Genomic DNA, 57,500 nt, shown 5'->3' with positions numbered 1-57,500 from the left:
AATCAAGATGTACAGCAAAGAATGCTGTGATAGAGATTGCACCCAGTCGTATGTTCACCCAACCATGTTCAGGGACAGACTCTAGTCGGTACTACCAGGCCTCGACAACTATACCCCAGGAAAGGAATTATAATTTTTAGCCTTCAATAAGTCAACATATGGTTTTCTTGAACACAATCACATGACAAAAGCGGACAACGAGGTACTGGCTTTATCTTGCTCGGTTAAAATTATTCAAAGAGATCAGAAAAAACTAGAAAAGGCTACTGCTGAATTCTCTCAAGTCTCCAAAGAAAAATACGTTCCACAGTCATTTGTCTAATAAAGATGATTTTTGTTGGATACCAATCATCTAAAAATGTTAATATACGTCACCAAGAAAGTCTTTCATTATCGAAATGAATAGTTACCAACACCATGATCATCACAACCACTATCACCACCACCACCACCTCATCATCATCATCATCCATACCACGATCACCACCACCACCACCACCACCTCATCATCATCACCACCACCATCATCAATATACTATCTCCACAATCACCTCATCATCAACATCATCATCATCATAATAATAATCATCATCATCATCATCATCATTATCATGATCATCACTACCACTACCACCACCACCACCACCACGACCTCGTCATCATCATCCTGATCATAATAATAATAATAATAATAATAATAATAATAATAATAATAATAATAATAATAATAATAATAATAATAATAATTGAGCTTTTATATAGCGCAATATCCACTAAATGTGCTCAAAGCGCTTTACAAGGGGTCCCTGGTCAACAGCAACATTTAAGATGTTGGACGGGACATGCCGCCTGTTAGGCGATATTACAATTTTCGGACAAAGACAACGCCGTTAACGGCCAGGTACTCATTTTACACCTGAGTATGGTGAGAGAATGTGAGTAAAGAGTCTTTTCCAAGGACTCAACTATGCACCGAGCGAGGCTCGAACCCAGGACCTTCCTATCCGAAAGCGAGTGTCATACCACTAGACCACATAGCCGCATCATCATCATCACTACCACGATCACCACCACCACCTCATCATCATCACTACCATCATCACAACCATTATCACCACAATCACCTCATCATCATAACCATATAATCTTCACCACCACCACCACCACCATCTACATCACGATGACGACCTACACAACACCAACAACTAACACCCGCACCATCTCCACTCCCTCACCCCCCCCCCCCCCTTCTCCCTCCAGTCCGATAATAAAGCTCTACAATCGGTCTCTACGGTTCCTATAACATAAAGTCACATTTTTAACAATGATAATTATTTAAGCGAAAATAATTAACGGCTTACACGGGCTAAAAATGAAATATTATTTTTAAAGCGCCGAATTGTCAACAAATATTTCATGGATTACGCCCCTTTGTTTTAATTTGGCTCGGCGGATTTGTGTCTCCCTGGAATTTCTCAATGTGGTTCTATATCAATATCGATTAATAGTGGTCTCAAGTTATTTTGTACCAAATTTGGTGCTTTATCACTAATTTTCACAATTTTACCCCAATTCCCCTAGCTACTGGTGGACAGAAAACATAACTGTGTATTCAGTCAACTGTTGGACGGAAAACACAGTTCGTCCTATTTATGGTCACTCAAAAGTTCACATCGAGAAAAAGAAACAGACGGATGTGACGGAGTTAGGAATCTCGAATCTCGAGTTTCTTCCCCTGCCTACTGCCTTCATCTTTTTCAGATTTCAAGGAATGATTTGTGACTGTGTATTTTGTTTTAGGATCCTTTGTTTTATTCAAAAGCAGTTGGTCTTTTACAAACATTAAGATATAAACAATTGTCTACTAAACGTTCCATGACATCACAAAAATGCCGAGGTATGTATTATCGTTACAAGAAGCCTTATTATTTAGTTAGACACCATTTCCTCCTCCTCCTTTAGACGTCTATACACATATAAAACAATACAGACGACACGGACAGACAACTTCAAAGTCATAAACATCGAGTCAGAATGGACAGTTGACAGTTCCACTGCCAATGAACTGTCAGTTTATTGGTGGTCAGTGGTAGAGATTGGTGATCGCCGTAAATTTAGGAAATTGGGGAGGCCTTCCGAAAGCTCCTACATCCCCAGTATTTTTTTTAAATATATAAATATAATGTTATAGTAAGGGGGTTGGGAGGGGGAAAGCTTTTTTTTAAAAAAAGTCTCCCCCCTCCCAACCCCCTACTAGAACATTATAAAAAAAGTTTCCCCCCTCCCAAACCCCTAGTACTAGAACATTATAAAAAAAAAGAATGCTGGGGATGTAAGAGCTTTAGGAAGGCCTCCCGGAAATTGAAAAATGGGGTCCCTCAGGGATCTGTTTGGCGCTAATGTTCAATGTTGTTTAATGTCTACATTAGACTCTATGGAAAGGAACATGCCGACCACTTCCTCATGCCCTGAGGACTGCTGAGGCTGGGATATGCGGACGACTGGGCACTCATTACTCAAAGTAAAGTGCTGACCGGTCTCGAGACCGTACTCAGTGAGGCCGTGACCAGACTCAAACCCTACTTCGACAAGTGGTACCTGAAGACGAACACTTCGAAAGCCGTGACCACTACATTTCTGTTCATTTCACCTGCAGTGGCTGGCACACCCATGAACTGAATGTTCTTGTCGGGGACCAGCTACTCCCATAAGAGCTGCATCCAAAGTACCTGGAGGTGACGCTGGACCGCAGCCTTACCTATCAGGTGCACTTCGAAGGAGTTGCCCGGAAGATAGAGAAACACAATTTAAACTCCTTAAAAAGTCGATGCTCTTAGTGGCAACAACGCCTCTAAGAGAATGGGGCCTGATAATGGCAGCAATTCAGCCCCCGATGACCGGCGGGATACGATTACAAAGAACTGGCTTAATAAGATCAATGAGAGAGGGAATGGGTATACCTCTCTCAAGCGCATTATGGACGGTGCCCCTGTTTCGAGCCGAAAAAATCCTGGCAAACCCCTGTACATAGATTCCCTGACTTTGGGCAGAGATGCATATACGAGACGGAAGTCAGTTTGGACGAATTTAATCCCTCAAGAGGGCAGGGACATAGACTCCTCGAAACTGGAGAAGTTGCCAGGTTTCTCTACCAGCAAGAAGAGGCACTGGGTGGTAGCAAATCAGCTTCGGTCGAGAACCTGCTTAATGGCAAAATCACTTCATCAGTGGGGACTTTCCATCTGTCCAATATGTACCCGGGTGGTAATGTACCCAAATCTGCAGAGCACCTAGTTGAATGGTGCGGTGTGATGAAGCTTCCAGGTGGGTTTGTGACGGTGCACGAGTGTGGTAAAGAATTTGCTGATTGGGTCGATCGTCATAACATAGTAGTGTGAGCACCATTAGAAGCTGCTGCTATCTTTCAGAAACATGTGCAATGGATGGGATGGCAGGGATTAGATTTTGATTTAAATGTGGGTTCCCCCGGCCCACCGGAGTGTTGTGTTAGATCTAATGTTACCGACTAAGTTACTGGTAGTACTAGTAGGTCGTGCTAAGTAGGTACCTACTCAGAAATCTTTGCCCTGATTGCACCGATTTTCATAAGTTTACTGTTGAAATCGCTTTTATATTTTGATAATAATTCTGATAATTAATAAGAATAAACATGATAAACGAATGCTGATGAAATGACAAATTAATGAAAGAAAATAAAATAATAAGTCTGCGTAACCTGCAAGTATGATTCTATATAACCTATAAAGTATTACAAACTGCAGTAGTAGTAGTAGTGGTGGTGGTAGTAGTAGTGGTGGTGGTAGTAGTAGTGGTGGTGGTAGTAGTAGTGGTGGTGGTAGTAGTAGTAGTAGTAGTAGTGGTGGTGGTAGTAGTAGTGGTGGTGGTGGTAGTAGTAGTAGTAGTAGTAGTAGTAGTAGTAGTAGTAGTAGTAGTAGTAGTAGTAGTAGTAGTAGTAGTACTAATAGTAGTAGCAGTAGTAGAAGTAGTAGTAGTAGTAGTAGTAGTAGTAGTAGTAGTAGTAGTAGTAGAACATCCTACATTATAGATAAATCATCATGCACTTATTGAAACTATCAAATCAATACCAGTTTTTGTGATTTTTTCTGTACCACAATAGCATTCAGTTCGATATTCAACAGGAGACAAGAAAGTTTAATTAAGTGTTAAGAACACAGTAAAGAAAAGCCTCTTTTTAATTTCATTCACTTTGAAAAGCTATTTGTTAGTTGTTTTTCTTTAATTATAAATGTTTTTAAAAACTTTTTCAGTGAATCTGCTTGGGACAGGAAAACCAGCATCATCCTGAAGGATTTAATTTATCACGATTTTATTCATTTCGTCTATCCCGATAATGTTCTCTCATTATTTGTTTCCAAGATGCATGTGACAAAGGTGTTATGTGACATAGATATAGTAAGTTTTGCATAATTTAGTTGTTTTTTTTTTTTGTTTTTTTTCTTCTCATCTTCTCCTCTTTCTTATAACAGTATAATGGCGATATGAACAAAGTGTTAAAAAGTCAAATTAAAGTTAAACAAAATTGCTTGCTACCCTTTGGATAGGACACTAGTCTCATATGTAAAGTACTTTCCACCAGATCTAATAGACTCAGCTACCCAATCACTCCTGGATGGACAGGCAGATCAGAAAAGAAACTCCAAGAAAAAACTCGAATGCACCGGAGATCAAACTTGGCCTCTTTGTGTGTGAAGCGAGTGTTCTACCAACTTTTAAAACTCTGTGGAATAGTGAGGTGTGAGCTATACTTTACTCACTTGCAGATAATTTTGATGGGTTCTGTTAACTCTGTTTGTCAATCTTTTGTATGTAAAAATATGGTATTTTCTTCTTTTTAGTTGGGAGAGGAGGGGGGGGGGGGGGGGGGGTGAGTGGATTTCTGTAATTTTCGAAAAATTGAGTGTTCCTATAAAAAGTGCCTTTTAAAGATTTTATTTTTTCATTGTCCTTTTCTTTTTTTTTTTGTTTTCTTTTTTTTGCGATTTTGTAGTTGGTGTAATTCTCAATTAATTGGAAAATTGGGCATGCTTATAAGTTAGAGTGCGGGTCCCAATAGCTCAGTTGGTAGAGCACTCGCTTCACATGCAAAGGGACTGAGATCGATCCTGGGTGCAGTCGAAATTTTATTCTGAACCCCCCCGTCCACCCAGCAGTGAATGGGTAGCTGAGACTGTTAAATTTGGTGGAAAGTATTTTGCGATAGACAAGGGTCCTATCGAAAGGATAGCAAGCAATTGCAATTGTTCGTTTCACGCTTTTGAAACGCTTTTTATAAACTCCTGCTCCATGGACCGAATGGCTCTGAAGGACTACTTTTTTTGTCCTTTTTGGTGAGTGTTCCTAGGAAGGGGTAAATTTATATAAAAATTCAATTTTGCTCTCCAAGCATGCTTATAACGGAGTGTTTATAAATGAAGACCACTGCATCAAAATGAGAAAAAAGATGAAAAAATTGGGTAAAATTAATTGCCGCATAAGACAGTACAGTCATGCTATAGCCATAAACATATAGGAAGTGAGGGAGATTTTAGATAATTACATGTTGTTCAACCCCTTCCCCCCTTCTACCACTGTCTCAGGTGATGAATGCAGTCCCAGATCTGGAACAAGTCCTGACTTTAACGGGTTTGCCCGAATCTACCTGGCTAAAAAAAAATGGGTGGGGGGAGGGGAAAATGTATAAAATTCTTTTCTGTATTGAAGGAGGTTCCAACACTCTGGTCTAGTTAAGTTGTATATTATATTCAGTTTTTGACCTTAGGTCTTGGGTTAGAGTTCTACTGCGGAGGTGTAAAGTTGAGTGTATCAAATCTGGCTTGTTAAAGCATTGTCTCTGTTGAAAAAAAAATTTCAGCAGCACCTGGCAAGTATCTTGTCTTACACGTTAAATGTTCCTGTTGACTTGGGATTCCTTGTGAAAACCTTTGAGCTTTTTTGTCTGCTTGTTTTTTTTTTCCCAGCATTGTCCTCTCTTTACAATAAATGTTTCAATGTAAATATCAATTCTTTTCATTTATCCACCCCCCCCCCCCCTTCCCCCTCTTTCCCATTTTCATTATAGTCGCGTATCAGAGCAAAAATGAGCACTGATGGGCCATTAGTTGCCTCAGGCTTTTTATTGGACTGTCTCAGTCTTTACTTTCCTAACTGGTTCGATGTCTTGCAAGACGTGCTGAGGGATCCAAGTGTTCGGCAGAATGATTTAGCCGACGGATTTGATAAATACCTTGGTAATGCTGGAGATGCTAATATGTTATTGATTGAACAATTTAATTTTAATGATTTTATTTTTAAACATTTTTTTTTTTGCTCAAGCTATATCTAATGCATTGTAAAATTGGACACATGATATTGCATTGTGTATTTTGATTAGGCTCTCTCAAACCACTGAAGAGATAGAGCAATCAAATTTTTCAAATCGCATTCTGTATTGTAGAGGAACGTGTTTATACCTCATAATATTCAATTTTTAGCATTTTGTTTTCTCAGCCATAGGGTTTGAGATCAAGCCGTTTATTTGGAATCAGAATAATCAATTAGTGATATTCCAGTTTGATAACGCCTCAGTACATACAGCATACAGCTCGACAAATATCTGCTTTCCTAAAAGATTCAAATGTAAGGGTGAGGAACCCAGGGCCAACTGTGTCTCCTGACATGAATCCTATTGGAACATGAGATTTTGTGGGGGAAAAAAAAAGCTTTAAAAAACAATTTGGACTGATATACAAGCAGAAACAGTCAATCAGCTACCTTCAATGAGGCAAAGGTGTGTGGCATTGATCAATTCTAATGGTGGACATACAAAGTAGTTAAGTGCGTCATGTGTGTTGATGTCAACTTTGTGCTCAATTTTGCAAAATCGATTTTTCACTGACTGGTTTTAAATATCTTATGATATTTCGTCAGTTAACACAAATTTCTATCAATTATATAACATAAGAAAACAAGTTTTGTTTAGTTTTAAAATAAGTATATGTCATTGTGTTTGTTCCAACCAGTATCAAACTATTAGCGGAAATGAATTATCTAGTTCCATTTGTTAAAGACTATATTAATATTTATATTATAGTAAAATATTAGGACATTGTTCTGTCCACACCATGCTATTCGCACACCGCCCCCCCCCCCCCTCCTATAAACATTTATTACTATTTTGTCCTCTTTTTTTTTTTGGCAATGAGATCATCTGGTTTTGTTTGGACTCTTCCTCCTCTTACAAGAGTCTTTTGGATCTTGTATCCATTTCTGGTTGGCTCTGTAGGCTGGTTTCATATCAGTACTCAATTTTCCATCTAAAAAGAAAGCATTCACAGTTAACTCTCATGTTTAAAATCATTCAAGTAAAGGGTACCAGCAATAATCCCCATGAATACTCTCTTGTTCTACAACAACCAATGAAAAACAAAATAAAATATCCAATGAACTTTGCAGATTTAAGTTCAAACAATACCTATGTCAAAAGTGACTCTGAATGCTCTTATGTTCCATTCATCTGTAAACAAAGCTATACAAACATTTCCTGTTCAAACTGATTGATTAGAATGCTTTGAGGGAGATGACCATTATGTTATGTTATCCAATTCCAAGATGTTTTATAGCTACCCGAGGAAATAGCAACACCCCAATCCTGAAGTAGGTTACTGCATTTATGCTCGCCCAATATCTTTCTGCAGTATAGAAAACACACACATAGACATAGATACACAAGAGATTGCTCTTGAAATATGCTTCTGTTCTCTGTTTGTCATTATTATAGTGTATGGCTACATCTCCATGCTGGAAGTCTCCAGCCAGTCTTAAAACTCGTCACTGATCCTGACCTCCCATAGCTGGCAGGGAGGTATATACTGTGTCTTCTATCCCCATATATCTATTTTCCAACATGCTTTCCTGTCTTTGTCTTGGAATGAGATTACTTGGTTTTTTTTCCTGGCGCTAGTCAGAGTCCTGGCTGGGAGGGAAACAGTCAAATGCATAGTTATTGTTTTGGGAGGTGATATTTTTTTCCTTGTAGATCATCTCTCTGTTATGTATTGTATTATGTTTAGTTTGCATATTATATTATATAATTTGTAAACATTTGAGTGTATTCCTCTAAGATCGGGCGTGTGCTTGTGTCTGGATGAGACTTTTAGGTGATCTCAAACTAAGCACTTCGATAGTTTGCTCTTGGAATCTTTATCTGTTCCCTATAAAATTGAACCAATTTCCCTTTGTCTCACCTTTTCTTTTGTGCTTTCATTGTAATTCTATAACTTTTTACTATCCCATTTTCTTCCTTTTTACTGGCACTGATATGACCTTAATGTGTTGCAAGCGCCGTAAAACCCTTAAAAGACAAACAAACAAACAAAACTCGTCACTGCAGTCGAGAACAGCTTGGAAACCTCCGGCCAATCTCGTCACAGGGCAATGCAGGATTATGTGGCCAGCTGTCTCTGGCATTCCCTGACAATGTGGACAATCAGCTGATTTCCTCAGGCCCCATCGATGAATGTTTGCAGCAGTCCTGCCGTGGCCTGTCAGTAGTCGGATTGATGCGACCCACTGTTTTCGATTGCCATTCCTGAAGCTTGGCATAAGTTCTGTTGGGTCTTTGATTAACCGTGGGCATGGTATTTGTCCAATATTCCCTCCAGGTTGACCTCATCATGCTAGATTTTTAAAGCCTTTGACGCTGTGCCACACAAGCGGATACTACAAAGGCTAGACCGAAAAGAATCTGGAATCTGAAAATGATTTCAAAATTGGTTCTGCAATCCCAGCAACATTTTCATTTTTCGTATAGTGAGTAGTGGTAACGTGAAAGTGCAGCAGAATCTTCTGACAATGCGATTATTTCCAAAAAGTGCCTCTTATACATAAAGCTCATAAAATCAGCAAAATTAAAATAAGGAAATGAAAGAAAAAAAAAAAAACTTGATGAAAAAAAGATAATAAAAGAAATGGTTAAAAAATATGGCTCATTCATTTTTGTGGTTCAAATATGTTAAATTCACCAGTTTTTTTCATAATCAACTCAGTATGTCTACTGTATATATTATATTTTACAAACTGTTTTGCATTATTTCAACAGATAAGGCATATTCAATAAGGTTGGAGGAAACTGTTGCACATGCTCGTCCCAATGCTCAGACCGGCCATGGAGATAGCTTTTTCAGAGAGAATTCCACAGATCAACCCACTTCCAGTCAACCTACATCCTCTTCCATAAATATGGTATGTATTTTGTTAACATCCAATCCAATTAATGCTAATTTAAAAAAAAAGATTCTGGTTCATTATATTTTTTTTTTGCATTACTTCTTTGCATTAAAAATTGTATTTTTAAAATTGAGCAATATCCACTAAATGGGCTCAAAGCGCTTTACAGGGGGTTCCTGACCGACAGCAACATGGCTGGACATGATACTTGTTAGGTGATATTTCAATTTTTTCGGACTGAAACACTGCTGTTATCGGCCAGGTACTCATTTTACACCTGAGTACGGTGAGAGAATGTGAGTAAAGAGCCTTCTCCAAGGACTCAACTATGCGCCAAGTGAGGCTCGACCCCAGGATCTTCCGATCCGAAAACGAGTGTCATGCCACAGACAACATAGACGTACAAAGAGAGTGACAACTCACTTATTATTCCAACCGTGCCAATGGCTGGAAGAAACACTCTGTTATTAATGAATTTTGTGATGTAATTCAGTAATATGCAGGTTATTTTATGTGAATACAAAATACTATGACCCCATCCCTAACCCTAACCCTAACCCTAACCCCATCCAAATACATGGAAATGGCCTGGATGAGGTTGAAACATTTATATACCTGGGCACCATCATAGACAAGCAGGGTGGGACAAGTGCAGATAGGAAGGCAAGAATAGGAAAGACTAGAGGGACTGGCCTTCAGCTAAAGAATATTTTGGCTCCAAATTGGTGTCGACACGCACAAAGATCAGGCTGGTCAATACAAGTGTTAAAAGTAGGTCTTATTGCGTGAGACAGAGACCTGAAGGATGACAGAGACAACAAACAAGAAATTACAGATTTTATCAACAGTTGTCTCAGCTACCAGCTACCAGCCAAAGAAGTAATTTGTGCAGAGGATGGAGGTGAATCGGTCAAACCAGGCAGTAATAACACAGCCAGACTAAAATGTGATCCCCAAAGAGAAATGTAAAAGAGGAGGACCAAGAAACACCTAGAGATTGACCTCGGGGCAATTAGAAAGAAAGAAGATGGGAACCACCTGGAAAGTGCTGGAAAAGACAGCCCTGGATAGAGGGTGATGGTGAGCTCTGATCAACGACTTATGGGCATAAGTAAAGGAATGTTTTATATTGACAAAAGAGTAGCTTTACTATGTCTTGATCAACTTTTTGCATTAATTTCTGTTTCAGCCTCCTCCTTATTATAAAACTATTAATTGATTGAAAGATTTTCTGTGTGGCCAATATTGGCCAGTTTAGCCACTCACATGGCCAACTGGCAATTCTAGATAGTCACATTTTCGATGAACCCGATTGCAAAAGCAATAAAGTGATTTCATTTGCAGGTAAATAGGTGTTATCATTGGTCGGTACTAAAATGATCTCGTTGACTATGTATAAGCTTTTTAATGTCTAAGAGTACAAGATGACAATGGTCAGAAAGGAGGATGCCTATTTAGTTAGATTTTTTTTGTTTCAAGCATCGATGTCAACTGCATAGTCGTGCTCTATATCGATGCTGCTAAACAGGGGTTTTACTGAAATGCATGTCACTATTTTGGGGTTTTTAATACTAAATACATATAGCAAAATAAAATGGGTCCAGATGTCGAATGTTGCTATCCATGGGTTGTCGGTATCCAGAGGTTGACTGTACTTTTACCTCGTTGTGATTTACATTTTTATGCGACAAATTATATGCATTACTACTGGTTTAAATCTTAACCTGATATTTGTAGTTGAATAAAACTATGTACATACGAATGTCCATTTAGATTGAGTAGTCCTTCAGAGCCATTGGGCCCGTGGAGCTGGAATTTATCCATGTTTCTATAGTGTGAAACGGACAATAGCAATTACTTGCTACTGGGTGGGGTTCCTGACCTCCCATAGTGGGCAGGAGGGTATATACTGTGTCTTCTATCTCCTTATATCTGTTTTCCAACATGCTTTCTGTCTTTGTCTTGGAATGAGATTACGTGGTTTTGTCCTGGTCCTGGCCAGATGCCCTGGCTGAGAGGGAAACAGTCGAATGTATAGTTAGTTTTGGGAGATGATATTTTTTTCATTGTAAATCATCTCTCTGTTATGCACTGTATTATGCTTTCTTTATACTATATATGATTTGTAAATCATTTGAGTGTGTACCTCTTAGCGGGGACCTGTGTTTGTGTCTGGATGAGACTTTTAATGATCTCAAACTAAGTACTTTGATAGAGTGCTTTTGGACTCTACAACTGTTTCTTATTTGAACCAATTCCCCTTTGTCTTCCCTTTTCTTGGATGCTTTATTGTAATTCTAGAACTTTTTACTATCCCATTTTCTTCCTTTTTACTGGCGCTGATATGACCTTAATGTGTTGCAAGCGCCGTAAAACCCTTAAAAACAAAACACAAACATAATTACTTGCTACTCTTTGGATAGGATGCTAGTCTTTCGCAAAGTACTTTCTGCCAAATCTAACAGACTCAGCTACCCATTCACTGCTGGGTGGACAGGAAGGAGGGGGAGGGGGGGAATCACGACTGCACCCGTGATCGATCCTGGTCCCTTTGCGTGGGAGGAGAGTGGTCTACCAACTGAGCTATCAGGAACCTCTTAGATTGAGTAACTGAGTTCAATTTTGAAAAGTATCATAGAAACATATGGCCTTGAATCATGGACAATAACAAAGGCATTTGAAAAGAGAATAAATGCATTTGAGATGAAGTGTTGCAGAAATCTCCTAAGAATCCCATGGACAGACTAGAAGACATCAATCCTCTGCCTCATGGAGAGAACAGGCCTCAAAGATTGCCAGCTTATGTCAACCATCAAGGAATTGAAGCTAACATAGTTTTGTTTCACATACGCTAAAGAAGAAAAGCTCTGCATGGAGGGTGGGGATGGAGGTGGGGGTGGGAGTGGCCAAGGAGGAGGTGGTCGTAAGACACAGAGGACTGGATGGGTACAATAACTACAGAAACAGGATGCATGGCACAGAAAGGACTTCTATTAAACTGTTTGGGAGGCTACTTCCAACAAGGATCTGCTTTAGCTGCATATATGAGATGGAAGTCAGTTTGGACGAATTCAATCCCTCAAGGGGGTGGGGACATCGACTCCTCGAAACTGGGGCAGACATTTCCAGGCTTCTCCACCAGAAAAAGGAGACATTGGATGGCAGCCAGTTGGCTTCTGTCGAGAACCTGCTTTACAGCACGCTGACTACATTAGTGGGGATTTGCCACCTGTCCAACATGTACCCTTTGTGGTAACGAACCTGAAACCATAGAGCATCTGGTTGAACGGTGCGTTGTGACAAAGCTTCCTGCGGGTTTGCGACAGTGCTCGAGTGCGGTATGTAATTTGCATCCTGGATTGATTGATAACATAGTAGTGTGAGCACCATTAGAAGCTGCTGCCTTAAAGAAGAAGAAGAAAGAGAAGAGGACCAAATATGATTGAGACAGCTTGGAGGTAGAGGGCGAGGGTTGAGTGTATTAACATTAAACACTGACATTCTGTGCTGAACAAAACGTAGCTTGGACTTCTGAGGGGAGAAAAATGGAACATATGAGATTTGAAAATTTATGGGTTTGCCCATTTGTCCTTAATATTTCTCATATGTCTTGTGTTTGCAGCCCATAAGGAAGGGTACACAGGATGATTTTAGTCTGGATGCAGGTGAGTAGTTGATGGCATTGATTGGTTAGTGACGATGATATTGATAGAAATAATGGTGATTGAAGTAATGAAGATGATCATAAGGTAATGATAATACAATGATGGACTGGAAAATTTTGTAATTTTCCTTATAATTTCAAAGATATTTGACTTAGAACCCATAACAGCAGAAAAATAAAGTAAGCAATCTGTAGCCGAGAGATTTGTTTTGATGTATTGTTTAACTAATTATTCCTATACAGGAGGGAGTTATTACAGAAATTGCAAAACTTTTCAGCCCACTCTCGTAGTTATGATGGTAATTTTAAATTAACAATGATAATAGTGACAATGACTATAGAATGACTTTATTATTATTATTATTATTATTATTATTATTATTATTATTATTATTATTATTATTATTATTATTATTATTATTATTATTATTATTGTTGTTATTATTATTACTATTATTACTATTATTATTATTATTATTATTATTATTATTATTATTATTATTATTATTATTATGATTATTATTATGATTATTATTATTATTATTATTATTATTATTATTATTATTATTATTATTATTATTATTATTATTATTATTATTATTATTATTATTATTGTTATTGTTATTATTATTATCATTATTATTATTATTATCATTATATTATTATTATTATTATTATTATTATTATTATTATTATTATTATTGTTATTGTTATTATTATTATCATTATTATTATTACAGTGGTGATCGCCTAAATGCCTGCAGGCTTAATGCCCCTTTCACATAAACACCCGCTATTATAGTAAAATGGAATAATCCCTCTTTAAGATTAAACTCTAAATAGCGGCTTTTCAGAATGGAATTCGCCTTTTTTGTTATTTGTGGAACTCAGTGATTGTGAATCAGTTCATAGTTGCGTTGTCAATTGACATCCATGAAATAAATGTTCATATTCATTCATCTTACTCTTGAATAATTTTGTCTAAATGCCCGGGGTTTTTTGTTTTTTCTGCTTCCCAACCACTGTGCATCAAGGCAATCACCACTGTATTATTATTGTTTTGATTATTAATGACAATAATGATGATAATGTGAGCACCACCTCACAGTGGGGGTTAAGGGTCATCAGAATTTCAATATCATTTGAATGTTTTTGTTTTGTTATTTTTTTTTTTCTTTCTGACAGAAATTAAAAATAAATAAAATTGAGCTGTTATATAGCGTAATATCCACTAAACATGCTCAAAGCGCTTTACTAGTTTTCCCTGGCCAACAGCAACATTTAACATGTAGGATGGGACATGACTCCTGTTTGGCAATATTACAATTTTTTCGGACAGAGACAACGCTGTTAACGGCCAGGTACTCATTCTACACCTGAGTACGGTGAGAGAATGTTAGTGAAGAGCTTTCTCAACTATGCGCCGAGCGAGGCTCGAACCCAGGACCTTCCGATCCGAAAAGTGAGTGTCATACCACAAGACCACATAGCCACACAGTAGTAGTAGGTATGAAAAGAAGATGGAAAGTAGAAATAGGAAGAGGTGGAGTACATTTTGTTTTGTTGTTCATTGTTTTTTCCCCCAACAGATCAAGCAGAATCAAGCTGTGATGATGATGCTCCGGAATGTGACTACTCTGATTCTCTTGTGTCGGACATGCCCAAACCCGTGGATGTGAGTTTTTATTAGTGTGTTTTGTTTATAACCCATTGCCCCCAACCAGTTAAAACGACCAGACACGTAAAATATTTAGTAACAACAAGAAATGGAGTGAGTAGGAAAATGCCAGAAAACAATAGATAGAGAATAAAACTTTTGCAGCGGTGATGAGGGCTCGAACCCGCGACCTTAATGGTGCGACAATTCCACCTGGCCGGAGAGAGCATGACTCTACCGTATGAGCTATCCACGATCCCAGATTTTTATTCTCTATTGTCTTCTGGCATTTTCCTACTCACTTCATGTCTTGTTGTTATCAACATAAGTGCCTGCTCCACTCACTTTTCTGAATTAATTTTTTTTAGTATTTTCCAGTTTAAGACATTATATTCATTCTCCTGTATAAAACACACATTCATTACATCTCATATTTTAAAAATTTTACTTCATGGTCAATTTTTCTAGTAAAGATAACCTGCAAATCCGCAGAATCCTGGGAATTTGGGATTTTCCCAGAAAATTTTCAAACATTATCCTCTGATAAAAGCCTAGGTGAATCCAGGGTAAAATTTTTAATTTTGACAACACCTTGTTAGATGGACTTTCAGACAAATACCATCAACAAAAAATGCAACGAGTCCAGAACTGGGCAGCAAGATTGATCCTAGGCCTTCTATACTATCACAGGACACATTTGGCAGACGTGCTACAGACTCTACCGGTCAGGGCCTGCATGGACTATAGATCGTCTCTTCTGACTTTTCAGTGCTCTGATGTCTTTCTTGCCCCTGTATATTGTTGAGTTAGTTTCAACCCCTAATCATTCCCTCCGTCTCTTGAGATCGACACTACTTTATAAAGTGAAAGCTGAAACAGTGTGGTCTCTCTGTTTGGAAGACTCTTCATCTCTCCCTTAGGTTTTTCTACTAACATAATATGCATAATATAATAATGATAATAATATATTTTTATTGTCCTCAAAAAAGTGGCAATATGTCATTTGGTTACACATTTATAACAATACAATATTGACATAGACACATTCACACAGATGCACACTAGTAACATAGTAATCATCAAAAAAAAAAAAATGCAGACGAAACATCTCAAGACTCACCTATTTGATAAATATTCATATCCTGATTGTGTTACTGGCATTAATTTAGTTAGAATTACATGCTGCTACTGCTATATGTGACCTTGTGATTATGTTTGTGTGTGTGTTTGTGTGTGTGTGTGTAAGTTTGTGCTTTTTCTGTCAATGGGGAGAGTGGTGTACTCTTGAGTTTGCTTGTGTGTACGGGTGATTAATTGCTTGTGATACGTAAGCATTAATGAATTTTGTATAACTCATACAGCGCTTTGAGACTTCGTTTTAGGCGCTTTTAAAATAATACCCCCCCCCCCCCCCACCCACCCTTGCAACTTTACTTTTGAATTTCTAATGATTTCTCAGAACTGAAACAAAAGACATAATGATGATATCCCTGTAATGATAAATTAAAAGGAATCAATCTTCCACTTCTATTTTACATTGTTGTTTTACTTTTTTTTTTTTTTTTTGCATTTGAATCTTTTTTTTTTTAAATTCTTATAAAATTTGGCTTTTCATTTCTTTTCTTTTTTTTTTTAACATTCTACAGCCAGAAAAGATTGCGAGGTGAGTTGAAATGTTGTGTTTTATTAAAATGAGATTACTTGGTTTTGTCCTGGCCTTGGTAGGGAGGGAAACAGTCAAATGTATAGTAAGAGTTTTGGGAGATGATATTTTTGTCTTGTAATTCATCTCTCTATTATGCACTTTATTACTTTTTGATTTACATATATTATTATATATATATATATATGATTTGTGAGTGTGATCCTCTAAGTGGGATCCAGTGCTTGTGTCTGTATGCGACATTTAGGTGATCTTAAACTAAGTACACTGGGTGGGGTTCCTGACCTCCCATAGTGGGCAGGGAGGCACTTACTGTGTCTTCCATTCCCCTATATCTGTTTTCCATCATGCTTTCTGTCTTTGTCTTGGAATGAGATCACCTGGTTTTGTCCAGGCCCTGGCTGGATATCCTAGCAGGGAGGGAAACAGTCAAATGTAAAGTTAGAGTTTTGGGAGATGATATTATTTCTATTGTAAATCATCTCTCTGTTTTGTTTACATGTTATATATGATTTGTAAACATTTGAGTGTATCCCTCTTAGTTGGGACTTGTGCTTTGTCTGGATGAGACTTTTAGGTGATCTCAAACTAAGTACTTTGATAGTGTGCTCTTGGAATCTACATCTGTTTCCTATTTGAACAAATTCCCCCTTCGTCTTGCCTTTTCTTGGGTGTTTTTCTTGTAATTCTAGAACTTTTTACTATCCCAATTTCTTCCTTTTTACTGGCGCTCGCTGATATGACCTTAATGTGTTTTGCAAGCGCCGAAAAACCCTTTAAAACAAAGTATACTGATAGTGTGCTCTTGGAATCTAAATCCGTTCCCAATTTGAGCTAATTCTCCTTTGTCTCACAGATTCTTTGGTGCTTAATTGTAATTCTAGAACTTTTCACTATTTCATTTTCCTCCTTTTTATTGGTGCTGATATGACCTAAATGTTGACCTTAATGTGTTGCAAGCGCTGTAAAACCCTTAAAATAAAAAACTAAACGTGCTCAAAGTGCTTTACAAGGGTCCCCAGCCAACAGCAATATTTAACTTGTAGGACGCGACATGACGCCTGTTAGGCAGTATCACATTTTTTTCTTTTGGACGGAGACAACGCTGTTAACGGACTGGTACTCATTTTACTCTTTAGTGCGGTGAGAGAACGTGAGAAAAGAGCTTTTTCCAAGGACTCAACTATGCTCAAAGCGGGACTCAAATCTAGAACCTTCTGATCTGAAGGTGAGAGTATTTATGTTTCCTTTTGATATTAGTCTGCAAATCACTCTTGGATTGTTATTCTATGTTGTCAAATTTGTTTGGTCAGAGCTTCATCAGCCATCATTTTTATTGTTATTGTTATCATCATCATCATCATCATCATCATCACCATCATCATCATCATCATCATCATCATTATCAGTAATTGTTATTGACAGGGAAACAGTCAAATGTATAGATAGTTTTTGTAGATGATATTGTTTTTGTCTTGTAAATCATCTCTCTGTTATGCACTGTATTATGTTTTGTTTACATATTATATATGATTTGTAAACATTTTGAGTTTGTTCCTCTTAGTGGGGACCTGTGCTTGTGTCTGGATGAGAATTTAATTTAGGTGAAACGGAAGTTCTTTAATAGTGTGCTCTTGGAGTCTATATCTATTTCCGATTTGAACAAATTCCCCATTGTTTCACCTTTTTACTATCCCATTTTCTTCCTTTTTACTGGTGCTGATTTGACCTCAATGTGTTGTAAGCACAGTGAAACCCTTAGAAACAAACAAAAACAATTGATACTATGATCACCACCACCACCACCATCATCATTATCAACATAACTGTTGTTGTTGATTCTCAGAATACAGGCGAGACCTTTACCACCTGATCCACCAGCAGATGCACAATACGATGACATAGGCGTTGAACCAACTCCGGTATGTTGTGCGAGTCAATTAGGTGATTTTAGCTAAAGATGTTGTTGCTGGTTTTGTAACACATGATGATGACTGAACTGATGATGATGATGAATGATGCTTATTAGGATTTGATGGTTTTTTATATGACCTACTGCATAAATATAACGAAAGCTACTTTAAAACTTATTCTGATTTGTAATTTCATCATTTGTGAAATCAACTAATTACTATTTATTTCAATCTCAACCTACAGGCGAAACCTTCACCTGAGGATACACTCATTAAACCGACTCAGGTATGTTGGATGAGTCTGAAATTGATGTTTAGTGGGAGTAGGTCAATTAGGTGATGTTAGCTAAAGGTGTTGTTGCTGGTTCTGTAACACATGATGACGATGATGTTATATACTGCAAACTAAAAAAAAAAATATAACGCAAACTTTAAAACTTCTTTTGATTTGCAGTTTCATTATTTGTGAAGTCAACTATTTATTTCAATCTCAACTTGTGGTCAACTTCAGTAGGATGTCGATGAAGCCTTTTATGGTTCCAAAAAAAGTCTTCACAACTTCCTGTATCATTATAACCCCAAGAGCTTTGTCTCCACTGCCACCACAACTCCCACCTCCATCATTATCATCATCGTCATCATCATCATCGTCATCATCATTCACCATCATTATCATCATCGTCATTCATCATCATCACCTCCACTACTAAAATGGCCATCAACAAATTTATCATTACCAGCACCATTGGCTCGAACTCCCACCCCACCATCATCATCATAACTACTTCTGTTACAACTACTACCACCACCATTGGCTCAACTCCCACCCCACCATCATCATCATAACTACTTCTGCTAGAACTACTACCACCATCATTGGCTCAACTCCCACCACACCATCACCATCATAACTACTTCTGCTACAACTACTACCACCACCATTGGCTCAACTCCCACCCCACCATCATCATCATAACTACTTCTGCTACAACTACTACCACCACCATTGGCTCAACTCCAACCCCACCATCATCATCATAACTACTTCTGCTACAACTACTACCACCACCACATCATCCACTACCATTACTACCGATCTCAACACACTTTAAATGTCTCTGAATTCCATCAGTGACATTTAAACTCTTTTGTCTCTACTTTCAATGTTTTACAATTTCAGATTTTGAGTCTAAACAAACCAGGCCCTCCTCCTCTACCAAAGGTAATAAAACAATGCCGATGGTTTTCCTCGGATCCGCGGAAATCCGCGATTTTTGAGTCAGATGAGGAATTTCCTCTTTTTTAAAAAGTTATATTTCCCTCAATCAAATGTACTGGCAGTGAGAGATTTGATGTGTGGTGGAACAAATAGGTGCAGTTTCCCACTCTCTAGAAGTTAGCTAGAGTATCCATGATAGTTTATCATTAAAAATGTGTGCGTGTGTGTGTTGGGGGGGGGGGGGGGGGGGGGGGGGGGTTGGTGAATGCTGTAAAAATATTGGGGCTTAAAGGCAATCATTCAAAATTTTCTTCCCTTTTCAGTTTTTGGCACCATCAGCACTGATAAAAGTTTTATGAGATGTGTAGGATTAGTTTTGTTTCATTTATTCCCCAACAAGGCCATATAGAATGATATTTCCTTTCAATACTCTACTAGTTGCCTATTAGGTGGTATCCTTTTTGACTAACATTCCTACAATATCCACTTCATTACCGTCTGTAACCAGCAGATGAGTCATTCTTACTTTAAAAATGCTTATTCTTACGCATTTTCCTTCATTGAAAGCATTTTGCTGAGTATTGTACTTATTTCTATTATTAAAGCGTTTTTAATAATCATACACTCTTTTAGTGTTTTAAAACTGGAAGTTCATATATGGAGTTGAATATAATATTATGTGGCTTGGGTATATCAAATTATATGTGAATTCTGGAAGTTGATACTATTTATATACTCTCTGTTAAAAAGTTAAGTTTATTCATTAGTTTTAATATCGATTCTGATATTGCTAGTTGTATGAAAAAAGTCGTTGCTGCTTGTATTATTAACCATCTAGAGACGAATGCCTTAAATGTTAAATTTCAATCTGCCTACAAAGCCTCCCATAGCACGGAAACGGCATTACTTAAAGTTTTTAATGATATTGTAAATGATATAGATAATAAAAGTGCTGCGATGCTTGTTTTACTAGATTTAAGTGCGGCATTCGACACTATCGATCAAAATTTACTTTTAACTAGACTACGTGATCAATTTTATATCAGTGGCACAGCTTTGGGCTGGTTAAAGGAATATTTGTTTGAAAGAACTCAGTAATTATAGAAAACCATGTATCAACTCCATCCATATTAACGTGTGGAGTGCCTCAGGGATCTATTCTCGGCCCCCTCCTTTTTACAATGTATACTGCTCCCCTCTCTCATATGTTATCCACTTTTCCATTGATTTTCATTTTTATGCTGATGACACTCAGCTGTATACAAAACTCAATAATGATCCAGAGCTGTCATCAGTATCTGTTATGGAAAATTGCATTGCCAACATAAAGGATTGGATGAAACTAAACAAACTTAAATTTAATGATGACAAGACGGAAATGATAATTTTTGGAAATAGGTATCAACTCTCAAAAATATCTACAAATGCGATACTAGTGGGTGAAAATGCTATTAAACCTAGTTCTTGTGTGAGAAATCTTGGGGTGTATTTAGATCAAGGGTTATCCATGGAAGATCATGTTAAAAAAATATGCCAATGTTGTAACTATCACATTAGAAACATTGGAAGAATCAGACATTATATTGATGAAGATATTACAAAGATGCTTGTTAATTCGTTTATTACTAGCAGATTAGATTATTGCAATTCCCTTCTCATTGGCTGTCAAAGTAGATTAATTCATCAACTACAAAAAATTCAAAATAAAGCGGCTAGACTTATAAAATTAACGAAAAAAAGAGATCATATAACACCAGTTCTCCAGGAATTGCACTGGCTTCCTGTGAAGTATAGGATAGAATTAAAAATATTGTGCTATGTTTTTAGATGTCTGGATGGATTGGCTCCTGAATATTTGCAGGAACTGATTAAAAAATATGAACCCACTCGAAATCTAAGATCATCTCAGTCCCAACTTCTAAAAGTTACCACCTCAAAATCCACTTTCGGTTAAAAAGCCTTTTCATTCATTGCTCCACGCCTATGGAACGCACTTAGTCTTCGGACAAAGTCTTGTGAAAACTTATCATCTTTCAGGAAATGTCTGAAGACTGAGTTGTTCCGCGAGGCTTATTTTTCATGAAATGGATGTTGCTTTGATTCTGTTTTTTGTATGCATGCTAATTATGTATCATGTAGTGTCGTGATTTTTAATTTTGTTGTTTTTAAACATTTTTATTTTTATTTTTATTATGTAAAGCGCCGCAGAGCACGATTAACGTGGATGTTTAGGCGCTATATAAATTCATTATTTACTATTTACTATGGTCTAATTGCCCATCATCAGATTTAGCACTATTTACCGTTTTTTTGAAGGATTATTGTATGCATTTTTTCAAAATCGTACTCGTATTTGGCTTTACTGAACCAGATACTCACTCATGCCTGAGTTGAATGGGGGAGGGGGGGTTATGTGTGTAAATTGTCTCACTCAAAGACATATTGTTGGGACCAATAATTTAGACAATCACTCGGAGCATAGTTGAGTCCTTGGATAAGGTTCTTTACTCACATTCTCTCACCGTACTCATGTGTAAAATGAGTATCTGGCTGTTAATAGCCTTGTCACTGTCCAAAAATATTGTAATACCTCCTAACCGGCGTCATATGCCATCATAAATGTTAAGTGAGGCTGTTGGCCAGTGAGCCCTTGTAAAGTAGCAATGACTATGAAAAATGTTTTTTTCTCTTTTTGAGGAAAATTTTTGTCTAAAACCAAAGCCCTATCTCCACTGAGTAAAAATGTTTTTGAATTTTGAAAATCCATTCATAAATAAACAAGTTATGCAGTTTCAAAGGTGTCATTTATTTGGATGACCCGCAAAGAGGAAAAAAACGCGAAAATATGGGACGCTTTTTCGGCATTTTTTTTCGACCTTTGGTTGTATCTTGCGTAATAAGTGTATTAAAAGATTGAAACTTGAAGAGCAAATTAGGATGGTGTTTTGTAAAATACGGGAAAAGTACTCGTCATATTCATATGAAATTTTACAACCAAAAAGAAGAAATTTCATGTATTACCTTGTCAGCGACAAAACCTCCACGCCCGGTAGTTTTAGATATATTATACTCCAAAGAGTAAAAATCTATTTTTAACGGTCTTCTGGTAATCGCACGAGTTTTGTCGCTTGACATAATCTAAAATGACCTTTTTTCTAACTGTGTGCCAACTTTCAGTCATATTCATCGATAAACAACGTCGTAATTAATCTTTTTAAATAGCATATACGAAACGGCTTCGTCCCATATTTTGACGCGAATTCGGGCACTTCGTGAGCGAAAAAGAGGCCCAAAGATTTGTGCGGGATAGTCATTGCTATGTAAAGCGTTTTGAGCAGCCAATGTTCATGGTTTTAATTTGTATGATATTATTGTTCCATTGTCAGGGAACCCCTGAAGGAGGAAAGGCGCCTGTTGCACCCCTGAATCCATCAGGGCATGATGGATATGAAAGTATAGAATACGGATCTGCTGGGTATGTTTCATGGTTGGATTTCTCCTATTGTAGCTGTGGTGGTGGTGGTGGTAGTGGTAGTACTAGTCGTAGTAGTATTAGTAGTAGTAGTAGAAGTAGTAGTAGTAATTGTATTGGTAGTAGTGGTAGTAGTAGTAGCAGTAGTAGTGGTAGTAATGGTAATAGTTGTAGTAGTACTCGTAGTAGTAGAAGTAGTTGTAGCAGTAACAGAAGCAGTAATAGCAGTAGTAATAGTAGTAGTAGTTGAAGATAAAACGATGCTTAATTGAACTGATAAAACAATAGCATTAATGCTAATGTAGATTAATATATAGATATATATATATATAGTATAATTCCACCGTATGATTAATATATTTATTGATATATATATATATATATTGTATAATTCCACCATTTGTGTTTAAAATAGTGCCTTTATTGTACAAGCAGGCTATGCGGGACGATGTGAGCATTTCATTCGAAATATAAGCAGTCCTTCCGAGCCTTTATGCCCATGGAACCAGAGTTTATCCCCGTTTCTATAGCGTGAAACGGACAATAGCAATTGCTTGCTACCCTTTGGATAGGATGATAGTCTATCGCAAAGTACTTTCTGTCAGATCTAAGAGACCCAGCTACCCAATCACTGCTGGGTGGATAGGGGGGGGGTGTTCAGAAGTGCTCTACCAACTGAGCTTTTGGGACCCCCTTTTCGAAATATAATATGTTGTGTAAATGATTTTGGGTCATTCTTTTTATACAAATCCTACTTTTTATAGTATGCATAACATCACATTGTTGGGGACTTCTGCCTGCACAATCTAGTCCCCGGCAACTCAATATATGTCAATTTCTTTACTGCAGAGCATAGCAAGGGAGTCAAGAAAAAAAGTTATTTCACAATACATTGTAGACTTATTTGTGTTTAATCTTATATTTTACAGGTCAGTAAGAGGAGACCCAATTGGAGATAGTGGGGTAAGTATTCATCCGTCAAATTCCCATGATTTTAGAAAAATTTATTTTAACAATGACAAGGCATAATGCATTCAAGGCCTGGAAAAAAAAGAGAGAGGGGGTGGGGGGGGGGGGGTGGGTCTCAATACCGTATTATTTACATCTACCATATACTGATTTTATCATTGATGTTGTTCTGAAAAAGGTGTGCCAAACGAAGCACAAAATAATAAGAAATAAGGGAAATAATCAGACTGCTTCCAATTTAACTCACTCAACCCTAACACCGATTATGTCCATAGTTAACCCGGGTTACTTTCACCGCATGCCTATTTATTACATTTTTTAAAGACAAATTATAGGCGTAGTATCAAAGCCAATGTTTTAAATTTTTAGACTTGAATGGTAGTTGAATAAAACTATCTATGTACATGCTCATTTTCAATACATTTTTTTCCCATTTTGAAAAGTAGCAAAATCTCTAGGATTGAGTGAGTTGTGGATGATTTTTATTTTCCTTGTGATTTTCTTTCCGTTTTGTTTGGTGCTATTTCATACACATTTTTGTACATCTTCATCGTACCCTAGTGCCGTCTTTCCACTAACTTGTGTAACTTTTTAATGTTGTGAACCTTGTTTTAATAGTTAATTCGATTTCTTCTCATTTAATTCTCACAACAAAAAGGAAAAAAAGAGAAGCAGAAAAGAATAGAACTGTGATGTATCAGGCAGAGGAATACGGAAGTTTTGTTGGGGTTTTTGTTTTGTTATTTTTGTTTTTTAAATCTAGAGTCAAAAGTGAAACAATAAATGGTTTTTTAAAAATTCAATTGATAAGGGATCCATGCTTCGAATTACGTATATATTATAAATGAAATATGCTTATGCTTATTATCAACAAGTCTGTGGTAAAAAATTATGAATGCAATAACTTGACCTATTGTTTGTATTTACGGTTTTGTGTACTTTTTATATCCATCCAAGCATCAATTTGATCTATTCTTACTCTGTTTTTAACCATTAATATGATATATTATTATTTATATAATACAATTTAGTTATATTTAATATAATAGTTTAATATATAATAATTATATTATATTTATATTTGCAAAAAACGACAGTGTACTCAAAGGTCTTTTGGCCTCCGTAACCCTTAATTATTATGAAAATATGAAATGTAAAGAAAGCATTTATTGCATCTTTAACCCTCTCCTTACCACCCATAGGAAATCGTCACATTCGTTACGATGCAACCAACAATTTTCTCATTATGATTTCTCTGTACATCACAAAATTTAAAGAAATGCTTTGTTTACAGCTATAAATAATAAACACTGTGTTGTAGAGCTCACTTGTTACTTTTTTTGTTTGAGTAAGAAAAGTCTATTTTTGTGCTGGGTGGGTGTGATTTTTCGGGGGAAATTCTAAAAATAGCTGGTAAGGAGAGAGTTAATGTGAAGCAAGCGTATAACTCAGTTTTAATAATTAGTCATGGGGTTTTCCACAACATGAACCAGTCACCTATCGAAACGGGAGATAAAGAAAAGGAAATGGGGCTGGATTGGCCATACCCTCAGGAATCCTGCAAGCAAAAATATCACCAGACCAGCCGAGCAGGATTTGGGCTGGATGGAACCCGCAAGGAAAGAGGAGGGTTGGTCGACCAAAATCAGACATGGCGACGAAGCATTGAGACCGAGATGAAGGCAGCCGGAAAAACCTGGGCCCAGATAAGGAAGACCTCCTGGATGGGAAGAGTGCTGTTGCGACCCTGTGTTCCATAAGGAATCGAGCAAGTCAGGTCAACATGACGCTGTTTTGAGACAATTGGTCACATATTTATAATTTTTAACAATGTATTTAAGGGGGGACCTGTAGTCAAAAATCCATTTTTGATTGTAATGCTAATATTGCTATTCCCTTGTTATTTTCAGGTGGTAGGAGGTCTAATTTGATGATTAACACCAAAAAATTATTTTTTTAGACATAGTGAGAAAAAATAGGCTAAAAATAGACCAAAAATCCCAAAATTTCTTAAATGTATTTCTATATCCAGTACTTAACAGTGCGAGAGTCACGTTCATCTGATTACGGTGGTGGGTAAGTGAAACTTTTGTTAATTGGGGGTGATTTTTTTTTTTTTTTCATTTGTTGTGCAAAGACTATTTTATTACATCAGATAGGGAAGTCCTTTGTCTGTTCTCATTTCACTTTCTGCACAACGTCCCTGTCTCTCTCCCACTCTTTCTTTCTTTCTGTCTCTCTCTCACACTTTCTTTCTGTCTATCTCTCTCTCTCTCTCTCTCTCTCTCTCTCTCTCTCTCTCTCTCTCTCTCTCTCTCTCTCTCTCTCTCTCTCTCTCTTTCACTCTCTCTCTCTCTTTCACTCTCTCTCTCTCTCTCTCTCTCTCTCTCTCTCTCTCTCTCTCTCTCTCTCTCTCTCTCTCTCTCTCTCTCATTTATTGGAAGAGAAAAAAAGTAAGAACTGAATTATGAAATAAATGGGGAAGATTTTTCTGATATATATATATATATATATATATATATATATATATATATATATATATATATTATTGAATCATGTTGGATACAAATATGGTACGAAAAGTGCTCGACATCCTGACGATGGCTGAAAAGGCCTGAAACATCGATGTAGAATGACTCCAACATTGTGGTAAATATTAAAATGATATATATATATATATATATATATATATATATATATATATATTTACACACACACATACTTAAATATAAGTGTGTGTCAATTTTTTTTTTCTCGTCATGTTTTAAATTTGTTAAGTTTGAAAATGGATATTTATAGAATAGATTAATTGTACAAATGACAATTAAAGCTATAAAACAAAACCCTATTCATATACTTTTTAAAGAGAATTAAAAAAAAAATATATAAATATAAATATATACAAATACATATAAATATATATATATATATATATATATATATATATATATATATATATATATATATATATATATATATATATATATATATATATATCTATATATCTATATATATATAAAACTAACTTGCAAATGAATAATCATTGACTTCAGAGTCGAATCTAAGCAGTTATATTTACTTGGAGGTATTATACAATTCTATCGTCTCTTAAATGAGTTATTTTTATCGTGACTACATAACACAAAGAGCTGGCGAGTATATGTAATTGGCACGATGAGAATATAACGATTTTAATAAATACAAATAAATGAAAGGATACGTTTATTCTACCCCTCCAAGTAAGATTATCAGATATTTTGTAACCAAATGGTATGGTACGAGGGCTCTTTCATAATTAACCGAAAAATGCCTGTAAAATCCGCGTTTTTTATGCTATCAACAAAATTCTTGCACGTGGTCATACCTTGACTTGTCCTTCATTTCTCTACATAACAGCCAAGTCTGTCGACACACTTCTGCCAACGCCGCACCATGGAATACCCTCTCGGAAGAAATTTCCGTCAAGGTTTTGTAGCCATTTCCGCACATGGTCAACAAACTCTTCATCGACATCAAAGCGCTTTCCTGCCAGCTCACGTTTCAGTGGCCCAAAGAGGTGATAATCAGATGGTGCGAGGTCTGGACTATGTGGTGGGTGTGGCAAAATCTCCCATCCATATTTCTCTAGCCAACCTTGCGTCACTCGTGCTGTGTGGGGTGTAGCGTTGTCATGTTGCAAAATGACCCTGTTGGTCAACTGCCCTGGGCGCTTTCTGCGAATGGCCTCCCTAAGCTTGTCAAGAGTTTGGCAGTACCTTGCAGCATTGATTGTTTCTCCAGGTTGTAAGGTTTCGAACAGAATGACACCACGACTGTCCCAGAAAACAGTTCCCATTATTTTCTTTGCTGACCGCATGACTTTGAATTTCTTCGCGACAGGTGAGGATGGATGTTTCCATGTCATCGAATCTTGCTTTGTTTCTGGGGTGCAATGGTGCAACCAAGTCTCATCACCGGTGACTATGCTGTCAAGAAAAGTCACATCGTACCCTAGAAAGTCTCCGCTGGCGTTGGCAGTATGCCCGTGAACCCAGCGTGAGCTCTTGCTTCTTCTCAAAAGTTCCCTGCAGATGTCCAATCTTTGTTCTTTATGATTGTCTGTCAATTGCTTAGGAACCCATCTTGCGCTGACTTTTCTGTAGCCAAGTTCATCAAATACAATTCTATGGGCAGAAGTTTCCGAAATTTCAAGACTGCTTGCGATTTCATGAAGTTTCAACCTCCTGTCTTGACGAATAAGCTCATCAACTCGCTTCACATTGTCTTCTGACGTCACAGTTATTGAACGCCCTCTCCCTTCCCTGTCTGTCAAGTCGGAATGGCCGGCTTCAAACAGATTACACCAGTGATAGACTTGTGTACGGCTTATAACATGCTCACCATATTCACTCTGAAGTTCTTTATGAATTTCGGTAGGATTCAGACTTTTGGCGTTCAAAAAACGTATGACAGCTCTGATTTCCTCCTTTGACCAAGTTTCATGGTGGGCCGCCATCTTTAAAATCGTCTAGAAATTCATTGTGCAAAATGATGCACTTCATAATTTATGGGAATATCCGTAAGGAAATAAGGAATAGCATGTCGTTTACAGAATTTAAAAATCTCCACTGGTTGCTAGCAATGGGCATTTTTCGGTTATTTCTGAAAGAGCCCTCGTATTAGTACTTCTGTTCACCATAATTTGTATCTCTCTCCTTCCGCTCGAATCAAAATTTCACCAAAAAACTAAAACGTTGGATTTGTATTTATTCGCACCAAAAGATTATTTATAATTACCAATCAGCTGCCTTTTACATCTAATTTCACACCAATAAAATGTGCGAAAATATTCTGTAATCGTTTAATAAAATTTTATTCAACGTGTTCAAAGCATTATTCAACAATTACGTATTTACTGAGAAATGATAGGGTTTTCCAATGAGAGGGGTGGAATAATATTCCTTCTCTCAATGCAAGATATTTTTTACATTTTATGGACATTTCACACTTCATTTTAATGGTTTCTTTTTGTTTGCTTTTGTTTCATTTTTTAAAATGGTAAAATTAAAAACTAAAATATCCATGAGGAAGCTACCTCACTTGTAGCAGTTTTAATTTGTACATTTAATGTCCTACTCTTTTGTTTTCAGGTTTTAAAAAAACTCTGTTTTACAGTAGGGCACTTTACACACATTACCCAACTTGATATAAATGAGTAGCTGATGTAGGTGACTTGTACTGTATGGATGGAAATATGGTTTAATGTGGCCAGCTGGGGGAGTATATGAAAAATTGAGAAGCGCATTGAGCATGGTAAATTTGGATTTGTGCTACATAAATGTTCCACAAAAAAATAAAAAATTATTGGAGTGCAGCTCCTCAACCATCATGGATTTTATAGTTGATTTATATATATATATATTTTTGCTTTAAAAAAAAAAAAAATTCCCTGACAGTGCAAGACCAAAGACAGGAGCTCAAGGTGCTTCCCCTATGGTAATGATTTTTGCTTGATTCCATATCGTAACTCTGTAATATCAAACATAGAAAAATACAGTTCATACAGCAATATGAATTTAACAATTTTGGACTGTCCTGCTAGGGTAACATTCTTTCTGGACTCCACTATTGTAACTTTTTGATATCAAACATATTCAAAACAATATTTAACAATTTTGGAATGTCCTTTTGCTTGGGTTACAATCTTTCTAGACTCCACTATTGTAACTTTCTGATATCAAACATATTCAAAACGATATTTAATAATTTTGAACTGTCCTTCTGCTAGGGTAACAATCTTTCTGGACTCCACTATTGTAACTTTCTGACATCAAACATATTCAAAACGATATTTAATGATTTTGAAATGTCCTTCTGCTAGGGTAACAATCTTTCTAGACTCCACTATTGTAACTTTCTGATATCAAATATATCCACCATTGTTTTTAAAGTTAGATCCTTGGACCCTAATATTGAGATATTGAGAGAGTGTCTGCTTCAGTGCTTATGGACTTGTGTGCACGTGTATATGTGTTTGTGTGTGTTGACGGGTATGATTTTAAATGGGATGTTCCAAAATTAATGTAACTGTTTGAGCATCTGTTAAACAAAAACTAATTTGATATAGAATAAAATCATTGGTAACATTAACATTTTTTTTTTTTTTAATGTTTATTTGTGGAAATAATGTGTAATGGTAGCACGTCTGACCAGTAATCAGAAGGTCTGAGTTTCGATCCCCAGTCGAGGTCGGCTGATTTTTTGGGATGGTTTTTTTCTTGTATTTTTTTATTTCTTGCTTTGTCTGGCACCTTTCATACACACTTGTTCAGTTATTTGTGACAAATGTTGAGTTAAAGGAAATAAAAACCCCATGGCAATGCAAAGTCAAAACGAATAATTAAAGGCTACTGAACATGGGTGCCAGTTTTCCGGTTCATGCCGGAATTCCGGTTTTGCAATATCTCGAGGTCAAATACCTCCGGTTTATGTGTTTTGAGTAAAATAAATAAATTTTTCAAAAAATGTTGAGGGTATTTAAAACTGTTCACAATTCAATCCAAAATTACACAAAGTTCATAGAACAATGAAAAGAAATAAAAAATCATATATTCAATCTCAAGGAAATGAGCTCTGTTAATCAGAATTTTTAATTTGTTCAAATAACGTGCATTTTTTTGGTTGTTGTCGTCATGAATAGACATTTCCTTTTAACTTTTTGTCTTTTTATTTTTCAGTATGAAAATACTCATCGCCAGTCTGCAGGGGATTATGGGTAAGAATTTTGCTTTTACAGAGCATTTAAAGGTTTTCAAAGCCAATTAGCCCTTAAACGATACGATACCATTTTTTTTTTTCCCCGATAGAGACAAAGCAGTTAACTGCCAGGTACTCGTTTTATACCTGAGTATGGTAAGAGAATGTGAGTAAAGAGCCTTTTTCAAGGTCTCAGCTGTGTGCTGAGTGAGGCTCGAACCCAGGACATTTCAATCCGAAAGGCGAGTGTCATACCACAACATCACATAGTCGCACATGAGATTTCTTTTAAGGCAGAAATAATATGCATTACAGTAAGAAAGTTTTAACAAATCGGCCTGCAAATACAACACATACAGAACTGCTGAAGATCTGCTTAACACCAAAAACCTCTATAAAGCTACACAGTTTTACTCGTACTACAGAACTAAATAGACATTTTTGATTTGTAAACAAATGAATAGTTTGGTGTCTGGAAGTATATTTTTTGAATTTTTAAGCCTTATTCAATACTGCTGATTCAAATAATTATTGAATTTGTATGTGTATAATTATGACTAATTTTTCCCCTCTGGAACCTACAGTTTTTTTTGTTTTAAAAAATTTCAAGTTGGCATGTCTTTATGCGCAACCTTAACTCCTTCGAGTTCACCATGATTGAAAATCAAACAAATTTGGATGAATTTCCATTCATATGAATTCGAGAGAGTTAATGGCCTATATATATATAGTCTGACAGAATAGGTTTGAATAGAAACTTTTTCCCCACAACAAATAATAAATGACTGGAATGTCTTGCCACCAGACATATCGAATGCTGAATGCTTGGAAACTTTCAAAACAATGTTGAATGCATTTGCTCGTCAAAATAATCTGTGGCTGTTCCCAGTTTTGATTAATCTGTAATTGAACATTTACAGTGATGTGGCCTGTGGAGTCTTTTGCCAAATACAAGCCATTGAAGATTACCTCTATGGCTGTCTAAAACAAAAAAAACAACAGCAATAATGCTTTAGTGAAGTCAACCACATACCCTTCTTAATGTGATGTCATCTTGTGCAATACATCGGTGTTGGCAAAATAATGTGCAAATGCAAGCCATTGAAGATTGAATATTACCTCTATGGCTGTCTAAAAAAAACCCCAGCAAAAATGCTTTAGTGAAGTCAATCACATACCCTTCTTAATGTAATGCAATCTTGTGCAATACATTGGTGTTGGCAAAATAATGTGCAAATACAAGCCATTGAAGTCAATCACATACCCTTCTTAATGTGATGTAATCTTGTGCAATACATCGGTGTTGGCGAAAGAATGTGCAACTACGACGAGTGATGACGCTAAATGAAAGTTTTCATTAATTGTTCTGGTGGGTATGAGAATCTCCCAAGGTGAATGAAATGAAATTTTTTTTAAGCAGTCCTTTTAGAATTCTGTTGGTTTATCACGTGTGCAAGATGTACACACGGCAATCAGAGAGCTGAATCTCAATTGGATTATCCACTGTATTATTATCGTATATCCACATATTATTTATATTTTTATTATCATCATCATCATCATTATTATTATTATTATTATTATTATTATTATTATTATTATTATTATTATTATTATTATTATTATTATTATATATATTATTATTATTATTATTATTATTATTATTATTATTATTATTATTATTATTATTATTATTATTTTTTTATTATTATTATTATTATTATTATTATTATTGTTGTTGTTGGTGGTGGTGGTGGTGGTTGGTTGGTTGGTTGGTTGGTTGGTTGGTTGGTTGGTTGGTTGGTTGGTTGGTTGGTTGGTTGGTTGGTTGGTTGGTTGGTTGGTTGGTTGGTTGGTTGGTTGGTTGGTTGGTTGGTTGGTTGGTGTTGTTGTTGTTGTTATTGCTGTTGTATTTTTATTATTTTTGTTTTTAAAAAACCCAACAGATCAAAGAGTCAACCACCATCATACCATCGGGGCTCATCGGATGACAAGGTATTTCATTATTAGAAGTATATTATGACATTATTGGATCATTTTTAAATGTTAACTTTTTTTATTTTATTTTTTTTTAATTTCTAAAATTTGACTCAGGTGTATCCAAATGACAACTACATAGTTGATTGTTGATAATGAAAAAGACTGCTTTTAAACTTTGTTTCAAATGTTTAAAATTAGCAATGATCATTGCACACAAATCCGTGTGCCTCACTTTCGCTCGTGAAGTGCCCAAAATTGTGACAAAATATGGGACGCAACTGTTTCGTATGTGCTATTTAAAAAAATTCATTATGGCATTGTTTACCCATGAAAATAAAATGATTGAAATTTGGCAGACGACAAGTGAAGAGTTTACTTAAGGTCGTGTCAACAGGTAAAATTCGTGCGATCACTAGAAATTTAATAAAAATACGTATTTGTCCTTTCGAGTGAAATAATTCTAAAACTACCGAGTGTAGAGGTTTTGCCACTAACAAGGTAAGACATGAACATTTCTTCTTTTCTTTTGTAAAATTTCATTTGAATATGACTAGTACTTTTCCCATATTTTACAAGACATCATCTGCATTTGCACTTCATTCATAAAAGACAGAAAGCCATTTTGCCCCCCTACAACCAGACTCACAATACGAGTTCAAAAGTATTTGGCACACAAACTGAGTGGCTATCTGATTGGTTGACCTCGTTTTAAAATTCATGACTAGTCGCATAATGTCTTTGCTGTCTCTCTGACAGAGGGGTGTTTATTTCGTCTGCCATTGTGTTTGGGTTCACTAAACAGCTGATAATATGACTGTTTAATTTACATGAATTTTGAAAATTTATGATGTTAAAAGTTTTCGATTGCAGTATGATCTGCAATCTCAGCATGGCTTTAATTATTGTGTTCCAAGTCACATTGGACCAGTAACCTTTGTCCCCTTTGACATTAACTTGTCTCTCTCTCTCTCTCTCTCTCTCTCTCTCTCTCTCTCTCTCTCTCTCTCTCTCTCTCTCTCTCTCTCTCTCTCTCTCTGTGTGTGTGTGCATGTGTTATATATTCATTTCTATATCTCTCTTCCTATCTATATGATGAAAACAAGAGTTCTAACTCATATAATTTTAGAGCTGGATGGTATATAACACACACACACATAGAGAGAGAGAGAGAGAGAGAGAGAGAGAGAGAGAGAGAGAGAGAGAGAGAGAGAGAGAGAGAGAGAGAGAGAGAGAGAGAGAGAGAGAGAGAGAGATAAAGAAATGAGTATATAACACATGCACACACACACTTGATGTTTTGGACACAGCGTCCTTGTGCGTGTGTGTGTGTGTGTGTGTGTGTGTGTTATATACTAATTTTTAAATATATTTGTCTCTATCTGTGTGTGTGTGCGTGTGTTATATTCCATCCAACTCTAAAATTATATTAGTTAGAACTCTTCTAATGTTTTCATCATATTCTCTATCAAATTTGCCATAAAATTGCCAAGTTTCAATCTCTTATTCCACTTATTACGCGAGATACAGCCATAAGTCGAAAACAAATGCCGAAAAAGCGTCCCATATTTTGCATTTTTTTCCCCTCTTTGCGTGTCATCCAAAAAATTGACAACTTTGAAACTGCATAACTTGTGTATTTATGAATGGATTTTCAAAATTAAAAAACATTTTTACTCAATGGAGATAGGGCTTTGATTTTAGACAAGAATTTCCCTCAAAAAGAGAAAAAAACATTTTTCATAGTCATTGCTATTAAAATGGTAGCCCGACTTTTCAGATGGAATGAATTGCTATTGGGACAAGTGAATGTATTTAAAAAAAAATATCAATTGCCTTATAAGGAGATTTTTTTTTTTTCAAAATATTTTTTAATCAACTTTTCTGAATTGATCATTTGTTGAAATTCATAATTTTCTGATCTAGGTAACTTTATGCCAATCTTGTATAAATAATTGTATTATTTTTTTTTTAATTGTCTCACTCCTCATTTTTATTTCATTTTGAGCAGAAAAAACTGATCAGTGAATTTTCATTGGCCGAGACAGAAGCAGCCCTCAGTAAATTCAAAGGATGGTGCAAGACACAGACAGATCGAGTTGTAAGTGGAATAGTTCAAGTTTGAGCTTTTCTATAGCGCAGTATCCACTAAACGTGCACAAAGCACCTTACAGGGGGTCCCTGGTCAACAGCAACATTTAACATGTAGGACGGGACATGACGCGTGTTAGGCGATAATACCATTTTTTTTTTCGGACAGAGACCACGCTGTTAATGGCCAGGTACTTATTTTACACAGCGAGAGAATGTGAGTAAAGAGCCCTTCTCCAAGGACTCGACTATGCACAGAGCGAGGCTCGAACCCAGGACCTTCCGATCCGAAAGCGAGTGTCATACCACAAGACCACAGAGCTGTACAATTGAGTAAAGCTGATGTACGTTTATAGAATTCTAAGAATGTTACTTGTCTTAGTGGGGAAGGTGAGTAACACCTTAACTGATGTTCCAAAGTGGCCAATTATGGTCACTTTTCATTACTTTAAGGTCCTGGGTTCGAGTCCTGCTCATAGCGGCGCATAGTTATTGAATCCTTGGAGAGGGCTCTTTACACACACTTTCTCACCATAATCAGGTATAAAAACTTGGTCTTAAAGTCTTGTAAAGACTACTTTTAAAAAATATCTGGTTCATCCTCGACTTAAAACCTGTATAGCGGGTGGTTGGATGGGAGCATCACCCTTGAATCATATACCTATGATGTTCGCATGGGTGTACGATCCGATAGTGATGTCGTTTCTTCTTCTCTTTACTAGCCTATCCTGCTTCTTTGGTTTGTGATTGTATTTTTGACAGGGGATATTTTTTTTTTCTGTAAATCTTCTGCCTGTTTGTTCTTGGTTATTTATAATTTAGCTTATGATATCTTTAGGTTATGATTTTGATTTACATTTGTACCATTTTTGTTAGATTGCTTGTTTCTTTGTTTCAGCGGTCTCTCATATAACCTCAATTGTGTTGGAAGAGACCTAAAGCAACAAACAAACAAAAATAAAACCTGTATAAGATAACAATAAATTTTTAAAATTTTAAATTCCCTTTATTCATCCCATAGGGGAAATTAGACTCTAGGGTCTAATCCAAGGGAAGACTGGAATAACCCAGGCGTCAGCCGCAGTGTAGCGCCCCAAATTGAAAATTGAGCAAGGGCGAGGTGACTTGCCACACAGCGCAGTGGGTAATTGAACTCGACGCCTTTCGGTTACGAAGCAAAGACCGTACCGCTGAGCCACGCTGCCCCATAACACCGTCCCCTGTTGAGGTTTACAGCTCTGTGCATGCCAAGTGTTATTTATTTATTTATTTATTTATTAGTTAGATTATTTATTCATTTATTTATTTATTCATGTCCCTGTTTCTAGGTCATTCAAACGTTCCGAAGTATATTAGACGCAAAACAAGATGGCCACTACTTGCTGTGGTACTGGGAGAAGAAAAAGAGGCCTGCTATTTGTGTGAGGTATTGGCTGTAGTGATAAATGTAGACTAATGATTATAGTAATTATGCAAATAATAATGATAATAACAACAATAATAATCATCATAATAATAATAATAATGATGATGATGATGATAGTGGTGGTGGTGGTAGTAATAAACATAATAATAATAATAATAATAATAATAGTGATGATGATGATAATTATAATAATTAATGTCAAATTTTCACTATCGATTTATAATTTTAGATGAATATGCACATTTATGAAATGCAATCATTTTGTTTCTCTTCTCAATGTGTTTCACATTTTTTATGGTTTTAATCTTAAAAACGGTTTGAATTATCGTTAAGTATCTTCATTTTCATGAGCATTCTTACAGTATCCATCCCTGACCATAAAGCATATTACTGAAAGGGTAGAGTCTTTGTATTATGGTGAACAACCATTTGCATTACTTGACTAGGGGGTCTTGATAGCTCAGTTGGTAGGGCACTCATTTCCAGTACAAAGGGATCATTATTGATCCTGGTTACAGTCAATATTTTTTTTCTGACTCCTCTGCTCATTGGGGAGGTGGATCATTAAAAATCTTTAGTAGAATACTTTGCAGTAAACTGTAGCCTCCTATCCAAAGGATGGCAAGCAATTTCTATCTGTTTAACAGCATACCATCAATGTACTTAGTTTGAGATCACCTTAAAGTCTCATGCAGACACCAGCACAAGATCCCACTTAGAGGAACACACTCAAACGTTTACAGAATACGTAAGTTACAATACATAACAGATGATTTACAAGGAAAAAAATATAATCTCCCAAAACAATAACTATACATTTGACTGTTTCCCTCCCAGTCAAGGACTCCAGCCAGAAGACACAGCGTCCACCATGGGCAGTGTCTGGATGAGACTTTAAGGTGATCTCAAACTAAGTACATTGATGGTATGCTCTTGGAATCTACATCTGTTCCCTATTTGAGCCAATTTCCCTTTGTCTTACTTTTTCTGGGGTCCTTTGATTAATTGTAAATCTAGAATATTTTTACTATCCCATTTTCTTATTTTTACTGGCACTGATTTATGACCTAAATGTGTCGGCAAGCGCCGTAAAAACCCTTAAAAACAAAAAAACGAAACAAAATGACTAAACCTTTTTTTTTTTTTTTTTCATCCTTTCCAGCCACAAAGGTAAACTCATCACTTTCATCATCCATAGAAAACGAAACAAACAAAATGACTAAATCTTTCTTTTTTTTTTTTTTTTGTTTTTCATCCTTTCTAGCCACAAAGGTAAACTCATCACGTTCATCATCCATAGAAGACGAGACAAATCAGACATGTCCAAGAATATTTACTACGTTGACAGGAAAGTATCCAAACCAACTTTAGAAGAACTGTTCCAGTATCACCTGGAAAACGGACTACCGAACATGAAGTCTGGCTTGGGTTCTGATGAAAAAATCAAACTGACTCATGCGATTTAGCCACGGAGAGATCTCTGATGTAAAAACCAATGTGATATGGCACGGTGATTTTAGAGGGTTTTTTTAAAAGCGTTTTTTATTTTTTATTTAGACAAGTCGTCTTGACATTTGCTAGAAAGTAATGCAAGTGAGGCGTGTCTCAAACAATATTTGGCATAATGACATATATCATGCCTCAAACTGAGCTAAGGATCTCCAGAACAAGTCTCTGTGTTGTTCAATCATTGTTTTTAGCTTTTTCAATAAGGTTATTTATGCCTGCTTCGTAAAAGTTTACAGCCTGCTGTTATAGCAAATATATTTTGAAGCAGTTAGGGTTATCGTCAAACCGGTGTTTTTTTTCAAGGGGCCAAAAAGTTGAAAGTCTTAATAACTCTCTCGAGTTTACCATGATTTTTGATTCATGTGAATTCGAGAGAGTTTTTGTGCCAAATGTGGAGAATAAGTTATCCAAACGACTTGATTATCTCCCTTGTGAGATCACTGGTATGAGGATGTTCACTTAACCTTTTTCCAAATGCATTGAATTCTTACTTTAAGCAAGCTATTTCAATGTCTGAACATAAACTTTGTGAATTTACAGTCATTCCTGGAGTTTAAATTTAGTGAGGATTACACCATGAACGTCCTAGATCATGTTAGCTCCGATTTTGCCCTGATAATTTTTCACTTCCATCACTTGCATGGAACAGCTTTTGCACTTTCTTTGTCATGGCAATGTTGTCACTAAATGATGAATGTTGAGAATTTTACTTTTTGACATTTTGAATAGCTCCTCACTGTCTTTGTCATCATGCGTGTATACAGATGCACTGCTAACAATCATTGCTGAAGACGCAGTCTTTGTAAATATTTCTAAGCTTTTTAGGAATATTCCCCCTTTTCATTTTTTTACGACTTTCCAAGGAGAAGACCATTTTGAAACTATGCCACCGTAGATTAATAATGGAGGTAATATCCACATTCAGGTTTGAGGGTACATGTCGATGCATCATTATGCCAAATTTAATATTATTTGATGTCCTCGATCCTATTAATGTGGGTCAGGAGCGAGCCCCTTGCATTACTTTTTAACTACCCGAGTACGACTGCAAACTGGTTTGATGATATGAAATAATTCATAGCGTTGTATCAAATAGATGCTAGATTTTTATCTGTTTACCTTTACCTCCAAAAATGGAAACTAGAAACAGCCCTATTCATTTACAGTACTTGTTGGATTCTGGCACACTGAATTACAGTGTGCTCTGCAATCTCAGCATGCTGCAGCTGGGTGATCGATTTTACAGCTCTATTACCTTCCATGAGCAGCGGATTTCGGCATGCTTTTTGGCTTCTCCCAAGACCGTGCTGGAATCCAGCTAGCACTGTATTGACATAGATGAGGTGATGAAATGATACACATTTTTGGCAGTCATTCAGTTCAAAATTGCCTGGAATGAAGAACCATTATATCAACTTTTAAAATACTGATAAATGTGTTATAAGTGACCTGTCATTCCCAAATGGTATTATGTGGGAGTAAACCAGGTGTCAAAAAAGAATTTCAAGGTTAAAATGAGAGAATTGTAATTTTATCTTTTTTTCTTTTTCGCCACTTCAATATATATATATATTATAAATATTTGTAAAACTACGAAATTTTCAGCTTCAATTTCAGAACTTCATGAGCATCTCTAAGTCATTAAAACTTATTAAAAATGACAGTTTGTCACCATCAACAACAAAATTTAAAGGATTTTTACTCCTTGTGAGGGTAAATTGTTGAATTATGAAGGTCTGAACAAGTGTTTATGAAAGGTGCCAGACAAAGCAAGAAAGAAAAATAGAAGTAAAAAAAAACCATTCCAAAATATCAGTCGACCTTGACTGGGGATCGAACCTCAGACCTTATGATTACCGTGTCATGGTAGCACATCTGACCAGTTATCAAAAGGTCTGAGGTTCGATCCCCAGTCGAGGTCATATGATATTTTGGGATGGTTTTTTATTTCTTGCTTTGTCTGGCACCTTTCATATACACTTGTTCAGATCTTTATCTAATACTGGTGCCTGCACCTTAATTTCTTTAATTTGAATTATGAAGGTTACTATAGCGATCACTATTTTTATCTCTTAAAAAACTACTAATTTTAAAAATTTCAAGTAGGCAGGTCTGTATCTATTGTTCTCAGTAATTTTTTTTTCATGTAACCCAAGTGTCAAAGTTTTCACCATATTCCAAATTTTTTGCAGCCAAATTACCACGACATAATAATATTGTTTTGAGACAATGGGCCACTTATTTATTTTGTGCGGCTAAGTGGTCTAGTGGTATGACTCTTGCCTTTGGATTAGAAGGTCCAGGGGTTCGAAACCTTCTCTGACCTCCCATAGTGGGCAGGGAGGTACTTACTTTGTCTTCTATCCCCCTATTTGTTTTCCAACTTGCTTTCTGTCTTTGTCTTGGAATGAGATTACTTGGTTTTGTCCCGACCCTGGCTGAGAGGGAAACCGTCAAATGTATAGTTAGTTTTGGGAGATGATATTTTTTTCCTTGTAAATCAGCTCTCTGTTATGCACCGTATTATGTTTTGTATACATATTATATATATATGATTTGTAAACATTTGAGTGTATTCCTCTTAGTGGGGACCTGTGCTTGTGTCTGGATGAGATGATCTCAAACTAAGTACTGTGATAGTTTGCTCTTGGAATCTACATCTGTTTCCTATTTGAACCAATTCCCCTTTTGTCTTCCCCTTTCTTGGGTGCATTAATTGTAATTCTAGAACTTTTTACTTTCCCATTTTCTTCCTTTTTACTGGCGCTGATATGACCTTAATGTGTTGCAAGCGCCGTAAAACCCTTAAAAACAAAACAAAATCCCTCTCTGAGTGGCATATAGTCTAGTTGTTGGAAAAGGCTCTTTACTCACCTTCTCTCATCATACTCAAGTGTAAAATGAGTACTTGGCCGTTAACATGCACCTATGAATGTAGTCTAGTGGTATGACATTTGCTTTCCAATCAAAATGTCCTGGGTTTGAGCCTCAGTTGGGTCCTTGGAAAAGACTCTTTACTCACATTCTCTCATTGTACTCTGGATGTAAAATGAGTACCTTGCCATTAACAGGGAAAAATTGTAATTTCGCCTAACAGGCGACATGTCTCATCCTAAGATAAGATAAATTACGATACCCAAATATTTGTAAACCGAAACTTGCTCAACAGCTTGATTGTTGATTTTGAGCGGACTGATGGACTTTGTGTTCTTTCTAAAATAAAAAATCATTTCTTTGATTTTTCCTACATTTAATTTCTCTGAGTTATCTTCCGGTGACAACAGACGTTGTTTGCTGCTCTTGTGATATTCTACAACATCCTACATGTTAATTGTTGCTGTTGGTTAGGGATCTCTTGGAAATCGCTTTGAGCACGTTTAGTGGATATTGCTCTATATAAATGCTCTTTACTTGTGTTTATTGGTTTGATTGTTGTTTCCCCTGTTGTTGTCCTTGTTGATACTGATTCAATGCCATATCACCACTCCTGCCATTCTTCTGAACATCATGCTGCTGCTCGAAGCTCAAAGAAATAAATAATCGGAAATGGAATGGATGCTCTTCAATTCAATAAACAAAAAACAGATAATGTGGACGTTTCAGATTTCCCCTTCAACAACAAGACATAATGAATGAAACACTACAGGTGTGAAAAATGAGTAGCAATCATCTCTCATTCATCTGTAGTGTTTCATTCATCATGTTTTGTTGATAAGGGGGAAACCGGAAATGTCCACATTATCTGTTTTCGTTTATTAAATTGAGGCTTTTCTTTTCAATTTCCTATTGTTATTGATTGCCATTATTATGCGAATTTAACAGAAAATCCATTATATTTATTGGTTAAAATTTTTTTAAAAAATAACTAAGATGAATTAGGATGTTCATTATATCGTTTCACACCAGTGCTAGATCCATTTCATAGTTTCTGGGCTGCAGGTTCTCAAGTCAGTGTCAGTGCACATTGGTCCCAAGTTACATATAGTTAATTTTGGGAGGTGATATTTTTTTTTCTCCTTGTAAATCATCTCTCTATTATGTACTGTTGTTTATTTTATTTTTTTTAACATGTGATTTGTAAACTTTTGAGTGTTTTCCTTTTAGTGGGATCTTGTGCTGGTGTCTGGTTGAGACTTTAAGGTGATCTCAAACTAAGTACACTGATAGTGTGCTCTTGGAATCTACATCCGTTCCCTATTTCAACCAGTCCCCTTTGTCTTACTTTTTCTTCAAGTCCTTTTAATTGTACATCAAGAATGTTTTTTACTATCCAATTGTTTTCCATGGCGCCGATATGACCTAAATGTGTTGCAAGCGCCGTAAAACCCTTAAAAACATAAAAACAAACAAGTTCCATTCCAAGAGAATGTGTTCCATGGACTGCATTGGGTGGGTGGTCAGCACGAACACTGACAGTCCTTTGAAAAGTAGGATGTTAGACTTGATTTATGTAAGGCTGTCTTGTGAGGTATGACAGTATTATTAGGAGGCTGTGTGTTATATTTGGGTTTCTTATGTATTATGCCGGTGCAAGTCAGTCCCAAGTTCCATTCCAAGAGAATGTGTTCCATGAACTGCATTGGGTGGGTGGACCACACAAACACTGACTGTCCTTCGAAAAGTAGGATGTTAGAATTGATTTAAGTAAGGTTGTCTTGTGATAGTATGACAGTATTATTGGGAGATTGCATGTTATATTTGGGTTTCTTATGTTATGTATTACGTTAAGAAGCCGCCCTAGTGTCGATTACTTACAGGTGGGGACTTTCCAATTATTTTATTAACATTTTTAATGTTTAACGATAATATAATTCTCACATATCGAGAGAGAGAGAGAGAGAGGGGGGTGTGTGGTAGGTCGGCAATAATAATGATAACATACCAAATTTACCATAGATCTGTGCCATCCTTGAATCTTGTGAAATTGGTCTAAGAAGCTAACACTTCACTTACTATTCTCACAGTATTTTTTTTTAGATATTATGTATTCCACTTCCTAACACATATTTTTTATTGTCCATTCCCTCCTTCCAACTCCCCCCCCCCCCCCCCCCCCCCCCCCCCCCCCCCCCCCCCCCCCCCCCCCCCAGATTAAGATCCTCAAATTCCCACCTATAATTAACTATAATAATTAAATCCATTTGTTAGTTGAATTAGAAAATACATGTTTTTTTGTATTATAAATTTATTTTCCACAAAAAAAAAAAAAAAAAGAGAAAAAGATAATGTTTTTAAGATTGATGTATAATTTTTTAAAAAATTAACATTATTATTGTTGTTATTATTATATTTTGTTCAATTTGATAACATTGATGTTTTTATTTTGAATCCAGATTTGATGCGAATATAGCTATACTTTTGTTTTGACGATGATTTATGTCGCTAGGATATAAACAATGGTTAAAAGGGTAAAGGAGACAAAATTTAGTGTTAGAGAAAGTGTTAGAAAAGAATCCATTGTACTGGAGAGATTATATGTCTGTTATATGAGAATTATTCTAGTTGTCTGTTATATGAGAACTAATTCTGCTGTTACTGTTATGTCTCTTAGGTGAGAACTAGTTATTCTGGTTGTCTGATATATGGCAACTAGTTCTTATATTATATCTGTTATATGACAACTAATTCTTCTAGTTGTTTGATATATGGCAACTAGTTCTTATATTATGTCTGTTACTGTTGTATGACAACGAATTCTTTTGTCTGTTGTATATGACAATTCTTCTAGTTGTCTGAGAAATGACAACTAATTATTCTATTATGTCTGTTATGTGAGAACTAATTCTTCAATGAGAACTTATTATTCTAGTTCTGGGCGGGGTTCCTGACCTCCCATAGTGGGCAGGGGGGTACATGTTGTGTCTTCTATCCCCTTATATCTGTTTTCCAACATGCTTTCTGTCTTTGTCTTGGAATGAGATTACATTACTTGGTTTTGTCCTGGTCCTGGCCGGTCCCCTGGCTGAGAGGGAAACAGTCAAATGTATAGTTAGTTTTGGGAGATGATATTTTTTATATTGTAAATCATCTCTCTGTTACGCACTGTATTATGCTTTCTTTATTTTATATATGATTTGTAAAACATTTGAGTGTGTTCCTCTTAGCGGGGACCTGTGCTTGTGTCTGGATGAGACTTTTAGTGATCTCAAACTAAGTACTTTGATAGAGTGCTTTTGGAATCAACACCTGTTTCTTATTTGAACCAATTCCCCTTTGTCTTCCCTTTTCTTGGATGCTTTATTGTAATAAAAAACTTCCTTTTTACTGGCGCTGATATGACCGTAATGTGTTGCAAGCGCCGTAAAACCCTTAAAAACAAACAAAACAATTCTTCTAGTTGTCTGCTGTAGGAGAACTTATTCTTCCTGTTGTCTGATATATGACCATGGAACCAATGGCTGGGTGGGGTTCCGACCTCCCATAGTGGGCAGGGAGGTACTTGCTGTGTCTCTGGGTGGGGTTCCTGGCCTCTCATAGTGGGCAGGGGGGTACATGCTGCGTCTTCGATCCCCTTATATCTGTTTTCCAACATGCTCTCTGTCTTTGTCTTGGAATGATATTACTTGGTTTTGTTCTGGCCCTGGCTTGGAGGGATGCATAGTCAAATGCATAGTTATTGTTTTGGGAGATGATATTTTTTTTCCTTGTAAATCATCTCTCTGTTATGTATTATTATATTTGTTATTTTAAATGTATAATGTAAGCATTTGAGTGTATTCCTCTTTGTTGGATTTTGTGCTTGTGTCCGGATGAGACTTATAGGTGATCTCAAACTAAGTATATTGGTGGTATGCTCTTGGAATCTATATCTGATATCTATTTGTTCCCAGTTCCCCTTTGTCTTACTTTCTCTTGGCTGCTTTAATTGTAATTCTAGAACTTTTTACTACCCCATTTTCTTCCTTTTTACTTTTGCTGAGATAACCTAAATGTGTTGCAAGCGCCGTAAAACCCTTAAAAACAAACAAAAACAACTTCCTGTGTCTTCTGTTCCCCTGTACCTGTTTTTCAATTGCTTTCTGTCTTTGTCTTGGAATGAGGTTACTTGGTTTTGTCCTGACCCTGGCCGGAGTCCTTGGCTGGGAGGGAAACAGTCGAAAGTATAGTTATAGTTTTGGGAGATGATATTTTTTTCCTTGTAAATCATCTCTCTGTTATGCATTGTATTATGTTTTGTTTACATATTATAGTATATCATTTGTAAACATTTGTGTGTATTCCTCTTCGTGGGATCTTGTGCTTGTGTCTGGGTAAAACTTTTAGGTGATCTCAAACTATGTACTTTGATAGTGTGCTCTTGGAATCTACATCTGTTTCCTATTTGAAACAATTCCCCTTTGTCTTACCTTTTCTTGTGTGCTTTAATTGTAATTCTAGAACTTTTTACTGTCCCATTTTCTTCCTTTTTACTGGTGCCCAATGGCCCTCAAGGACTACTTTAAATACTTTATTTGAATTATACAGCAAAACCAGCTTAATAAAGTAGCATTGAAGAATTCCTGTAATCATTTCAGAGATTTTTCTTCAAATTGTGTGATGTACAAACCAAATCTGATTAAGAAAAATGTTCATTGAATGCGACGGTTTTCCTATAGTTGGTAAGGGGTGGGTTAACGCTTTGAGAAGCTCTTACGGCTTTTCACAGCCCCAGTTTTTGTATCTTTTTTTCATTACCTAAACCAGACAAGCTGATAAAGACACACTCTTCCTCGGTTTTTTTTTCAAATTTACTTTATATTAATGTTGCTTTTGTGTCAAAACATTACATACGCAGTTTATTATTTGCAGCAATCCCATGTGTCATTTTTACTCACGCTAACATCATTAGATACACTGACATTGTACAATTTACTTTGGTGGTGAATGAACTAATCAATGGCAGTTGATTCTGTCAGCCTTTTCTTCAATTTACTATAATACGGTATTCATTCTGTGGCCTTTGCTATTGCATTGAAGTGATATTATGATAACATCATCACTGGGTTTCATTGCTCAAAACAGGCCTTGCATGCTAAGTACTTACACTTTTTCTGGGTGGGGTTCCTAACTCCCATAGCGGGCAGGGAGGTACTTGCTGTGTCTTCTATCCCCTCTTATGTTTTCCAATTGCTTTCTGTATTTGTCTTGGAATGAGATTGCTTGGTTTTGTCCTGACCTTTGACGGAGTCCTTGGCTGAGGGGGAAACAGTCGAATGTATAGTTATAGTTTTGGGAGATGATATTTTTTGCCTTGTAAATCATCTCTCTGTTATGTACTGTTACTCTTTTCATTTTTAACATATGATTTGTAAACATTTGAGTGTATTCCTCTTAGTGGGGACCTGTGCTTGTGTCTGGATGAGACTTTTAGGTGATCACAAACTAAGTACTTTGACGGTGTGCTCTTGGAATCTACATCTGTTCCCTATTTGAACCAATTCCCCTTTGTCTCACCTTTTCTTTTGTGCTTTAATTGTAATTCTAGAACTTTTTACTATCCCATTTTCTTCCTTTTTACTGGCACTTATATGACCTTAATGTGTTGCAAGCGCCGTAAAACCCTTAAAAACAAAACATAAAACAAACTTACACTGTTTACCTTAATAATACTTTGAGTTACTTCCCTTGTTATCTGGGTTGGGTTCCTGACCTCCCATACTGGGCAGGGAGGTACATACTGCGTCTTCTATCCCCCTATGCCAGTTTTCCAACATGCTTTCTGTCTTTGTCTTGGAATGAGATTACTTGGTTTTGTCCTTGCCCTGGCTGGGAGGAAAACAGTCAAACATTAGTTAATTTTGGGAGATGATATTTTTTTCCTTGTAAATCATCTCTCTGTTATGCACTGTATTATGTTTTGTTTATGTATTATATATGATTTGTAAACATTTGAGTGTATTCCTCTTAGTGGGAACATGTGCTTGTGTCTGGATGAGAATGTAGGTGATCTCAAACTAAGTACACTGATAGTTTGCTCTTGGAATCTACAACTGTTCCCTATTTGAACCAATTCCCCTTTATTCTTGGATGCTTTAATTGTAATTCTAGAACTTTTTACTATCCCATTTTCTTCCTTTTTACTGGCGCTGATATGACCTTAATGTGTTGCAAGCGCTGTAAGCGGGTGGTTGGATGGGAGCATCACCCTTGAATCATATACCTATGATGTTCGCATGGGTGTACGATCCGATAGTGATGTCGTTTCTTCTTCTCTTTACTAGCCTATCCTGCTTCTTTGATTTGTGATTGTATTTTTGGCGGGTGGTTGGATGGGAGCATCACCCTTGAATCATATACCTATGATGTTCGCATGGGTGTACGATCCGATAGTGATGTCGTTTCTTCTTCTCTTTACTAGCCTATCCTGCTTCTTTGATTTGTGATTGTATTTTTGACAGGGGATATTTTTTTTTCTGTAAATCTTCTGCCTGTTTGTTCTTGGTTATTTATAATTTGGCTTATGATATCTTTAGGTTATGATTTTGATTTACATTTGTACTATTTTTGTTAGATTGCTTGTTTTTTTGTTTCAGCGGTCTCTCATATAACCTCAATTGTGTTGGAAGAGACCTAAAGCAACAAACAAACAAGCGCTGTAAAACCCTTAAAAACAAAAAATATTCCCTTGTTATTATTATTACCATTTAAAATTTGATTTGTGCTTATCATTTATTGTGTATCACATTGTGACAAGGTGTAAAAGAATACTGGATACTGGATGCTGATTTGTGCTACTTGACGCTCAAGGAAATGGATAACGATATAAACTATAATATATGTATTTTGCACAGAGAGAGAGAGAGAGAGAGAGAGAGAGAGAGAGAGAGAGAGAGAGAGAGAGAGAGAGAGAGAGAGAGAGAGAGAGAGAGAGACTGTACGTATATACATATTTTAATTCTGTTTTATATGCTTGTGTGTGTTGTATGGATTTATGCGCACTAGTTGGTATATATATATATATATATATATATATATATATATATATATATATATAATATATATATATATATATATATATATATATATATTCTTCTCCCTATATTTCTGATCAATTCATATTTTACAACTTTAATGGGAAAAAAAGATTTATTTTAATTTTTATTTAACCACAGTTATGTAAGTTACTTTAAAACGTGCAACGTAAAATGGGAGGTCAGGGAGGTATTTGCTGTGTCTTCTATCCCCCTGTATCTGTTTTCCAATTGCATTCTGCGAGATTGTAAATCATCTCTGTTCTGTACTTATTATTTTTATCTATTTTTTACATATGATTTATAAACATTTGAGTGTATTCCTCTTCGTGGGATCTTGTGCTGGTGTCTGGGTCAGACTTTTGGGTAATCTCAAACTAAGTACACTGATACACTCTTAGATTCAACATTTGTTCACTATTTTTACCAATTCCCCTTTGTTTTACTTTTTCCTCGAGAATGTTTTTACTATCCAATTCACTTCCCTTTTACTGGCGCTGATATGACCTACATGTGTTGCAAGCACCGTAAAGGCCTTAGAAACTGGGTGGGTATCCAGACCTCCCATAGTGGGAAAGGAGGTATATGCTGTGTCTTCTATACCCCCAACCCGTTTTCCAATTGTTTCCTGTCGTTGTCTTGGAATGAGATTACTTGGTTTTGTCCTGGCCCTGGCCGGAGTTCCTTGGCTGGGAGGGAAACAGTTGAATGTATAGTTATAGTTTTGGGAGATAATATTTTTTTCCTTGTAAATCATCTCTCTGTTATACATTGTATTATGTTTAGTTTACATATTATATGATATGATTTGTAAACATTAGTTGGGACTTGTGCTTGTGTCTGGATGAGACTTTTAGGTGATCTCAAACTAAGTACTGTGATGGTGTTCTCTTGGAATCTACATCTGTTCCCTATTTGAACCAATTCCCCTTTGTCTCACCTTTTCTTTTGTGCTTTAATTGTAATTCTAGAACTTTTTACTATCCCATTTTCTTCCTTTTTACTGGCGCTGATATGACCTAAATGTGTTGCAAGCGCCGTAAAACTCTTAAAAAACAAAAACAAACATAAGGCACTTTGAGCACGTTTAGTGGATTTTGCTGTATATAAAAGCTCAAGATATTTATTATTTCTTTTTTTTTTCATAGGTATTTTTGTTCTTTGAGACACATGTTTTTCAGAAACTTTGATAACACCTGCATTAAAAAAATAAATAAAAATATGATGTATTATTATTATTGTAATTATTATTATTATTATTATTATTATTATTATTATTATTATTATTATTATTATTATTATTATTATTATTATTATTATTATTACTACTACGACTACTACTACTAACTACTACTACTACTACTACTACTACTACTACTACTACTACTACTACTACTACTACTACTACACACTATATACTACTACTACTACTATACTACTACTACTACTACTACTACTACTACTACTATACTACTACTATACTACTACTACTACTACTACTACTACTACTACTACTACTACTACTACTACTACTACTACTATTATTATTATTACTATGCAATTTATAAATGCAATATAATCGCTTTTGCCATAGTGGGCAGAGAGGTACATGCTGTGTCTTCTATTCATCCATACCCGTTTTCCGATTGTTTCCTGTCGTTATCTTGGAATGAGATTACTTAGTTTTGTCCTGACCCTGGCCGGAGTTCCTTGGCTGGGAGGGAAACAGTCGAATGTATAGTTATTGTTTTTGGAGATGATATTTTTTTCCTTGTAAATCATCTCTCTGTTATGCATTGTATTATATTTTATTTTACATATTATAGTATATGATTTGTAAACATTTGAGTGTATTCCTCGTAGTGGGGGCATGTGCTTGTGTCTGGATGAGACTTTTAGGTGATCTCAAACTAAGTACTTTGACGGTGTGCTCTCGGAATCTACATCTGTTCCCTATTTGAACCAATTCCCCTTTGTCTCACCTTTTCTTTGGTGCTTTAATTGTAATTCTAGAACTTTTTACTATCCCATTTTCTTCCTTTTTACTGGCGCTGATATGACCTAAATGTGTTGCGAGCGCCGTAAAACCCTTAAAAATATAATAGATAAATAATCGCTTTTGAATGTGATAATATAACTTATTTTTCATTTAACCAAAAAAATATTTAAAAAATTATGAACATTATGATAAAATGTATTTGTAAAAAGACCAAAAAAAAAAAATTAATTAAAATGTAAGGATGTGCTTGTTGTCCTGTTTGAATACTTCTGAATTGAATGAGATGAAATAAAATGCTTTATTACTATTACAATAATATGTCGTGTTTTACTTTTTGATTTTTGTTGTTGTTGTCGCTTGATTTTTTGTTGTTGTTTTATTTTGTTTTTTTAATTTAATTGTTTTTATATGCCCTTTTCCGATGAGGATCTACTTAATGCTGATTTTTTTTTCTTCTCAAACTGGACACGCCTACACGAAGTGCTGATGCGATGTGGTTCTTTTCTTCGTTGTGTCGCTGATCATCATCATAGCTTGTAACTCCCAACACCGAACCCACTCCACAACATCTGGGGAACAGACTCTTAGATCATGATCAGTGTAACTGGGCCCGTCCTGGCATTCTCTAAGGCCAGGTTGATGCTTTCATGCTGTATGGAGAGGACAAAATGATGATGATAATAATAATAAAAATAATAACAATAATAAAAATAGTGATCATAATAATGAAGGTGATGATGTTGATGAAAATGGTGATGATGATGATGACGACGATGTTTCTTCTTCTTCTTCTTCTTCTTCTTCTTCTTCTTCTTCTTCTTCTTCTTCTTCTTCTTCTTCTTCTTCTTCTTCTTCTTCTTCTTCTAATAATAATAATAATAATAATAATAATAATTATTATTATTATTATTATTATTATTATTATTATTATTATTATTATTATTATTATTATTATTATTATTATTATTATTACGATAATGATAATGATAAGGACCTTTTGCCAAAACGAGGCTCGTCTTAATAGATTGAATCTTGAAGGAATGAGTTTTCCTGACCAGAATTTCAAATCCGTGTTTTTACGAAGAATGGAAGAATGAGAGTTACCCTGTCTATCCAGTCTTCATCCAAACTAAAAATGTCTCCATTCAACACCATAGTCACGAGACACCTTATCTCTGAGTGAAGAATATATTATAAATCTGAAAGTAACAGGTGAACGAATTGCCATCGAATAATACTGTACTAGAAGAGATAAAGACACTTGTTAACCGACAAAATATATTTCGAGTCGATGTTTTAAAATTTGTACGTGCCTTTATTTCCGCTGTCTCCAAACAAACACGTTTTAACCAAAATTGGCTTGAAAACTCCGTCTTTCAAATGTCTATCCAAATAAAAGATTTTACATCATGGAAATTGCTCTCAAATCATGGACTTGGAGAGACGTTTTCAGGGAAGTCTCAGGTTTGATAGTTCTTGCCAAGATTAGGATCACTCTTTTGCTGAGAAGCACAGAACATTGCCATCCCGAAGTATTACGGACCAACACACAAAACTATGTGTTACTATAAATTTATATTGTGTGGTTAATACAGTTTTGTGAGAATTACTCATAAACATGGATGTCAAAAACCAATAACAAAGACATGAGTGACGTCGACTTCATTCTATCTATTGTCTGACACTGATTATAAAAATGACAAGTATTTGGACACAAAAGAAAACAAATCGTGAGTAGTATTCAATAGTTCAACCAATGGAATCACTTGTTTCCTTGAGTTCTACTAAAAACAACCCATTTGCCCTGCAAAGAAGGGCCTGACACAAGAACCCTTTGGCAGTTTGACGTCATTTTTTAGGTTTGTGTAGCGTCAAGTGAGTTGTCGTTAGGAGAGCTCAAGGAAAGAAGTTATTTCATTGGTTGGACTATTGAATACAACTCACGATTTGTTTTCTTTTGTGGCAAAAGACTGGCATTTTGAGCCCATTTATTGCCATTGTCAGGCTATAACCGTAGCCATCGTTATGTTATAGCCTGATACTGAAATCCAAAAGGACTGGCAGTTTGACGTCATTAGTGAGTTGTCGTTAGTAGAGCTCATGGAAACAAGTCATTTCATTGGTTGAACCATTGAATACAACTCACGATTTGTTTTCTTTTGTAGCAAAAGACTGGCATTTTGGCGTCATTTTTTGGTCAGTATCAGGCCATAACTTTACGAAGGCCACGCTATAACTTTACGAAGGCTACGTTCCTAGTGTCAGGCTATAAGTTAACGATGACCATGGTAGCGTATACGTTAAATGCTTTAACTTTGCACTTTTTAGTTAAAGCGATTGAGCACATGTAATGTAAGCAGTTTAGTCTTCTTTTTAAGAATTTTAATAGAGGCAAGCTTATTTTTTTCATTTAAAAGACGTACAGCAATTTAAAAATCTCTCTTTTTGATGAGACGAATGGCTTTCCATACATCAGTTTCCTTCGATTGTGGCGTAGTTTTCGTACCGGAAAATACAAAAGAATGAACGACTAACCTGGTGTTTTCGAAATTGATTGTTTACATTCAGCGTTGATTTGAGGATTCAGACAAGGTAAGAATTGACTATTTTTAATTTTTATAGTCTCCAATGTTAAGAAAAGCGTGGAAACTGATGTAAAAGTGCATAACTGCACGCATACCGTCTAGATCTAGATCTAGATCCAGGCGCGGTGATTATACATAGACGCGTCGGTGTATAATCAACAACGATCATACCCAGACGCGTTGGTGTATAACCAACGGTGGTTATACACAGACCCACCTATGTATAACGACAGCGAGAGCTGAATCTAGCGCGAGATCTAGGGCGAACGTTATATAGAGTTATATAGATCAAGATTAGCATTTGTTCTATCTTATTACAAATAGTTTATCTAATTGAAATTGCAGTCTGGGATTGTTGTTTGACTGAATTATGTTCATCGTTAAAAATTACCTAAGATAGCGAACAAGAGGAGAAAAAGAGTGCCGAATGGGTGATGCGATCCATACTAAACAATGCTGATTACACTAGATCTATTTTTCTTTTTGGTTTTCTTTCTTCCTGAAGGCATGAAACGATCATTTTGTCACATCCGTCACCCTGAAGTGGCAGGTGAGAGTTCATCGACTAAAAAAGAGACTTGTATTGTTTGGACTAATTGTGTAATATGCCAAAAGAAGACCAGCGAAAGACTTACTTCGCCAGCTGACACCAAGCATGGAGGAGCTGGTTATGAATATGTGGCCAAATATTTACAAGAATTTTATAAAATCGGTCAAACATTTTCAGAAGTTGATGTTTGTAAACTAGGTGAAGAATGGAATCTCGGTCAAATATTCCGTGAGAATAGAGCAGTCTGGCATAAGAGTTGTAGAGATAGAATAAGTGCCAGGAATTTAGAGAGAGCAAAAAAGAAAATACCATCAGAAGAAGTTGGGCCGCCCAGTCCTGTTAAAACAAGAAAAATTTCACGTATGCTGGACCCTGTATCCTGTTTCTTTTGTGGAGATTCTGCAGGGAATGATATATTGCACAAAGTCTCGACAATGCAATTGGATGAAAAAGTAAGAAAGGGAGCCACGATACTAAAAGACCAAAATCTTTTGAAAAGATTGGCACCCGGAGATATGATTGCGACAGATTCAGTTTACCATAACAAATGTCTGCAAGCATTTTACAGACGGGTCAAACAAGAAAAGGAAGAAACCAAACGTCATAGCCAAAGTTCAAGCTCTGAAAATGAAGAGATTCTTAGAGGGATTGCATTTGCCGAGTTAGTCTCGTATATACAGAGCTTTGAAATTGATGAATCAACAGCTCCCGTTTTCCACTTGCCAGACCTTTTGCACTTATACAAATCTAGATTAGTTTCTCTTGGAGTTTCCAGTACATATACGCATTCAACCAGATTTAGACAAAAACTTCTCGACGCTTGCCCAATGCTTCAAGAATGTGGAAATCAACAAGGTAAAGAAACAAAATTGATTTTCAAAAGGGACGTTGAAGATGCGTTTCATAAAGCCGTTGACCATGATTCTGAAGCTCTTCTTATGGCTCAAGTTTCAAAAATAATCAGAAGAGAAATGAGAAAAAGTCAGCAATCGTTCACGGGTACATTTGAAAAGTGTATTCAAGAAAATTCAGTCCCACCAGTCATGTATGCTCTGATTTCGATGATTTTGGATGGACCTGATTTTATGGTTAAAGATGGGAGGCAAAACCAGGAAGCAGAACACAGGGGTAAAAACCAGGCTGCATTGACTTTGTCTCAGCTGATGATTTTCAACAGCAGACATCACATGAGCAATAACGATTCTCAGCCCAAAAAGCGACGTCACATAAGAAGGAAAGAAACGCCTGTTCCTATATACATTGGTTTGAAGATGCATGCTGAAACTCGGAAGAAGCAGCTTGTAGACACTCTTTATGACCTAGGCTTGTCGATTTCTTATGACAGAGTTATGAGTATTTCAACTGATGTTAGCAATACAATCTGCAAAAAGTTTGAGACAGAAGGTGTGGTTGTTCCTCCTGGACTGTTACCAAATGTGTTTACAGTTGGAATGGTTGACAACATTGACCACAACCCCAGTTCAACCACGGCGTCTGTATCGTTTCATGGAACTAGTCTGTCATTAGCACAACAACCTACATTACATGAAGACAGCGCTAAAGAGTTTCAAATCAACCCACAAGTTCAGGGAAAGAGATGTGTAATGCCTCTTCCACGCTATTACACACTCGTCACTCAGGTTGAAAGAAAGAAAGAACTTTCGATCCCAGCTTCCATGTCTCATTGTAAGTTAGAAATGAGAACATCTGATGGTAACATCACACAACGAAAATGGCTAGAACAAGTTCATTCTGTAGTTTCCCCAGAATCACTATCGTCAAATTTAACCCAAAGCAGTAGTGAACCATGTGAGCCTCAAATTGAACCCGAAATTCAGGACACATCTAGTCACAGCAAAGAGTCAGGACTACCTTCTTCAAATGGCTCATCTCTGCCACTCTCATGGGGAGCGTTCCATGCATCTTGCCATACCCATAAACAAGACAAACAGGCAAACATAGCCTTATTACCTCTTTTGAAGGACAGTGCTCATTCTCCATCACTGATCAAACATGCAATGTGTACAATAAAGAGATGTACTGAACATCTTAATCCAGGACAGATACCCGTGATTGCCATGGATCAACCACTTTTTGCTCTTGCAAAAGAGATTCAGTGGTCTTTCCCACAACAGTTAGGAGAAGATTCCTTTGTAGTCTTACTCGGAGGACTTCATATTGAACTAGCCTTCCTCCGTCTTCTAGGCGACTGGTTACAAGGTAGCGGATGGACAAACATATTGGAATCGGCTGGAGTTGTCACAAGTGGTGTTGCAGATTCCTTCCTTAGAGTCACCCATGTTACCAGAACTCGATATGCCCACGAGATCACATCTGCAGCTCTTTATATATTGCACCAAACTGCCTTCAGAAACCGCAAAAATAAAGACCAAGATTTCAATGAGTGGTGCAAGATGGAAACGGAGAAGAAACCCATGTTCTCTTACTGGAATAAAGTTTTGCAACTTGAACTAAATTTGCTGCAGTTTGTTCAGTCCATCCGATCTGCAGATTTTGAAGAATATATGCAATCTCTTACTACATTGGTTCCTTGGTTCTTTGCTCTTGATCATGTTCATTATGCAAGGTGGGTTTCTGTACATTTACGTGACCTCTGTCAGCTAAGAATCAAACTTCCATCTGTACATCAAGCTTTCTCTCGTGGAGCATTTGTCATCAATAAGACTGGACGACCATTCTCTTCCATAGCCCTCGACCACGCACACGAGCAGTGTAATGCCATGATTAAAGGAGATGGAGGCGCGATTGGGTTGCTTACCAATGCAAACGCTCTTCGTAGGTGGATGGTTGCAGGACCAGAAATCTCACGCCAAGTAAAGAGCTTTGAGGGAGATCTTATAGTACATGAGACACAGAGATCAGATATTCGGTACCACCATGAGCAGACACCTGCAGTGCAAAAGAAATTCAAATCGGATGTCCAAAAGCTAATTGCTACGTTTAATGATGGTAGAAACCCATTTGAAGACGATAGTGATATTTTATACGCACTAGATACTAAAAATGTTACAGACACCTCATCAATACAAACGCTGAAAGAAGTTACCAGAATTGGACAAGAAAACTATAATGCTTTTGTAAAAGAAAGACTGGTTGAAAGGAGTGTATCCATTTATTCCCCGATTTCGCGGAATAAACTGAAGATCTTTGAATGTAAAAAGACAACACAGAAGACTCCATTAAACCTTCTACGCAATGATTGTTCTTTGTTTTCGCGGCTTTTCATCGCCTGCCAAATTCGTAAAGGTGATCTTGAAAATTTTTTTCGACATGAAAACAACCCATCTCCTCCATCACTGAGCAAAGATGGCGATATAAGATCAGGAACGAAATCAGACTTACTTCGGTGTCTTGAACGGTTGATCATATCTAATCCAGTAGATGATGAGGATAATGGCCTGGAGCACATCGGTGACAGTAATGAGCTTTTGCTCGAAGATGAACAAAGTTTTGATGTAGAGCAAATCTCTAGTTATTTGGATGATGACGAACCAATCATTGACAAATCATTAGCAGGTCCATCTAACATTGAGCAGATAGAAAATAACTCCACACAGTCATTTGGCACTTCCCCTAAAGAGGCAAAACTGCTTGATGGTGCATTTATTGTCCATCTGCTCTCCACTGATACAACGCGCACTTTTCAGGAATATGCAGATCGAATTTTCATTCCGTATATCATCAATCAACTGGAGTCAGTGCAAAGATTAGATGTGGTATGGGATCAATATGTTCCTGACAGTTTAAAATCGTCCACGCGACTGAAACGAGGACATGGACAACGCCGTAAAGTGACCCGAAAAGCTCCAATTCCATCAAATTGGGCAGGGTTCCTGCGAAACGATGCAAATAAAGAAGACCTGTTCCAATTTTTGGCACAACAATTGATTTGCCTTGATACAGGGAGGAAAATAGTCGTCACAACTTATCAACAGAATGCCATCAGCAATTCAACCACAGCCGATGTGTCTGCAATTGATGATTGCAAACAAGAAGAAGCTGACACGCGGTTGTTTCTGCACGCCAAAGATTGCATTCAGCAAGGATGTAAGAAAATTTTTATAAGAACAGCGGATACTGACGTGGTTGTCCTCGCCATTCACTTTGCTGGGAAGCTAAAGGCTGAGGAGCTTTGGATTTTATTTGGCTCGGGAAAGCATTATCGTCATATTGCAGCACACAAAATAGCAGCCAGACTTCCAGCAGACCGCGTTGACGCACTGCCGATCTTCCATGCTCTAACAGGATGTGACACTGTTTCTTTTTTTGCCTCAAAGGGAAAAATCACAGCATGGGCAACATGGGATGCTTTCAGTGATGTGACTCCTGCATTCCTTGAACTGGCTTCAACTAGAAAACCTACAGAAGCCTGCTTTAACATGATCGAAAAGTTCGTTGTTCTTCTGTATGAAAAGAATAGTACACTGGCAACAGTGAATCATGCACGCCAGCGGCTATTTGCACAGAAATGCAGAGCTATCGAAAATATTCCACCAACCTCAGATGCCCTGTATCAGCATGTTCTTCGGACAATATTTCAAGGAGGAATTGTTTGGGGAACATCGCTACAGAAAGACCCACCGACAGCCTTTCCCTCTGACTGGGGTTGGAAAGAAAATGAAGAAGGTGGTTGGAAACCTGTATGGACCACTTTACAACCCATAGAGGAGACATGCCTTGAACTCGTTCGTTGTGGATGCAAGAAAGGCTGCAAAACACGATGCAAGTGTGCCAGCGCCCTCCTTCCCTGCACAGCTCTTTGCCAATGTGGAGGAGACTGTAGCCAAGAATAACGGCCACATGTGAGTTTAATAAGCATAACATGAAATAAAGCCTCCCTTATGTATTACGTTA

The 57,500-nt window shown here is 36.5% G+C and overlaps 1 protein-coding gene across 1 annotated transcript; it reads left to right on the top strand.

Annotated features, from left to right (window-relative positions):
• The first annotated feature begins 1,438 nt into the window (after nucleotides 1-1,438).
• On the top strand, nucleotides 1,439-39,340 carry LOC144975368 (uncharacterized). Its single transcript, XM_078919373.1, has 19 exons — nucleotides 1,439-1,897; nucleotides 4,290-4,434; nucleotides 6,101-6,269; nucleotides 9,119-9,261; nucleotides 12,869-12,911; nucleotides 14,500-14,585; nucleotides 16,214-16,230; nucleotides 18,077-18,152; nucleotides 18,388-18,429; nucleotides 19,324-19,365; nucleotides 22,749-22,837; nucleotides 23,764-23,797; nucleotides 25,836-25,879; nucleotides 29,239-29,278; nucleotides 30,520-30,557; nucleotides 32,485-32,533; nucleotides 34,527-34,616; nucleotides 35,935-36,032; nucleotides 37,297-39,340. The coding sequence occupies exons 1-19, from the start codon at nucleotides 1,890-1,892 to the stop codon at nucleotides 37,496-37,498; spliced, it is 1,455 nt and encodes a 484-aa protein (XP_078775499.1). The 5' UTR covers nucleotides 1,439-1,889; the 3' UTR covers nucleotides 37,499-39,340.
• Nucleotides 39,341-57,500: the final 18,160 nt, after the last annotated feature.

Source organism: Berghia stephanieae, chromosome 6, assembly GCF_034508935.2.
Source record: "Berghia stephanieae isolate SIO BIC M18660-M18661 chromosome 6, UCSD_Bste_1.3, whole genome shotgun sequence".
In the NCBI taxonomy this organism is placed as follows: Eukaryota; Metazoa; Mollusca; class Gastropoda; order Nudibranchia; family Aeolidiidae; genus Berghia; species Berghia stephanieae.
Note: the sequence above shows the minus strand (reverse complement) of the source record. Positions and strands in the feature narration are given on the sequence as shown.

Bases quoted from the DNA above. Each gene is read 5' to 3' on its own strand.
- LOC144975368 (XM_078919373.1), top strand. The intron at 18,153-18,387 runs GTATGTTGTGCG...CTCAACCTACAG, and splicing joins TAGGCGTTGAACCAACTCCG to GCGAAACCTTCACCTGAGGA. The intron at 19,366-22,748 runs GTAATAAAACAA...TTCCATTGTCAG, and splicing joins GCCCTCCTCCTCTACCAAAG to GGAACCCCTGAAGGAGGAAA.